The sequence below is a fragment of the Beta vulgaris genome, chromosome 5 (assembly GCF_026745355.1).
Source record: "Beta vulgaris subsp. vulgaris cultivar EL10 chromosome 5, EL10.2, whole genome shotgun sequence".
NCBI classification, from domain to species: domain Eukaryota; kingdom Viridiplantae; phylum Streptophyta; class Magnoliopsida; order Caryophyllales; family Amaranthaceae; genus Beta; species Beta vulgaris.
In genome coordinates, this window is record NC_079206.1 from 13,122,897 (window position 1) to 13,194,747 (window position 71,851).

The window sequence follows — 71,851 nt, forward strand, 5'->3', positions numbered from 1 at the left end:
GAGTGCACTAGGATATTATAGCTATGGCATACCTGACTTAAATACTTGTATGTGTTGCCTCGGCACATCACTTATAGGATACTAAACATCAAAATTTCCTGACTTCCTCTGCTTTCATGCTTTCTTAAAAGCTCTTATAGAGGATGAGTTGTTATGCTTACAGGCACAATTTGCACTTTTAGAGCCAAACAAATTAAAGGATGTGTTTCATTTGAGAAATTCCACATGGAAACCATTTTCTACTATGCCATAATCTTCACTTTTCGTCTAGAACTTGTTTTTACCATAGATAGTTAGATACTATCTTAATATCAATCACAAATTTCAGCTTGTTAGTTAAACCTCTGATAAAACTCGCAGGAACCTACTGCCCATTCAATTTTAAGAGATTGGATTACAGGATCTGATGGATACTTGAGTTTCATTGGCTATACAAGATTTTTGCGTGGAATGACTATTCGTCGCTCAAATACAAGACATCATAAATAGGTGTAATTATTCTACAAAGGCTCTCATAAAAATTGAGATTGAATTAGATTCATGCCTAATTACATAATATTCAGTACAATTTTCTTTTCTTTTTTCCTATTTGGGAAAGCAGAGAAAGATGTGTATAAATGATTAATATTAGTCAATTTTAGCTCTGAGGTTGTTGAGACAAATATGTATTGGAAATGGGTTTCTTTACGTCATTCCGTGCGTCTACTTTTTAATAAAAAATCGTATTAATTAGTTAACATGTGAACTTCTGTTGAGTAGGATGGAAGATCCTACAAAATTAGTTTATAAGTAAAAAAAATGGACATTGGGGAGGAGGGAGATATAGAAGGTGAGGGGACACAAGATATTTGAGGTCAAACTTTAACTATTAAGTACTTGCACTAACCTGAAAAAATTTAGTTATGTTGCTATCTTCACTAGGTTAATATCGTAAATACAATTATCTTCATCAAGATATTTTGATTTCAATATCTCTGGGTACTTATGTTGTAAGAAATACATTCGTTTAGTTGTTACGTTTGTCCATAACAGGTTCTGTAAATAAGAATGCTAACATAGCAGAAGTCATTAGTGTTATGTGTTCAATATAATTATATTTATCCATAACAAATATTAGTGTAAGTACGTGTAGCCTATTTAACCAACATTTTACTGATCTAGCTACTCCTAGCCTAACGTGCGCATCGCGCGCGATCCAACCACTAGTATATATAAAATAGAGGAGGGAGTGAAGAGGGGTGGAGTGGAGAGTGAGAGGAGTGGAGAGTGGGAGGAGTGGAGAGAGGAGGTATCATGTATACTTAGATGAGTCCGTCAGTGCATTCATCTATTCTTATACACCAAATCTATAATATTTTTAATATATATAAAATATAGCTATTGGTGATATAATAATATTTTTTATGATATAATATTCTTAAAAAGTAATAAAAATATTGTAAAATTAAATTTTCTATAGAAGTTATGTAAAAGAAAAAAAAGGAAAAATTATTGAGACATACCCATTTAGGGGGCGTTTGGTTCGTAGGTTGGTATGGGTTTGGAATCAGGAATCAAATAAGAGTGGTATGGGGTTGGAACTTGATTCCTAATACCATGTGTTTGGTTCAGTTCTGGAATAAAAATTATACACGCAAACTTTCTTTAGATAGAAGCTCATGATTAATCTAGCAGGAGAATCAATGAGCATACAAAAAATACAGAACAAGATGCTAAAGGGCTAAAGGAAAATTTATTGACAAAAACATGCACAAAGCACAATATGACAAAATTAACAAACGTGAGAGCGATTATCTTGTTGTATCAAAATTAATGAAGAAGGAAGTATCGATATGTTTAGGGTGGGTTAAAATAAATATCTTGGTGTAATTGACTCACAAGCAAATTAAGAACTAAAATACAAAAAAAAAAATTGCAGTAGAAGAAAGTAGAGAAAAACATGGAGTACCTAGCTTCGGCAGGCAGTAGTATCACAAGGAAGAAGATGAGCGTTTTTTATTTTTGTGCAACAAGATGTTTTATCTTAAATAATTTGATACCTAGGGTTGGAATGAGCCAAACCCACCTCCCCCCATGGGTTTCTCAACCCCATACCTCATGGGTTTAAGGTATTGGTTTTTAAATCAAAATTTTACTAACCAAACACTAGGTATGGGTTTAGCCCATTCCAACCCCATACCTCATATTTATATTTTGTGAACCAAACACCCCCTTAAAAAGTTCAAAAACAATGATGGTTAATTCAGATGTCGTATGAAGGTAATAAAATTTGAGGAAAATAATAACTTGTGATTGTCACTTAATTTCTTTCCAACTTTTGAATACGTCAACATGTGTTTTGTTGCTTTTTTTTCTTTTTTTTAAGGATAAGAATCAAATCTAAACATCTCTTCTTGTTTCCTATATATATTAAAGGAAATTTCTTCTTGGGCGGCAAAAGTAAAACTATTTTAGGATAATTTTTGGAGCTCTTGTAGTATACAATGTAGAAGTTTGTAATGCACAAATTATTTCTCTAACGATTCATTATAAGAAAATAAAAGTGGAACAATAAGCATTAGTAACACCTTTTGACACGTGCTTTTGCTATAGATTTCTGAACATATAAATTAAATTTTAGGAAAAATTGTTTTTAATAAGTCAATCTTTAACCCATCTTCTAATACTTCCTCCGTTTCTAAATAAGTGCAACATTTCTTGTTTTCACGTTTGTCAATGCATTATTTTTACCATTAATATCTTCAATTATCAATAAAGAAAAATTACAAAAAGTTGATATTAAAAAAATTCACATTCAGACGAATCTAACAAGATCTCACATGACTATATTTTTCCTAAAAGCTAATTAAAGTTTAAACTGTGAATAGTAAACACTATGCAAATGTGTCACTTATGTAGAAATAGAGGAAGTATTAAGTTAACTTTTGAGTTATTCTAGAATAAGTTAAGCTTGTAGGGATTTTTACTTTTAATAAGTTTAGGTGACTGGTAACTTGAACATCAGATAAAAAAATTATTTTCTCTTTTCTTCCCTTATGCCCACCTAGACCTGGCAATCGGACCAATCGGATCGGATTCGGACCAGATCAATTCAGATCGGACCGTTTTCTGATCAAGTTACATTCGGACTGGGATCGGACCGGATCGGACCATTTCGGATTGGGTCATCGTTCGGACTATTATTTCGGATCGGAATCGGACCGGACCAATTCAGATCGGACCGTTTTGGGATCAAGTTACATTCGGACCGGGATCCGACCGGATCGGATCGTTTCAGATTGGGTCATCGTTCAGACTATTATTTTGGATCGGAATCGGACTATGGTGGAATGAATGGAATACTTATGCCAATGATATTTTTTTTATATAAAAAAGGGGTAAGTTTCGGTATTTCGGATCAAAGCCTAATCGAAACCAATAATTTCGGATCGGTTTACCTTCGGGTCGGATCGGTTTACCTTCGCGCCGGATCGGTTTCGGATCGGAAGATTATATCGGATCATTCGGATTTCGGATGAGTTTCGGATCAAGATTATTTCGGATCGGGATTCGGACCGGATCGGGACCGTTTCGGATTCGGATCAAGGTTCGGACCGTCTCGTTCGGACCCAGATCGGACCACGGATCGGATATTTCGGACCGGATTTTCGGATCAGGACCAACTTTGTCAGGTCTATGCCCACCACCTATAAGGGAGGAGAGAGATGGGGTTGGGGCTTCAAAAGAAATGCAAAACTTAAACAAATCAAAATACGTAATGTCGACAAGCTACCTATAAATAGAAGGTTGGTAACTTGTTGGACTCGTTAAAAGTAAAAACCTCTACAAGCTCAACTTATTCCAGTTTAACTCAAAAGTTCACTTAATATTACGGGTTAAAGATCGACTTATTAAAAAACAATTTTCCTAATAATAATTCTATAAATTCGAAATACTTTGACATTGGTTTTTGGCTGACGTGGCAGGCATCTCCAAGAGAAGGAACTTTAATGTTACACGTGGAAGAAGAATCACATAGTGCTATTATAAGTGGTGAAGTTGTTACTGTGATGGAAGGTTTATTTGCTGCTTAAATATATAATGACAAATCTCTAAGAATTGATTCATAAATTATGTACTTATGTGCTAATAAATAGAACACTGCTATATTTAAAGTTATAAAATAAACAATGATAATAGATATAACTTTGTTTTCATCTTTTTTTCAGTTGTAACACTTTTATATTTGAAGTTATAAGCTGCATAATATCATATAATTTGGCTTTTCTTTCTCGCTTTCTTCCTTTTTATCACATAACTCACCTATTTTATTCCTCTCCTTTTCTCTTAGGTCACACACGCTCTTAGTCTACTTATGCACTCTCCTCGTATATATAGTCAAAATAAATATGGTTGTAGTACAACTATATAGAAGAAAATGTGAATGACATGTAATAATTTAATAGTATCGATATTTTGGTACCAAGTCACACTTCTTGTATGATCCAAATTTTCTCTCCTCCCTCCTTGCAAAACACTTCAACTTGCTATAAAAAAAAAAAGAGAACATTTAGCGCCCAGGTTGATATATGGTGGGACTTCTTGTTAATGGACATAATAGGCTAAATTATAATAGTAATAATGCACTTGTAATGAAAGAACAAGGAGAGAATGAAATAACAAGGAGAAAATGAACAACTAACACACATGTAAAAGCTAATGCTTTCAGCCAATTAAACAAGCAACTAAATCTGCCAACAGTCAAAAGTCGATTATCAAATTAAACAACCCTTGTATGTCATATTCCGACCCCATGGGCTAAATATCCTATTCAATAAAAACCTTATTCAAATAAAAGAGCTTATATATATATAGATGAGAATCCATACTTACATGAAAAATAAAAATGAATTTTACGTGCTATAACTCTTATGAATAAGTGATGTAACTCTAATGAAAAAGTGATGTAACTCTAATGAAAAAGTGATGTAACTCCAAAAAAAGAACATTAGGAAAAAAAAATTCAAAAAAGTTTTTTTTTTTTTGGGTTCACAATTTTTTAAAGGGAAATAACTATAATGAACAAGTATTGTAACTCTAATCCAATAATGTGGTTGAGATTCATTCTCATGTAAGGAGCAAGATCACATGAGAATGCTCCTTACATTAGAAATGAGAATGAATCTCAACCACATTATTGGATTAGAGTTACAATACTTGTTCATTAGAGTTATATCCCCTAACAAATTTTGAGTCCAAAAAAAAAATCGAATTTTTTTTGTTCTAATATTCATTTTGGAGTTACATCATTTTTTCATTAGAGTTACATCACTTATTCATAAGAATTATATCGCGTAAAATTTATTCTCATTTCTCATGCAAGTATGTATTCTCATATGAACTTACATTTCCTATGCTTACGCCATGCAGCTTGTATATAACAAGCAGCCCAAGTTCGCCACTAGCAAGATTAAAACCTGAGTCTATGCTTCAATTCTCTGCTATGAAGTTTTCTGAACTGTAAGGCTGAGAATCTCAAGTCATCTGCCTCGAGCACGAATGCTTCAATATCGGTGATAGCCTTGACAGTGAAAGTGGAAGATGGGAGGGTGTCTTTGTCGTTGAGGGGAGGTACGAGTGCCAAAGTAAGAAGTTGCTCGAAGCAGAATTCACCCAGGCCTACTTCAGAGGAGTTGAAGAACCCTACTCGACCACCATATGGTGTAAGAATAGAGATGGCCCCGGACTATGAAGAGCATCTCGGTTATAGGTTCACCTTCGGAGACAAGAAGTGTGTCTTCGGTGTAAAGTATAGGCTTTAGTCTCTCGCATATAGTGTCTAGCAAGCGATCATCCATTTGGTTAAATGAAGGAACCTGTTGTGCCATAATTATGCAAAATTATATAGGATCATAAGTACTAGTGTACTACTGTACATATAGATCTATTAATATATGCTAACAATTAACCAGGGACATTCTTGTATGTCTCATTCGTTACCCTCTAGGACGAAATGTGGTTACAGACATGAGATACGAGGACAATTAAATTATTTCTCATCCCAAATGATTACAAAATGATCAGATTATGTTAATTTTTGCGTGGGAAGAGATAGCGTTTGATTTGTCTTCGAAGATCAGGATGAAGTCCTTGTAGAAGACCTTCTTCATTAATACCTTGAGTAGCGACCCATCTATAGCGGTCATGCTTTCTTATGCTTTCCCTCAAGTCTTCAGGGAGTTGCCTATGGTGCATCCATTGCTCTTTCTCATGTCTCTTAATAATCCATTTATGTAGTCGAACAGTGGTAGAGAGTATGTAACTCTGACAATGTAACATATAAAATTAATCATAATCTTATTTTGATCTATTACTTATACCAAATCAGTTCATGATATTACACAACCAAATAATTCTAAAGAAAACTAACTAATATTAAGGATAGCATATTAGGGTACAACAAAATCATGAATCTAGTTAATTAGCTTTAATTCCATCACAAAGGAGAGTAGCGCTATCTATATTCTCTTCAACTTACTTTCACGAACTTATTACTTTTTCATGTTATATAATCATATCAGAATAGACCATATGAAACTAGACTAGTAAGTTTCAAACCAAATCGAAAAGGTTCAGGTAAGATTATAAGTAGACTTGATAATTTCTTATAAAACCTATCACCTCCACATTTATTCAGATTACAAGACAACATCAGAAAAATTTAAACTAGAGCTCATCAAATCATAGTATATTAATTATCAAGTCATACCAGAATCCTTATTTCGAGTGAAGGGAACATAGAAACTCACTTTACCTAAGAATAATTGTTGATATATAGCTACATATATAAGAAAGAATTAGCAAAAAAACTTTTGATAAGGAAAAGTTTGTTGATGCTCACTTGAAAATTTCCTATAAGTAGAGCATAATTGATAAGTCCCAAGGTTGTAACCAACATAGCAAACCAATTATCTCCTGGGTAAATGCTTGTGATAAGATTTTGTCCTAGTGAGCTACATATTGACCCCAATAAAAAAGTATAAATTTAACATAAAGGAGAGTATGATCTTCCTCAAGAATAAGCAGTCTCAATTTAAAGCAGGAAAGTTTTATTTACCAGAGAGTTCTAAGTCCCCACCATAGTGAATAGAAAAACTTGTGGAAAAATGGTGCTGAAGTAGCAGCAATGTCCACTATCTCTGCATATATACCAAATTGATAATCTGCCCTTGGTTGACAAAGATTTGAAATATTGCTTGATTGTATCCATGAATTTCTGTCTTGGTTATAGATCATGCTACAATCGAAGTAGCTATAGTCGCACATATAATAGTACTATTCTGTTTGCACAAGCTTCGCCAACATGCTAGTTGTCGATGTATCGTCAGAAGATACCAGCAGGATCCTGAAACCTGTAGTGGTTAAAAACATCACTACATAATGAGTAGAGCTTATGTTACTCATTTGAGCTGTGGTACTCATGTCACACAAGGATATGTCTCCATGTGTCTGACTTGGCTACTCGATGAAAATTTCCATGAGTGTCCATACCTATGGCCCGGAGTCAAGAATTAAACATGCGTGAAGCAAGAATATATCTAGTTAAGTATAGATAAGTTGAAGCGAACAAAGCCATAGTAAAAACTAAGGTGTGCATTGTTAATAATTTAAAAAGACCAATACATTGGCTTTTGATAAATATAGAAGAATTGAGATGTGCAAAAGCTGAATTGTGGATGAGCTATATTTTTATAATACTTACATCACTTGCTAGTATGAATAACAGCATATTGTAAGCAGCACCAAACCATGCTTTCCTTGACATGATACCAGTGGCTTTTGCAATATGTATGAAGAGAGGATAGGCCAAAACAAGTCTCAGGATGAACTGTCCCATTGAATAAATTTCAGTGTAGTTTTGTAATCTGAAACCACCATGCCTCTAATTCTGGGTATGAACTCCCAAAAATACACCTGAAATTATAGAAATTTGTTAACCATTAGACTTGGGGCATACAAACAGTATCAAGTGCTTGCATTCTATACAGCATCATCAAGTCATTGTGTTCATGACTTCAACATAATCAGGAAACTCTAGAATCCATAGTAGCATGGGTGTTTGATAAACAGGGAATCATAGAGAGATTTCGCGCTTCATAGATCATTAGCGCAGTGCCTCACTTCCTTGCAGCTGGTCAATGGCACGAATGAGCTAACCAACAACCGTACTGGCAAGCTCCTGCCAAACTACCCAATACCGAAAAAAAAGAATCTGAACTCATCAAGTATTCAAAAGAAAAGCAAACAAACTTTTCTTTCTTTTACCTGCGGAAGGGGTAGAACAACTACTATATCAACCCCAAAGCTTGATCTTAAGTACCTAAGAGCAATCTTCCAAGGGTCTAAAACTAGCTCACCTCGCCCCAAACACACGAGAAGAAGGCGCTATATACGCAGCCCGAAATTGGACAAATATCTTGATCAAGTAAAACAGATCAGTTACTGATCTGATCACTGTTAAATTCACTTGAAGTGGTAACTCTTTATCTATGCAGAACTCTGCCTTCACTACAGGTACCATTAAGAAAAGTGGGTCAATGAAAAGTGAAACGATACTTGCTGTTAAAAATACTTTGTTCCATCTATGTGCAAAAACTCTAGATGGATTAACTATTCCATTTCCCTTTATTGCTGTAAAATTCTTGGAGAAAAATGATCTTGTGAAAACTTCCTTTTTCTTTCTACATATCATTTTGTTTGCTTTAGTCTTTTGAGAGTTTCCTCACTTTCTTGAGCTAGATTTCTATCATCAGCAGACCTTAAAATTACATACATAGCAATGTTAAGTTGAATGTCCCACGATTTGGAAATTTTAATTTAGTACAAGTACATGATCGTATTGTCATCAACCCTTAGACATGGGTACGAACATTTTGACAGTTCCATCTTAGTCTAAATGCAATTTCATTGTATTAGAAGTACTGACTAGTCAAATCGCTATTAGCTCAATAATAATAAAAAAAGAGTAGAAGTTAAAAAAAATTACAAGTACACGAGAAATTTATGTATGGTAAAAGATCTTAAACTTAATATGAAAAGGACTTGAATGTAAACGAAAATACAAAAAAGTTAGTGGTCTAACCGTGTCAACAATCTGACTGAAGACGAGCCAATTTGAGTAAGATATTTAACTTTGAGCTACTCACATGAAGAAAGATATCACAATTGTACCAAGTATTATAATGCTCCTACCATACTACGGTCTACGATACTCAGACCGATCTGCAAGCAAGTCACCATAAGTAAGAGAGAATATCGTTCTAGGAGGAAGGGGGGTACGTACGGGCTTAACAATATGCAAATGAAACTTATAAATTATATCTTGGGTATATTTTTGTTGTGACAAAAATAGTGCCCTAGATGTACGCAAAACCTGAACGCAAAATAATAAAAATCCCTCAAGTCCTTCAGAGATATAATTATATAAAAGATCCTTGCCATGAGAAAAAATAAACCTAGAAGTGATACGGGAGTCGTGCCACTAAAATAATAGATACAGTTAAGGATTACAACCTATTGTTTATGCCAAATTCTGATCAGGCAGAACTTAGCTGAGGATCTACAGCTAATGGAGATGCAGCTAAATAACAAGGAATGCTAACTACGAAAATGAACAAAATGCAAGAAAGAGACAAGACACCAAGAAATGGTGACGCGGAAAACCCCAAGAAGAAGGGTAAAAAAACCGCGGGTGGAATTGAGTCCACCAATCCACTACATTTGAGAATTACAGCTTATAGCTTGCAGCTAACAGCTAATAGCTTGTGCTAAGTACACTTTTTGTTTTGTAAAAGCAAAGTAAAAATATTCGAATTTAAAATGATGCGTAGAACTTATTCTTCTAAGATACTCTCACTTCTATTTATACTCGTACATTATTTGAACGTTGTTTACAATTGACCGTTTTGTAACTAACTCCTACTATCTTGCCATGATCTCCAAAAATCGAGGGATAGCTCCACCTTCTGCTCAACTGCTGCTTTCACCCTATTTTTTAGGCAAAACTGCTGAAACAACGTTCTTGGACTTAGTCTTGACTAGTATCCAATGCTTTCTTGTTGAATTATCTTCCGGATTTTGTAAATGCTTGATGTAGCTGCTACCTGATGCTCCCTAGCTGCGTTCCAGATAGTAATGGCAAACATCCTACCTGCACTTTCCAGCTTAGGCAAAAATTAGGACATAACAATTGCCCCTAACTTGTGATGTCAACCTAGGCGCAACTTAGTTAAATTCACAAGTTACCAAAAAAGATAAAATACTTTAGCAAAAAATATCAGCTTATGATTAAGATAAAATTCTGCACGTTTGTAAATTTTATCCTTTTACCTCAAAAGATAAGAATACTTAAAGATAAGAGAAATCTTTCTACCTAAAAGATAATCAATTTTTTTTTCGCCTTGGGGGTGATATCTCTTTAAAGAGATAAACTCACCTAGCACCTGTTTAGTCATAAGCAGCAAAAAGATAACTTTTGTAGCGCATTAAATTTTTATCCGTTGGACTTGAGTACCGTTGTGCCCCAAGTATTTAAGGGCTCTTTACTTCTCCCTGAGGCTTCACTTTTCTCTTTGTCTTGTTGCAAATTCTCTCTCTCAGGTAAACTCCTTCTTCTTCTTTCTTTCATTTTCTGAAATACATTAGATTTTTTTCCTGATGGGTAAAGCAATCGAGGATGTTCCTTCCTCTATTACTACGCAAGATATCGAAGGGCTTAAGAGATTGGAGAACTTCCCTGATGGTGCCCAGATCATCATCCCTTCTTCGACATGCAAGCCTGAGTCTTGCCAAGAAGACTACATCTGCTACTATGAGCACCCCTTTCTTTTGGGTTACAATTACGACTTTTCAGCACTCACTAGGTCTTTTATGGAGGTTCTCCACCTTTCTCCTGGCCAACTAATGTCAGCTTTATGGAAAACTTGCTTAGTTCTAGAAACCCTCACTAACACATGGGATCCTCCCTTCTCCCTAAATGAATTTCTGACAGCTTACAGCGTTAGGAAATCAGCCATAGGAAAAAAAACTACTCTTAGGACTAAAACACCCCACCCCCTGCTCGTAGATGGCACAATTGCCTCTGATTCTATCTGGAAAACCAGATACTTTTTTGTAGTGAAAGATTCACTAGGCGAAGCTGGGAACTCTCTTGTTGGGGGTTGGTTTAATAAAGGTATTTATTCATTCAATTTTGTCCTTTATTCCTAAAAATGAATTAACTAGGTTCTTACCTTGCTTTCTCTACAGGTCTTGGTGCTATAATTTCCCAGATTCCTGAATAAGTTGAGAGGTTAGCTGATCTGTTCAGTTTACCTATTGAGGAGCGCACTTACTTTGCCCCGGCTGAGATTATTCCACTCGACTCCAAAATCTCTTCTCGTAAAAACTCTATGTCTTCAGGTAACCCTAGATTACAATGGTACTTTCTAGATTTTTACTTTGACTCCTTGGCTAAATTACCTACTCGATGCATGAAGCTCAAGTTAAATCCAGCACCCTTTCTGACGAGGATGCTATGGATAGGCTGAAAAACCGAAAGAGATCAGCAGCCTCCTCTGGCCATTCTCAAGCTGAGAAGCTGCCTCGTAAGCAGCTATGTTCCTCTACTACTCCAACCATCATCGACATCACAGCTAAGTCTCCCAAGGAGGACGAATTCCTTGTGAGCTTACCTACTGACTTTCTGGCTGAGGAAGGTTTAGAAGGTGGCATCTGGCCTTCAGCTGAAAAACTTCTCTTCCCTGCCGCGTAAAAGAGGCTCCAAGGACAGGATCCAGAAGTGACCCTGAACCATGTTGTCCAGCTATCACTACAGGTAAGTAACACTTCATACACTACCTTACATACTGAATATCAGTGCACCCATCTATACTCATGCTCTATTCCTTTTGTGCCAGCTTACCCAGAACTGCCTAGCTGCCAGAGGCAACTTATGAGCTGTGGCTTCTCTCAGTGCCAAGGTGGCTCGCCTGCAAAAGGACAACATGAGCCATCAGACGAAACTGGAGAAAGAGAAACAGGCCAGGTTGGATGCTGAGAGTAAGCTGGCTGCTGAGTTAAAGCTGATTGAGAAGGAGAGGCTGGAGAAGGATGAGAAAGTAGCCACAGCTGAGAAGGAAATTGAGCGTCTCAAGGAGGAGTTGACTGTAGCTGCCAAGGACGCTAATGAGAGAGTCTTGGATGTTCAAGCTGAAGCCAAGATTATAGAGACTGCCAAGCTGGCATATCTGATACGCTTCAAGAAGCTGGACGACAAAGGCATCAACTCCTACATTGATAGATACCTGAAGCTGGATTTTATGGCGGCTTTGGAGGCTCTGGCTACTGGTGGCAAGCCAAATGACTCTGAGCTTTCTACAGCTGAGTCTCTAAATACGGTTGGCCAGCTAGAAGATGTCACGTCAGGTGACAAGGATAAGGTCGTTGGTGATGACGCTAGCATAGTTTCTTGATTTCTTAGCTTCTTCATACTTTAATTTAGAACACTTTTACCGTTGCCTAAGGGGGGTAACGTGCTTTTGTATGAGCATATTTCCTTTTGATCTTTTGAACCTGTGGTTTATCTTTTGAACTTGTGATTTTATGTTTTTTAATTTTAAAAAACACCTTTATTGCATGCATGTTTACATTAGTCAGCTTTGGATGATGTTTTTTACCTGATGTACGTGAGTTTTGCTTTTGATTGGGCCCGTTTTCTTGGTGCTACGACCATCCAGCTAAGTTATGGTGCTTCAACCTTTAGCTGCTTGGCTAGGTGCTACGACCATCCAGCTAAGTTCTGGTGCTTCAACCTTTAGCTGCTTGACTAGGTGTTACAACCTCTTGCGTTTGTCTGCACATGGGTACAACCAAGGTGGGTCATTGGCATGACCAATGATCCTAATTTACTTTAGATAGGTATTATGTTTCGAAGGAATATTTTATTTTGCCCTAAAGATGAGGGAACTTTGCTTACCTGGGGGACCAATGTTTTGCATTAGAAACAATGGTTATCTTACTTAGGAATATGGCGTCTGTGGCTAGCTGGTAACCTGGTTATCGCCTAGGGTGCGACGCAGATGAGTGATTTGCGTCGCACCTAGGGCTACGTGCGACGCAAATTGCCATTTTTTAAAAAAAAAAAAATTTTTTTAATTAAAAAAACTTGAAATGGCACCACAAAAAAACTTGAAATACTGTACTGTACCAAAAAAAGACGCAGAGATACAGAAATCATGATGAATATAGAAATACTGCTGTGCTTCATACAACAAAAAAAGACGGAGGACGATTCAAATCATTCAAACAATGTACTGTACCAATAATGATGAATCTGTAATACAATATACTCGATGATGCAACCGTCTCAAAAATCATATCAAAAATAAAAAATTCAGATCTAACATACAACAAAAAAACGAAATTAAAAAACTAAACCTACAAAAAAACCAGATCTAACAAACAGAAATTTCACTAAATATATTTTAAAAAAATTACAAATCGCGAAATGGAATGAACAAATTCGCCAAAAACCAGATCTCGTTCTTCATTCTCAAATCTCGTTCTTCAATCTCGTTCTTCAAATCTCTTTCTTCAAATCGCTAAAAACCAGATCTAACAGAAAGAAATCTCGTTGTTCAAATTTTAAAAGCAAACATAAATATGACAAAACAAAGAAATTCAGAATAAAATTTAAACTAAAAAATACCTGAGAAAATAACGAATCTGATGTCGTTGGTGGTGTTTGCAGGCGGTGTTCGACGGACTGAGAGACGTGCAACGAAGAGAGAGACATAAATATGACTGAGATTTCGTTCGTTGAGACGTGCAACGAAGAGAGAGAGAGACGGACTGAGAGACGTGGTGTTCGACGAAGCTTTGGATTTTGCAAAGAAGAGCGAGAGACGGAGGCGCTGATAGACGTGCGAACGATGAGAGAGAGACGGTGATAGGCGGTGTTCGACGGAGACGTGCAACGAAGAGAGAAAGACAGACTGATTAGAGGCGTTGTGTTTGAGAAGAGAGAGAGAGAAAGAGGCGATGAGAATTGAGAGAGGGAGGCTAGGGTTTCTGAAGACTCCTTAATATGCGTGTGACTAAGTGAGGCTAGGATTTCTGAAGTCTCCTTAATATGCGTCGCACCTTAGTGAGGTGCGTTGCAAATTGGTTATTTTGCAACGCACCTAAAAAACGTGCGACGCAAATGGGCCATGTTGTGCGTCGCACTCCTCCCACGTGCAACGCAAATCCCACCTGTGCGTCGTTTCCGTGTCTGTGCGACGCAAATAATGGGACGCAAATCGTTATTTTTCTAGTAGTGCACTTGCTGTTGCGCAACTATCCTTACTAGTGCTGTAATACTCCGTATTTTTGGAGTTAATTCGCAATAATTAAGAAATACCAAGAAGTTAATAAAAAGGTATTTTAGTATTATTTACATAATAATAAGAATAGAATAATAATGATACGAGTCGGTTTAGTTAATTTCGGATTTATAAAGGTTAAACCGAGTTCACTCGATCTAGACTTTTAGGAGGGTATAAAAAGGAAAATAAGAGGAGAAAGTTGAGAAACCCTAAATTCTCACTCTCCTCCCTCAGCTGTTATCTCCCTTCCTTCTCTCTCCTCTCTTGCTGTTCTCCTCTTCCCTCTCGCTGCTCTTCATCTTCTCTCTCTCTCTCGTCGTTCGTTCCTCTCTTCGTCTCCCTCGCCGGGGTCCTTCGCGGATCATCGTCGAGGTGTGCGAGCGAGTGACGCTGCTGTGCGTGCGAAGACGAGCGCGCGAGTGAAGGCGTCGCGTCGAGTGAGGTTGTCGACGAGGGTGCGAGCGACGAGGGTGGAACGCGAGCGTTCGAGGGTGCGTCGATGTACGAGGATTGTGCGAGCGAAGTGGTGCGGAGATCGAGTGCGAGTGTGTGCGATTTGTGCGTGGGTGTTCGCGTGTTGCTCGACGAATGAGCGACGAATTGTCGAGGGTTGTGCGTGGTGCGTTGGGTCGTACTCGCGCGAGGCAATGTGGTAGCGTTGGCCTTGTTGCAGCGCTGCCGGAGTGGTGCGAGGGGTGATCGCGCAAATCGAGGGAGCAGTCGCAGGAATCCGTGCATCATCGCCGGCAAGGAGTCCGGTAACCTCCATATTTCATATTTCCAATTGTTTCTTAGTTCTTACGAAGATTTTATTTCACAATTCTGATGTTACTTTAACACTTGTATAAATGTTGAAGTTAATTTGTTGTAAGCAAAGTATTTTATAAATTAGAAACAATCAGATCCTGGTTTATTAATGCTAGTTAGTAAGATGGATTTTCTTTGCTCTGATTTTATAAAACATACAAATACCAGTATAGATTTCCGCTGTTATGAGCAAGTATAACATAAGTTAAGGAAAATCAGATTTCGCAAACACTTTATTAATTGTTCCTAACCACTTTAGCTTTAGTATAGTTTATGAAACGAAAGTTTAAACAATAAGTTGATTATTTTGACTATAGTTGCGAATCTGACTTTTGGACATAAGACTGGATTGGACCTAAGACTTTTGGACACAAGATTTTGGACATAAGACGTGGTTGGAGTTAGGACTTAATTGGTTTGGTAAAGGCAGTAGACTAATTACACTAGCTAAGTTTAGTTTGCTCACTAACTTTGACTCCTAAAAGACGATAAACTCATTAGAATAGAAAAGTAACGAAAGTTCATAAACAAGGGGTTTAGCTATCGTTTATTTCGAATGAGTAGATCGTTATAGTTTTAGTTACGTATTAGTTGATAATGTTATCAACGACGTAGCACTAAAGTTTTATTTAACGGTTTAGGTCCCAATTTCATAAGCGGAACGTTTAATTAAGACAGCGAAAATTCTCCGTTACAAGGTACGTACGCGTACCAGTTTAATCCCAAGTACTAGTATCATGATTAGGTTGCAATTTATGCTATTGGAACCTAGAAGCATGATAGGGAACGTTTGATTGTTGAGATTGTTTGGTTAGACATTTGTAAATTGAAATTGATATGTTGCATTGGAATGCGTAATTCTATCGTAAATATGAGCATTATTAATCTTATTCATAGTGTAAAAAGAGTGTTACAAGAGATATGATTTGAGCATTGTAACTAAAGGAACATGTAAATGACTCTATGTATCCATAGTGTAACAAGAGCGTTACAAGAGATACGACTTGAGCATTGTAACTAAGAGAACATGTAAATGACTCTATGTGGTTATGAAATGAATGGAAAGTATTAAAGAGAATTATGGCAATAACTTGTAGCTGGACTCCCTACAAGTGATGAACAATGGGGGGAGTGTGGGACTTGTCCTATGCAGGCCTACTGTGACGACAGTAGTGTCCTTATATTTTTTATAACTCAAGTAGGCGGAAGGTTCCGTTCGATCTTGGGGGTATGCATACTAAGGTGATGGGTGTGAGACGGAATAAAACCGTATTTGTATTTCATCTAATAGACCAAGTTGTCTATTAAGGATTCAGTAGCCCGTATGATTCTAGTAAGATGACGGTGCCTGTTCGATGCCAAATAAAGATTAAAGATTAAAAGATGTAACATAATGTAGTATCATGCTTAAGATTGTTCATGTGTCCATCATTTATGCTTATATGCATCAATGGTTCATTACGTACTCAACATAACTGATTGTGTGTTATTATGTGTTTGTTAAACTGTGATGAACCATTGATGCTACAATGGGGAGAAGACTATGTGTGCTGGTGTTGTTGCATGATATCGAGCATACGAGGACTAGTCTTTGGTATTTGCATTTAAAGCATTTTGAAATAAGTATTATTGGTTTTTCTAAGACTTACATAAAGGGTTTGTGGTTTGAATGAAAGGGGTCGTTGATGATTCCCGAGTTTTATTTATATTTTAATTCCACTGCATTTTAGTTTTTGTGACAATGTTTTAAGTTATCGTTAACTCTTATTATGCCTTGCGTTCCATCGCGGCGGTAACACTCCCAAAGTCGATGCGACGTAGCAGTGGTAGACGCGTATGGATTTTGGGGGTGTTACAAGTGCATTACCCCTTAGTTCCTCGATGGTGTCAAGATCATAGCTGAGTTCCTCGCCATTGGCTTCTGGGGTCAGCAAGCCATACCTAGCTGTAGGGATGGCCACTTCTGCAGGTAACACTGCCTCGCATCCATATACAAGTGAGAAGGGAGTCCTTCCTGTAGCACCTCTTGGTGTTGTTTTGTTTGACTAGAGTACTTTAGGTAGCTCTTCTGCCCATTTTCCTTTTTTAGCTTTTAAATGTCTCTTGATACCATTGATAATTACTTTATTGCTGGACTCAGCTTGTCCATTAGCTTGCGGGTACCTGGGCGTTGAGGTCACCAGGTTGATGTTCCATTCATGGTAGAATTGCCTCGTTTTATCACTTATGAATTGTGATCCATTATCACAAATGATCTCGCTAGGTACTCCGAACCTGCAAATAATGTTAGTGTGCAAAAAGGATATCACTTCTTTGTCCCTTACCTGCTGGAATGCCCCAGCTTCGATCTATTTGGAGAAGTAATCCGTGAGTGCTAGCATGAAGACTTTTTGTCCTGGGGCAACTGGTAGTTTTCCCACAATGTCCACGCCCCACCTCATGAAAGGCCAGGGTGTCAAGGTGGGGTGCAATTCCTCAGCTGGTTGGTGGGACATACCTGCATGCTTTTGGCAGCTTTCGCATTTCTGCACGTACCTTTTTGCATCTTGGCGCATAGTTGGCCAATAATATCCATAAGCTAGGATCTTGTTTGACAAGCTTCTTCCTACTACATGGGATCCGCATTCACCTTCGTGAAATTCTTTGAGTGTGGATTCCCACTGATCTCTCTCCAAGCATCTTTGCAGCAAGTCATGGCTAGCGCAGGCTCGTTTGAATAGGGTACCTGAAATAACATGATACCTGGTAGCTTTCATTTGCAGTTTCCTAGCTTCCAGCTTATCTTCTGGCAGGATGCCCCTTTCCAAATACTCGAGTATTGGCTGGGTCCAACTAGTACTTTCTGTGCGGTCACCATCTGGTTGTACCACGTTCACCTGTTTGCTGATGGCTGGTTCAGCTAAATGAGCTATTGGTATTGACTTGAAGTCGCATTTTCTGAGTGCTGATCCAAGGTTAGCTAAAGCATCAGCCTTGGTGTTCTGATCCCTTGGAATTTGTTTTATGCTGAACTCTTCGAATAGCTTAGCCTTTTCTTTGACTAGATCCAGGTACGACGCCATCTTTGAATCTTTGGCTGTGTACTCCCCTTTTACCTGGCTTACTATTAAAGCGAATCACTGAACACATGTAAACTGTTAGCTTTTAAATGACATGCTAATATCATGCATGTAATTAAGGCTTCATACTCAGCCTCATTGTTAGTAGCTTTAAAATCACAGCATATAGCGCGTACTATCATGTCCCCTTGTGGCGACTTTAGTACTACACCTAGGCCAGCTCCTCTGAAATTCGAAGATCCATCTACATATAGCTGCCAGGATCCAGATTTGCCTAATTAGTTAATGTGGCCTACTTCCACTTCAGCTGCAGCTGCTAGGTCAGGACTGAAGTCTGCCACAAAGTCAGCTAGAGCTTAGGATTTTATAGCTGTCCTGGGCAGATACTTAGTGTCATGTGCGCTTAGAGATATAGCTCATTTAGCCATTCTTCCTGAGCACTCTAGTTTCCTTAGTACAGCTTTGATAGGATAGTTAGTCATGACATGAATAGGATGAGATTCAAAGTAATGTCTTAACTTACATGATGTCATGTACAAAGCTAGTACTAATTTTTCTAGTGATGTGTACCTAGTTTCGGCGTCCAGCAAGGGTTTACTTACGTTGTAGACTGGGAGCTGTTGATTTTTTGCCTCCCTAGATAGCACTGCACTTACCGCCTTGCTGCTAATAGCTAAGTATAGCTGGAGCGTCTCGCCTGTGGCTGGCTTCGAGAGCAGGGGAGATTGAGCTAGGTAGGCTTTTAAGTCTTGTAGTGCAGCTTCATGCTCGTCTGTCCAGTTAAACCCCTTGTTCTTTTTCAGCACATTGTGAAACAGATGGCATTTATCGGAGGATTTGGATATGAACCTGTTGAGCGCAACTACTCTCCTAGTCAGCTTCTGGACTTCCTTCAAGTTCCGGGGTGATCGGATATTGATCAATGCTTGCACTTGGCAGGAACTAGCTTCTATGCCTCGCTGGGTAACTATATACCCCAGAAATTTTCCTGCAGGGACTCCAAAGGAACATTTGCTAGGGTTAAGCTTCCTCTCATACCCTTTTAGAACTTCGAAAGTATCTTGCAGATAAGCAACGTGGTCTCCAGCTTGTTTTGTCTTAACCAGCATGTCATCTATGTAGACCTCCATCGTATCTCCTAGCTGCTTCTCGAACATTTTGTTAACTAGCCGCTGGTAGGTGGCACCTGCGTTCTTCAATCCAAAAGGCATTACTTTATAGCAATAGATACCTCTTTCAGTCATGAATGTCGTCTTTCCTTGATCTGCAGGTCCATAAGTATCTGGTTGTAGCCAGAATATGCGTCTAGGAAAGTCAATCTTTCATGTCTAGCTGTAGCGTCTACCAATGCATCGATGTGTGGCAATGGAAAGGGATCCTTTGGGCACGCCTTGTTGAGATCAATGAAGTCAATACACACTCGCCACTTGCCATTTTTCTTGCCAACGACAACCACGTTAGCTAGCCAATCTGGATATTTGACTTCTCTGATCTTCCCAGCTTTCAGCAGCTTCTCTACTTCTTCATTGACTATTACGTTCCTTCCTGGTGCGAACTTCCTCCTTTTTTGCTTGACAGATTTGGAGTTGGGATCAAAGTTCAGCTTATGAGTGATGATGTCAGGTTCAATACCTACCATATCATCATGGCTCCATGCGAAGCAGCTTATATTTTCTTTTAGGAATTCAATAATCCGTTGTTTTTCTTCAGCTGGTAGGGATGCCCCAATCTGCACAGTCTGCTCTGGCCTTGCTGGGTCCAGCGCTACTTCATCTATGTCTTGCTCTGTTGGCTTAGCTGGCGCTGGACCTTGCTGTAATTGCTAGGTAGACTCTTTCTTTGCTTTGAGGGATATGCTATAACACTCCCTTGCCAACTTGCGATCGCCCTTGATTTCTTGCACTCCCCATTTGGTAGGGAACTTGATAGTTTGATGATAGGTTGATGGCACAGCTCGCATTTTATGAATCCATGGTGTCCCCATGATGATATTATATGCTGAGGGACAATCTACCATATTGAATTTAGTCTGCAAGTTGACTCCTTACGCATAGGTAGGTAGCATGATTTCTCCGAGTGTTGTAGCTGGCTCGCCATTGAATCCATATAAGAGGGTTGCTTTTCTGAGGATGTCAGCTTCCTGCAGCCCCATGCTTTCAAGAGCATTTTTGAAGATGATATTAGTTGAGCTACCGTTATCTATTAATATTCTTTTCATGAGGCAGTTGCTGACTGTGAGAGATACGACAAGGCCATCATGGTGGTCAGCTTCTTCATCTCCATCTTCCTCGTCAAAGCTGATGGTCATGCCTCTTAGCCTTTTCTCCTCTACGCTTCTGTATTGCTTTGGCACAGCTTTGGAGCTTTCTCGGGCGAATCTTTTAGCTGCAGAGTATGTTAGTCCACATATTTTTGATCCACCAGAGATAGAGTTGATTACCTTATCATGCGTAGGCTCAGGTGGTGGACGAGGTTGCTGTTGGCTGGGACCTGACTTGTTCTCTTGCTGCCCTTTCTTTCCCATGAGATGCTCCAGATAACCTTTCTTAAGTAGCCAGGCCACTTCTTTCTTGAGAGCGTTGCAGTCCTCTGTGCGATGGCCATGGTCTCCATGGTAGCTACACCATTTGGTGGTATCCTTCTCGCTATCTGGTCTGTCGCTCTTGTGCGGCCACCTAGTTTTTGTCCCCAGCTTCTCAAGCGCGTTTACTACGCCTCCTGCATCCACGTTAAAGCAATAGGAAGCAAGGGATGGATAGTCATTGTTAGCGGATTTACCTGCGGTCTGGTTGGCTATACTGTTGGTTTCGCGCTTTTGATAGGGCTGGTGACGCCAGTCACTCTTCTTTTGATTTTGGGCCTTTCGATCGTAGTTGGGCTCACTTCCGTACCTGGATGCCTCGTCTTCTTCGACACGGATTTCAGCCATAGCTCTGGCTCTAACTTCCTCGAACGTGCTGCAGGGGTACCTGGTCAATTCGTAATATAACCTGGATTTGTATGTTAAGCCCCTTCTGAATGCTTCGATGGCAGTGGCAATATCTAGGCTCTTGACTGAAATCATCTCCTTATTGAACCGGTCTAGGTACTACCTCACAGCTTCCTTCGTCTTCTGCGTGATGCGATACAGGTCGCCTGTGTGTTTCTCCAGGACCCTGTTGCTGGTAATTTGCAAGTAAAATTTGTTAATCAAAGCAGCGAAGTTTTGGATACTACCTGGTTTCAGGCTAATTAGCCACTGCAAGGCTGGCCCGGATAAGGTGGCTCCAAAGGATTTGCACATAGTGGCTTCCAGGAGGTGCTCAGGAATGGATAGAGTCCACATCTTCTGCTTGTATTGCGCCACGTGATCATAGGGATCCGCAGCTCCATCATACAGCTTGTGAGGCTGGGACACATTGATCTTTTTGGGGATCCTAGCCCTTGCAATTTCATCCACGAAGGTAGACTGCGCATAGCCATTGGGGGTTTCAGCCACAGGAGTTGGTGCTCCAGGTAATTTCGCCAGCATGCGAAGTATCTTTCTGTTCTGAGATTCCAGGAGCGCCATCTTCTTTGCGGCAGGATCTGCCTCCTCTTCCTCTTCGTCAGATCTAGTCTCATTTCCTTCATCTTCGCTGGCGCTGAGATCTTCGAGATTGAGATTGCGGGGGGGTCAGTCCCTGGCCACGTGGCTTTGGCGTCTTGCTGCTCTTGACAGATTCCAGCTCCTTCCTGAGACTATCAATAGTTTGCTGAATTCATATTGATTACGGTGAAGATCCTCCTGGGCTTTCAGCAAGGCAACCTTCATCATTTCGGCAGTATCATCAGCCATGCTTCCTAAGGTAAAATGTGTGTGTTTTCTTTTTGCGATTTTTATGAGAGTTTAGTTGTAGAGCCCCACGGTGGGCGCCAAACTGTTTATGCCAAATTCTAATCAGGTTCTGAGGATCTACAGCTAATGGAGATGCAGCTATAAATAACAAGGAATGCTAACTACGAAAATGAACAAAATGCAAGAAAGAGACAAGACACCAAGAAATGGTGACGCGGAAAACCCCAAGAAGAAGGGTAAAAAACCGCGGGTGGAATTGAGTCCACCAATCCACTACGTTTGAGAATTACAACTTACAGCTTGCAGCTAACAGCTAATAGCTTGTGCTAAGTACACTTTTTGTATTGTAAAAGCAAAGTAAAAATATTCGAATGTAAATGATACGTAGAACTTATTCTCCTAAGATACTCTCACTTCTATTTATACTCATACATTATTTGAACGTTGTTTGCAATTGACCGTTTTGTAACTAACTCCTATCTTGCCATGATCTCCTAAAATCGAGGGATAGCTCCACCTTCTGCTCAACTGCTGCTTTCACCCTATTTTTTAGGCACAACTGCTGAAACAACGTTCTTGGACTTAGTCTTGACTAGTATCCAATGTTTTCTTGTTGAATTATCTTCCGGATTTTGTAAATGTGTGTTGTAGCTGCTACCTGATGCTCCCTAGCTGCGTTCCAGATAGTAATGTCAAACATCCTACCTGCACTTTCCAGCTTAGGCAAAAATTAGGACATAACACCTATATTTATTACATAGTTGTCCTTGAGCTTATCTATTATATATATGTATAAATTATAGCATAGATTTATTATTCATAGATATATTAAAAAAAGAGCATTCTAAGAAGTGTTCAAGCAATCACTAATAAGCACCAGCAAGCTCTACAAGATAAGGTCATTTTGTAGAAATGGCAACTGTCTCAATGTTCTCTGCTGCTGCCAGAAGGTAAGCAAATATTTTTATGCTTAAGGCAATAGTTTTCTCTATGTACAAAGTTCAAAATATTATAAGTTGAATAGAAACTGGTCCTTAAGACATAGTTTTATCTATGTGCAATGTTGGTTTTCCTATCTTTTACGTCATTCTTATAAGTTATATCGCAGAGGATATATTTGTTCAATGATCTAAAATAAAACAACGAACTAAGTACTATCAATCTATTATATTGAGGGATTTAATTATACATCTTTCCTAGGTTGGAAGGCAAGGTTGCCCTCATCACAGATTCACAGGAGGAGCTAGTGGAATTGGTGAATGTGCTGCTAAATTTTTTACCAAACATGGTGCTAAAGTCATGATTGCTGATGTTCAAGATGATATGGGCCAATCTGTTTGCAAAGACTTAGGCTCGTCAGTAGCCTCATACATCCATTGCGATGTCACGAATGAAGCTCATGTACAAAATGCAGTGGACTCAACAATTGCTCAATACCAAAAACTTGACATCATGTTCAATAATGCAGGCATAGTAGGCTCTATAATACAGGTGCATGTCCCAAACCACCGGTGAGTTGGTTTGGCTTGAAGGCTTGCTCACAGACTTGGGTGTCTCTATACCTACCCCTATTGATTTATTCCGTGACAATAAATTTGCTATATACTTTGCTCATAACCACATATTCCATGAAAGGACTAACATCTCAAAGTGGATTGTCACTATGTGAGAGAGCATTTATCTACTAGGTTTCTTAATGAGCAATATGTGAGATCTTTTCTGCAACTTGCGGATATCATGACCAAGTGCATCAGTGAATATCAACACAAAACCTGAATTTCAAGTTATGATTATTTACCACAAGTTCTACTTGAGGGGGTGTATTGGAATATATAAGTTATTTTATTGTTTGTGTGGCTAAGGAACATATTGTTATCATGTTCCCAATGTAGATTATTCTGCTTCGAATTCTGTACATATTTTGACAGCCTTTATTTTGGTAAAAAAAACTAATATGAACCCGGTGCACACTAATTAGTGTGCACCCGATCCATATCACGTGAGTTTATGATAGTGTATATTGATATGATATAGTGTATGTTAAAATGATATAGTGTATATTAAAATGATATAGTGTATATGTTAAAATGATATAGTGTATGTTAAAATGATATAGTGTATGTTACAGTGATATAGTGTATGTTACAGTGATATAGTGTATGTTAAAGTGATATAGTGTATGTTAAAATGATATAGTGTATGTTAAAGTGATATAGTGTATGGTTAAATGATATAGTGACGTAAAGTGATGCTAAAGTAATTAGTGTATCTGAAATGATATAGTGTATGTTAAAATGATATGGTGTATAATAAAATGATATAGTGTATGTTACAGTGATATATTGTATGTTAAAGTGATATAGTGTATGTTTAAGTGATATAGTGTATGTTATACTGATATAGTGTATGTTACAGTGATATAGTGTATGTTAAAGTGATATAGTGTATGTTAAAATGATATAGTGTATGTTAAAGTGATATAGTGTATGGTTAAATGATATAGTGTGTGTTACAATGATATAGTGTATGTTAAAGTGATATAGTGTATGTTAAAGTGATTTAGTGTGTGTTAAAATGATATAGTGTATGTTACAATGATATAGTGTATGTTAAAGTGATATAGGGTCACGTGCCTGGGCCTGGTCCACACTATTTTTAGTGTGAACCGGGTCCACGCAAGTCGGATTGTTATTTTGGTTGTATTGTTTTTTTGTCCTATGTAAAACTCTCTTGTATAAGTCTAGGTTTTCTCTTAATGCTTTAATATATATATATATATATATAGATGTAATACTTGTATAGCCGTTAGAACATATAGGGGAGTAATTCGTTCTTATAAATTTTCTCTCTTTGAATATTTTTCCATATTATAATCCAAGTTTGAGTATTTGACTCTTTTCACCTAGCCTCCCCGTCGCCAACGCTAACGACTCCCCACCGTCCCCGTCGCCCAACACTAACGACCCCCCACCCATCGCCTATTGCTTAAGACCCCCTACCCTCCCCGTCACCTATTGCTTACGACCCCCTACCCTGCACGTCGCCCAACACAAATGACTCCCACCCTCCCCCTCGCACGTCGCTGACGAATCCACTCCACTCCCGTCGGTCCACACAAATGACCCAGTGCCTGCTCGTCGCTGAAATTACACGACCACCCCAGTTGCTGCTTTCTATACCTTTTTACTTCTAATTTTATTAAGATGTTTGATTGCAGTGGCTAAAGCAATCCACTTGAGCATACACCTATAGATATATAATAGGACTATATATGATAATTCTTGATTTCCCTTGTATTCACAAAAAACAGTAAGAGGATGCCGATAATTCTTTAAAAAAACAAGAGGAAAAAGAGAAGTAACTAACTATAGTTAAGTTTATTAAATTTTCATATGAGGGAAAGATGGTAGTTCAGTGGAATACCATCCCGAATTCCAAGGTATTGTCCAGGGTTCTAATCCTCATCCTAACAATATATTGGGGCATTTATTTCTGGGTTGTTTAACCTTGTGCCCTACAGGCTAGTAGCCTAGCAAGGGTTGGTCTTCAAATCAATTATCTTTCCTAATCAAAAAAAAAATTTCATGTATTGTATTTAGTCTTTTTTGCTATATATAGTACATATTATGAAAAATTATGAAATTTGGTAAAAAAATTCGAATCATATTTTTTGAAATATAAATATTACAATAATTGTAATATATTTTTTTTTTTTTACCAGGAGAGAGACGACAAGTTTCGCGAAATGGATGGCTGGCAGAGACTTGCGTCATGCTTTTTAGCTTTCTGTTTTATTTTATGATCTACCAAATGCACAGTTTGATAGAGTATGTTTCTCATATCACAAATTCTTATATGCGGCCAGCCACGCGGGAAGTTACAGGTGTGGCCGCGCGCGCGACATGTTGTCAGCCCGTCAGCTCATTTTCAACTGGTCATATCTCACTCGTTTCTCATCGAAATCAAGCTTTTGACCAGGCATTGGAAAGCTATGGAGCCAAATTTTCATCTCCAACTTGAATCTTCCCAAAATATTAAGTGTGGTGTAAGATGTGACCTTTTGAAGTTGACCCTTATGCACAAACACTTATAAACAAATGAAGTTACTCTTATGAACAGATGGAGTTACTCTTATGACCAAATGGAGTTACTTGTATGGGTATATGGTTACTTTTAACAATAAAATGGTGTTACTCCTATAAAGAAATGTGGTTACTCTTATAAGCAAATGCGGTTACTATTGTGAACCTTTGGGGGTTACTCGTATGATTAAATGAGGTTACTCGTATGATTTATTGAAGTTACTTGTATAAATAAATGAGGTTACTAGTATGAACTAATTGGGTTACTCATAAGATTAAATGAGGTTACTCATAGATTAAATGAAATTACTAGTATGAATTAATTGGGTTACTCATATGATAAAAATGGGGTTACTCATATAATAAAATGGGATTATTTTTGTGAACAATTGTGAGGAAGATGGATGAGTAACCCCAATTGATACCCTTTTATTGTTAAAAGTAACCACATACTCATACAAGTAACTCCATTTGGTCATAAGAGCAACTCCATTTGTTTATAAGTGTTGTGCATAAGGGTTAACTTCAAAAAATCATATCTCTCAACACATTCAATATTTGGGAAGACTCAAGTTGGAGATGAAAATGTGGCTCGATAGCTTTCCAATGCCTGGTCAAAAGCTCGATTCTGATGAGAAACGAGTAAGATATGACCATTTAAAAATGAGCTGACGGGCTAACAGTATGTCGCGCGCGACTACACTTGTAATTTCGCATGTGGCCGACCACACGCAAAAGTGACAAGATGCACTGTTCTTAAATTTTATCAAAACGCTACATATTGGATAAAAGAGTTGCTATTTTTACTTTGAAAGACGACACATTGCACTAAAAATACGTGAACATTTATTTTGTTCATGATTAAGCAAAATAAAAATAAAAAGTTCATGGCCATGAACTTTTATTTGATTCATAGTTAAAGATGCTCTTATATTAGCTACTGATTTCCAGTTAAACTCCTCTTTTACCCAATGTTTCGATCAATCTTTTCACGAAATGTCCCACACCCTCTCCATAAATAATTATCTGATGTTAAATTGGCCTGCAAAATTGTATGATCTCATTAGTGGTTTTGTTCCACTACTAGTTAACTCTCTCTGTATTTTTAATTTGAATGTTTTAACTATAAACTTTGCCAGTATACTTTTACCGATGTACTTTTTTATTTTAAATATCTTTCATTAGTTATTACATATTACCAAAATTTAAAACGCTTAATACTCATTTGATGAATCAAATAATACATTCGATGATTATATTTTATCTTATACATTGAGAAGAAGTTAGAAAATTCTCTCGAACTATAAATAATGTCAATATTATAAGTGATCAAACTAAAAAAATAAAGAAGGTATGACTTAAAAATAATGAAATTATTTTACTTTTATGCAATTATGATGATGTCAAACGTTTGATGTCAAAATTCTAAGAGCATCATTAACCATGAATGGAAAATAAAATCATGGAGGTGATTGAGAAAAAATGGGCCTTAACCACAATTGAAATAAAGATTGTGGAGTGATTGAAGGTGAGTGGGGAAAAAAAAGGGATGGAACGATTGAATTGATGATCAGCCGTGGGGTTGGGACCCACAGCCAGGTCATCAATTGTTAAATTTTTTTTGGCTGAGAACACAGCAAAACGCAGCGTTTTGCTGCATTCTCAGCCAAAAAAATTTGGCTTGCTGACGCTGCAGCTGGCAACTGGCACGCGTGTCAGCGCCAGTTGCAGCGTGACATTTGTCATGCACGTTGCCAAGTGTCGCGTTGTTATTGGTTTGTAAAATATAACCGTTGTAAATTTTACAACGGTTATATTTTAAAAAATATAAATCAAAAAAAAAAAAAAAACCAACGGCTCTATTTTTTCGAGATCTTTAAATAGAGACCCATTTTGCTATATTTTGGGCACACTTAATTTTCTCCCTCTTCACTAATTTCTTCTATTTGTTCTAACTCTTCTTCCATTGCTCTTTAATTTCAAATTCTTATAATTATGGATCCTAATCATCCTAATTATATAAGAAATTCTCAAAATTATTCTCCTCAATATGATAACCTCTACCATGAATCCCCATCTGAAAATGTCAACCTATCATACGTGAAGATGATGATTCTGATGTTTCTTGTGGTAAGAGGGTTTGGAATGAACATGAAAGAACTCCTGATCTCCGCATTTACGAACACGACTCTTGATAAGGTGAGTGGGACGAACCAAAGGAAAAATATCTTCTGGGAAAATTTTGGGAAGCTTTCGAGGCAGGAAGAATAGCACACCCAACAAAAATTGCTCCAAGAAATGCTGCTATGTTGAAAGGTCGTTGGAGTAGACTTGCCAATACATGTCAGAAATTTGGTGGCAATGCTAATTAAGTTTGAAATTTTGATATGGAGAAGTTTTGTGCACTTTTTTTCTTAATTAAGTTTGTAATTGTCGCACCAATGTAGCATTTTATGTGTTTCGTTCTTAAAATTATATTAAAAATGCTAATTGTGTCTCATATCATTAAAAACGCTAACTAGTTTCGTATTTAATTACTTAATGAAAATACGCTAATTATTAAAATAATAATTAAAATTTTAATTTTAATTTTATTTATTTAATTCATTAATAATAAAATATCAATTAGTAATTAATATTTCATATCATTAAAATTTAAATAATAAAAATATTGTATGATGGTAGTTGGGTGATGAGAGGGAAAAGTAGTTGGGTGGGGTCAAAAAGTAAGAGAGAGAGGAAAAAGTAGTTGGGATGATTGAAAAATGGTTCATGGTTAAGGAGATGAGTGGGAAAAGATTATGGGATGTAATTTTTTAGAGAGAGAAAGTTAGAAAGAGAGTGGGATGATTTTTTTTCCAATCATGAGTAATGGTGCTCTTACCTTCTCCCAACTATTTTCCCTCTCATTCAAATATTCAATACAAATACTTTAAACCCAACACAACTTTTATCAACAATCCACTCTTCTTCTTTTTCATCATAGTATTTACTAGGTCCAGCGCCGTCGAATCGATCATCACTAGCCTACCTGCTCGATCAACGGCGTAGAATTTGAATTTCCCATCGTGGCAAATAACATCATCAAGATAATTATTCTTTTCTTTTTTTCCCAGTTTCAATAATCTTCCATTCAGAATTCCAGAGAGCAATTTCTCCATACCCATATAAACCTAATACAGATATTATCTCCCCAATTTTAACAACTAACTTTCCTAAGAGAAAGAAATTGAATAGATGAAATCCTCAAAATCAAAGGTATCTTCTTCTCCATCATAACTGATCAATTGAAGACGATAACAACGACCCACCTCAACATTTCGAAAACCCAATTAATCAATCATCTTACCGAAATACCCAGATGAACAAAAGTAAAGCTTGTGCTTCGTTAATGGATTCAGTAGGGCCCACTTGTTTTGCCCTGTTTCTGAAACTTTGATAAGCCAGACATTGTTGTGATTATGAAGGGTGAAATTAGGAGAGAGAGAGAGAAAGGACGAGAATTGGGGTGGAAAGGAGGGAGAGTGAAAGGGAAATGAAGGTGGGGTTGGATTGGAGTAGCAAAATAACGCCATGATTTGCAGATTGAGCGAAAACGACATAGATCTGCTTTGGTGTTGAGTCGTTTTAAGATTAGGGCAAGCATGTCGTTGCTTAAATTCTTCCATGGCCCTTCTTCTTCTCCTTCAATGCTAGCCATTTCTGTGTGATTTTAAAGATTATTGGGATGGATTGATGGGGATTGAATAATCTGGGTTTTAAAGTTGGTTTTGTGCGTTAATGGTAAGCATGATGACTCGACAAATTCTTTTTTGATTTTCTATGTGAAAAAAAGAAATTTATGGACAAAAAAGGTTTACATCGATGCTTTGAGCCTTTGACAACTTTCTAAAATTTGGATAACAAGTTTAGATAAATGTTCAACAAAAAAAAAATTGAACCGGATCATAATAACTTATTATGAACCGAAAATCATGTGATAGAGTTTCATTCAATATAGTCAGTTTTCGTTCTGTTTTTGTATGATATAATCACTTTTTATATAGTTAATATTTGTATGATAATAGTCAACTTTCAGAATAGTCAATTTTCAGAAATAGTCAGTTTTCGTATGATATAGTCAGGGTTTGTTCTCCCCATTTTCAGTTCAGTTATAATCAGTTCAATTCAGTTCAGTTCAGCTCGAGTTATCATTTCTATTAGTTATAATTTATAATAAATTCATTTCAGTCGGATTCAATTCTGTTCAATTGAAATCAGTTCAATTCGATTCGGTTGTTTAATGTGGAATAGAACATGCTCTCAAGTTTTTTTTCTCTAATATAGTCATTTTTGTATGATAAAGTCAGTTTAACAAACTATTGTGAAACTGATCTACTGTCCAAGACGTTTTGAGTATTAAATGACAAATAATACAACAAGTAGTTGGAAGCTTGTCTTAAACTAGTTCCAAGATGAGACTATATAATAGTAGCATATTATAGGGACATCTTGTATGATTCTTAGCCAAATTATCGACATTAGCCATGATATGAGTTTAACACTAAGCTTAGCTTGTCCTAAATGTCGTTTGTTTTTCATTTAATTTGTTTTGGCAAATTGGTTGGGAGACACAAGATATGGAATCGAATCTCGTTTACATCATTACACTTAATAGCTCACATACACCCAAAAAATGGAAAACAATTTGTTTAGGCAACTATCACTCTAAAACATCAGGAAACCTAACTTCTTCAGGATTGGAACCGAGATACTAGTATAATACAACAAATCGAGATAGTGGACGCCATTATTTGGAGCATGGAATAAGAGGGAAATGGGTTTTGAGATGTGGTCTCTATGGTAGGAACATAGATGTTAAATGAAAGAGAAAAATAAAGGTATTTTTTTTATAATTTGTGACATATTTTATTAATGAGGAGAAGAGGTACAATACTAGCAATACATAAGAGCTCGGCACCTCAAAACAATTGGGTGTGCCTGTACTCACTCACATTGAACATTACAGAACCTTCATTAGACTACTAGAAAGGAATAGGCCCAATATGAGATAACCGAATCAAAGCCGTACTTCCTCCGTTTTTTTTATAGATGCTACATTTCCCTTAAATGGACATGTCATAATAGATGCTACATAACATAGATGGATTCCTTTCCACCATAAAAATAAAATACTATTAAAAGTTGGTGGTCCCCCACCTTCTCTTTTAAATACTCATACTTTTTCCTTAACAAATGGTTTTTTATTCAAAAAGTGGTGGTCACCTACTTTCTCTCTCTACCTTTCTTAAAACCCCCCACTTTCTCTATGTAGCAAGAATACAAACACGGAGGAAGTACATGAGAGAGTCACAGCCAAGCAAGAAAATCATTTTCACGTCTGAGCCCTTGTTTCGCGAGAGCATCAACCATCACATTTGTACTCCTTCCTTTACGAATTATCTGGGCATTGAGCTTCGAATTTACCGCATTCCTGATGAAGTTTAACACGAAGTTTAGGTTCCATGGGCCACCTACCTTGTCATTGCACCATTTGACTCATACTTTTGTACTTCCTCCTTGATCCTCCCACAAAATGAAGTGAGTAGATTAAAAAGAAACGGATGAAGTAAACAAGTTTTCTCCGAAATTATTACAATCCCTACCGGCTACAAATAGCCAATAGGACATATTATGTGCTTAAACTAGTCACTGGCAGGTTCGAACCACTACGCCCCTTTCTATATCCAGCCAAAACAAACCCAGCTAGCTAACGAAGGCTGAAAGCTGAAACGAAAAAAATCTCTTCCTTCAACGAACAAAAAATATTTTCTTTTTTTTTAAAAAACAAACCATTGAACGCGAGAGAGAAACGAAAACTGGGAGAGAGATGGCTTAGTTCCCTCTTCCTTTCTCTCTCCTAAACCCTAATCTCTCTCCTCCTTTTCGCCGATTCACTCTTCCCATCACCAAGAACTCTAATTTATATTATCAATTTCAAACGTCATCCTTTCCAAAAATATTAGGGTTCCTTCTTATTTTAGGAATTTTCTTAATCTCATCTCAATTTATGTGAATTTGTAGTTTTTCGTTTGTATCAGGCACACATTTAGACTCAATCGAGCCCAAAAAAGTTAGCGATTATTGAAGGTTTTACCAGGTAGATAATCAGTAGTGTGAGTGAAGAAGTGAGTGATTTTGATTGAAGTTTGCGTAAAAAAAAAACTTGAGTAGAAGAGAAGAGAGAGAAAGAGATGTACAAAGATCGAGGATCAAAAGCAGAGATGGGAGCTGTGGATCGGAAAAGGATCAATGAAGCGTTGGATAAACAGTTGGAAAGATCGTCGCCGTCGACTTCAAAGGGATTGAATGGTAAAGATAAGGATAGATTGTCGGCGCAATCGATTATCAGTACTACTAGTGGAAAACAACCGTCCGATCAGAGAGATTCTCGCACCGCTTCTCTCTCTAAGAATCGATGCTCTGATGGTCAGTTCATCATTTTCTCTCTCTTAATTATTATTTTTTCTATAATTGGAATGTTGTGTGTTGGAGTTTTTATCAGCTTTTGTTGTTGTTGTTAGTGTCATTTTAGGTGGAAATGGTACATTTTGATGTGTGTTGTGAATTTGTGTATGGTATATGTGGTTTATTAATTATTATGGTGAATTGTTTCAATTGGATTAATGTACTCTTTTAAGTTTTTGATCTGTTAGAACGAACCGTCGGAGATTTGAGACACTGTTTGATTTATTTAAGGCTGTATTTTGATTGTTTTTTGGGAAAGAAATCTATTCTAGAGTCTACTTGTGTGAGGTATGAAAGCATTTTAGGGTGTTTTTCTATGGTTGATAGGATGAAGACGGTTATTGAATGAAGTTAGCTATGTCTCTTATCAAAGGTTTGTGGAGCTACATGTATAATGTTAAGTCATTAGAGTTGTTTCAAAACTTTCATTGAAGGGTGGTGAAGATATTGAGAAATGAAGGTGTTAAAGTAAGTTGCTTTTTGTCTATTGACATTCGTGAGTTTAGAACTCCGATTTTCCCCTATGAAGTACTAATACTTAGGTTCTGTATTTTGATGAGCGGCAAGCTGAAGCTCTTGCTTGACTATCGGTTTACAATTTTTCCAAAGGGTTCATGGTAGTTTATATAATAGCAGTTAGCAGTTAATGGTACCATGGAAGATGCTATCCTTTTTATTAGTAAAACTTTCTACGATCTTTTTAAGATTTTCATTAAGGCAAAGAGGTTTATTTTGTATTTCTTAGGATTCAAAAAGGCTAACTAAATTTATTCACCAAGTGTGATAGTATTTTGGTTTGGTAATCTTCTAAATCCTAAACACCACATAAGGTCTCAGTCCTACCTTTCCGTCTGCTATTGTTTTTTTTTTTGTCTCTATTCATACAGCTGATAGTTGTGATGTATGAGTTGCTTGTAGAAACAATCTTTTAAGCACTATTTAAAGATAGATTTTTTTTTTTCTTTTTCTAGAAGCCACTTTCTGTGAAGCAATCCAGTCAAGGAATCAAAGCTGCTACTCTTATGTGGGATTTGAGCACTATCTGAGTTTTCTTAAAACTATTTTCACCCGTATCACTTGGATTCTAGGACGTGACCTTGTATAAAGGTGGATCTACGAGTTGGATAGGCTGTTGTTACATGTTCTTGATTTTTTTTCCAACTAATTAGACGACCTGTTGTACTAGGTTTATGAATTTTTTGGGTAGGGCCTTTGTGTGGTAATGAGGTTGTCTACGTGGGTTTTTGAGATGGTGTTTGGGATGAAGGGAAGAATTGGGAAACTCAGAGAAGTAGTGTGAGTATTTTTGGTAAAGCATTTTTTCAGTTATGGTGTAATCCTATGGAGGATGAGGCCCTGAAAACATATTGGTGGTTTCAAACGGCTCTATTGTCTACACAGGTCTGTAACTATTTTTTGTTGGCTACTATAGATTTTTACACTTGGATAATTTTTGTCAGTTATAGTTGCTTAGATGTGCGAGCTTCATCATCTGTTTGGAGGGATGTATATTTTGCATGTGGCGTCTTTTTCTTCATTGGTGGTTGCTCTCTTGCTTTCTCATCAACTATGCAACTAATTACTAACAATATACTGAATTTCATGTGGAACTCCCACCCCCAACAAAAATTTTGTTACACCTCATACCTTTGGATTTATCTTCTCTCCTTGCAAGTATATGATGTTTTATGTCTTGAATTGCAGACGAATCAGAAACTGATAGTGAAGAGTCTGATGTCAGTGGCTCTGATGGTGATGACACTTCTTGGATCTCATGGTTTTGCAACTTGCGAGGCAATGAGTTTTTCTGTGAAGTTGATGATGATTACATTCAAGATGATTTTAACCTGTGTGGGTTGAGCAGTCAAGTTCCATATTATGACTATGCTCTGGATTTGATACTTGATGTGGAGTCTTCACATGGTGAGTTCTAGCTCTTTCCATTCTCCATGCCTCCCCCCCCCCCCCCCCCTAACACCACAAACCAAAAGAATGAAAAGAAAGGTGGTCATGCTTATTATGGGCTTTCTTTGTTTGGGGATTGGGGGGGTGGGTTGGGGGTTGAGGGAGAAGTTTATGGTGCATGAGTTAGCTTCACTTCTACACTTGTTCTGAATTTTACCTATATGTTTACGTGGCATTTCCTTGCCATCTAGACCTTTTTTAAGGTATTCGCAATAATTGTCCCTGTCACAAATTGCATGTTGCTTCTTTTGCTTATCTATATTAAAAGAAGGCTTATGCAGTTATGCTGTATGTTACCGTCAAGAAACTTATGTTGATTGTATCTGTCTACGTATACAAGTTGATTCTGTATGTTCCATTTATAATACCTTGTGATTATGGATATTTAATTGTTTTTTTGTCAGAACTTCTGTACAGATTGCAAATATTGCTGTATATATTTTTTGTCTGAGTTTACCTTTTCTTTTTCTTACGAGGAATGTATTTTTTTCTTGCACAGGGGATATGTTTACTGAAGAACAAAACGAATTAGTTGAATCAGCAGCAGAAATGCTGTATGGTTTAATCCATGCTCGATACATATTGACAAGCAAAGAGATGACTTTAATGGTGAGAAATATTTCTCAGTTATGACATGTCATGCCTAGGATGCTAAAATACTAATTGGGTGTTCTGTGGGCATACAGCTCGAGAAGTACAAAGACTATGACTTTGGGAGATGTCCAAGGGTGTATTGCTGTGGACAACCTTCCCTTCCAGTTGGGCAATCTGATCTTGCTCGATCAAGCACAGTAAAGATCTACTGTCCTAAATGTGAAGATATATACTACCCCCGGTCGAAATATCAAGGCAGTATCCTTTACATTTTTTTAACAACCTTTGCTTTCATTCAGTTGTATTTTGTATGTTTTGCCTGCTTTCCTCTCCTCTCTTGTTGATTGCGGATGTGCATCCATGAATGTTTTTTTGGCGTGTAGAATATGAGCAGCAATGCCATCCTGTTCTTCCCTAGTTCCCTTTATAGATTCCAAGTTCCTGGATCCTATTAGGTAGGGGGGGGGGGGGGGAATCACAGCGTGGCAACATTTGCAGTAACAGTAGCATAGTTGCAGAAGCAGCTTGTAATAGATGAAATGGAACGGAAATTTTCAAAGCAATCACCACAGGTTTTAACATAAATAATACTTCCTGCATTCTTTTTCTATTGCAACAATTTTACTTGTGGTTAAATAAGCAACTTTAGTTGACAATATTGCCCTTTATCTTACTAAAATCATCATTAATTACTCACTTTGCCTCGTAGAGTTTTTTTTTTTTTTTTTTACTTTATAAGGATCAATTTATCTCCTACTCTAGTTAATTAAAGGGGTACCTTTATTTTAAACTACTCACTTTTTCCACTTCGTTAAAAACCGTGCCAAAACCCATTGTTGCAATAGAAGTACATTTTCGACACAAAATAATCCAACCTATCATAATATAACTCGGTATTCAATATATATAACTTGAGTGCCCCTGGTTTGTATCTATCTCTGATTCTCTTCCTTGGTGTGTGCAAGTTTTTTCTATGTTTTGGGTGTTTTTCCTCTCCTTTTTCATGCAATTCTGGCAAAAGACGAATGTAACGGAAAAATAATGTTTTAATGCCAGCGAGGACATACTTTTATTCTGGCGCAATTTGATGGGGTTTTTTTTTGGAACGGCAACTCCAAACTCCGTTGCTATATGGCCATTTGGTGATGGAACAGCCAAGTTTTAAATCTGTGGATCTTATTATCTGATTATCCTAGATTAAGTTTTTATTAATCTCTGTTGGCATAAAGTTGCTGAAAGATAAATATTTTGGGTGTTGATCTTGATTGTATGCATGTGAGCTAGCTTGAAATGATTGTTGATTGATCCTGTCCTTTGTCATGTGGATCATTTAGCATTGTTCTCCAGATATTGGTTGCCGATTGTTCCAAGTTCTCAAAATGTTTTAATGATTGTGATGTTGGTCTTAGTAATCTGTCCATTCATTTGTACACCGATTTCATTTTCTCTACTTTTTCTTTAACGGGTTCTAGATGTTGATGGAGCTTATTTTGGAACGACATTTCCTCACCTCTTTTTGATGACATACCCACATTTTAAGCCTCAAAAACCAACTTCCAGCTATACTCAGAGGGTGTTTGGTTTTAAGCTACACAAGCCATGATGATGGTCAATCAAATTCTTGCAGGCTTTGAGCAAATGCATGACCTCAATACGACGGGTGGATATGCTGCTGAATGTTGAGTTTTGAGGAGATGCAAGATCAGAAACCTTTGGAGCTACCAGGATATTGCTCACCTGGGTTAAATGCTAATATTTGTCGTAAATGTACCATCCCCCAAAAAACCAAAAAAAAAAAATCAGTTTAAGTGCTGCAGTCCAACCTGTCATTACTGTTCACAATTCTAAGCTGCCTATTTAAAGAGCGTTTGTAAGCTATGTTTTTCTCAATGAACTCTTCAAATTAATCTTGTAGTGCTTTTCTTACCCTTGATCTTCAGAGTAGTATGAAAGTCTTTTGGCTTCCTCCAAAGTCCAAAGATCCGCTTCCTGAGAATTTTTCGTGTAGTTTTTATTATCTACTTTGGATTTGTCAAAAAACTCTTCCATTTTAGAGTTAAAAGAGTACAATGCAGAGTTGTTACCTGCAGTTTAACTGCAGATGTATTATTAGAAGCATGCCATGCCTGTTTTCTTGGTACTATGCGGACGTTTTGCGCTTGTTTCTTATAAGAAAAACTGAGGAGAATGTGATCTCCACCAACCAGGGAGGAGGAAGAGGTACTCGGTATAGGGCTTCCCACCAAGTATCGCCGAAATACCCCCTCCTTGCGTGTTTGGTGTAGAACTGTTGTTCGAATATGCTCAGTTTTTCTTATGTTGTCAAATAACAGGAAAACCATAGTGTGCAGCTTCCTGTTATGTTGGTTTTATGCAAAGTGTGGAGGTGAGCTAAAAAATAAAGTATGTATCTCTTTGTATAGTCCTAAAATTGCAGGGTAATTTATGGAGGATGTTGTTGTGAAGGATTTTCAGTTTGCAGATTTAGTCATTTAGTAATGATATATAACTGATTTAATCTCGTTTTAGGATTCTTTGAGGGTGGTTTGCTAACTACTTCCATGTTGGCATAGAAATCTTTACTTGACAACAACCTAGATTATATGTTCCGAATGCGAAATATTAATTGATTTGAGGTTTATCTATGAACATTTTTATTAAGGTCTGTGAAAATAAATTTCAAATGTAACAATATTCTACATCTTTGTAGTCTAGTTTCTAATTTTAAAAACATTATACAATAAGTTTTCGGAACAGAGGAGAAAGTCAATTAAGCATTGAACACGGACTTTAAAAATACTGATATATAAGCATGGCAACTAATTTTGATACTGAAGTCTTATAGAGGTAGTAGTCAAGACGTGGGATCGAATCTTACCTAAATCACTGTGCTTAATCGCTCATTAGTACTTTATATATACTGTCTAGAGGTGGGCACGGGCCGTGCCGGGACGGCCCACGTGCCTCGTGCCACAACGTGCCGTGCCAAAACGGGACAAGAAATGCTCATGTCGTGCCGGGCTCGTGCCAAATTGTAAAATCTAAGGCCCATGCACGACCCGGCCCACGTGCCGTGCCATCGTGCCTTGTACAAATTTTAAATATTATGAAATTTTAACCAAAATAAGCGTGCCAACTTGTGGGCCGACCCATCATGCTCGTGCCGGGTTCGTGCCAAACTTTTAGAATGTTGTTCATGCATGGCCCACGGCCTACCACGCGTGCCGGCATGCCGTGCCGTGCTCATAGCGGGCTCATGCTAGACCGGGCTCAAATCATGCCATGCCGTGCCGGCCCTCATGCTGAACCGGCCCATGCCCAGCTCTGATACTGTCTATTTGGACAGGACCAACCTCCCATATTTTGGAGAGAGCACAATCATGAATCATGAATATCCACTTTTCCGCGCAGTCGTTGACTGAGACAGCTTTATATTTTGAAATAGCAGCAGCTTGAAGACGCTATGAATATGATATTGGGATTCTCCATAAAATGTATGAAAATTACTAAGATATGCATAGTGTAGGGGCCAGCACGGCAAAAGATAAGAACATAAAGAAATAGAAATCGGAGGAAAATTCGCAATCCATATTCCTATAATCCTATCCACTAGTCTTTTCCTCTGACGTGGAGTTTGTGGATTCTTTGCCTTTTTGTTTTCAATGTTCATCGAGATGGACTTGAGAACTATGAAAACCTTCGAGTTTGGAGCAAATAATGAGGCTGGATTGTGAGATTGATCTACAACAAAGCCACAAAGGGGGACCTTGTCAATTCAATATGGGATAAAAATTGGATTATCATTATACTAAGGTTTAAATGAAATAATATTTTATATATTAGACTTTCTTCGTTCTAAAATAAGTGTTATATTGTTACACTTGTTATTGTAAGTCGTTTTATAATATGTGTTACATAACTTCTTCTTTTTTTTTGCCATTGGATTCTTTCTATTTTCAAATTACAATTTACACATGTCTTTACTTTAATTTCTCTCTATGTAGTTCCTCTCCTTAAATCTTATGTATTATGTCCTACGGTCCTACTCCAAGATAATACGTACAAAAGAATGCAGAAAGTATAATACTAAGATGCCGGCGATTTTAGTAAAATACATATAGTAAATAACAATGCCCATAATAATTGAGACATTATTAAACTATTTTGAGTTTTTTCAGGTAAGATGATGAATTATCTTGATAAATATTTTACAGATTTCACTATAGATAATTAGATATATTATTATTATTATTATTATTATTATTATTATTATTATTAAGGCCTCGTTTGGTTCACATTGGAAGTAATTTCTCATGAAAATTTACATTTCATGGGAAATTCTTTCTCTTGTTAATTTCTTAGGAATTAGACAAAATTATTTGGTTGACGTCATAGGAAATTGTATTTCTTAAGAAATTACTCACCAAGTGGGGGCTTGGTGAGTGATTTTCCATGTTTCATGAGAAATTCTATTTCCCTTGGAATTTGTATTTCCTATGCTTCTCCCATTTCCCTTCAACCAAACACAACACCCATAATGTATTTCCTAAGAATTTCTATTTTCAAGAAAATAGCTTCCAATCAAACAACACCTAAAATTATGTATCATAATTCACAAATATATAAATTAAAATAAAGTATTTATTTAACAGGGAAGAAATTATACTAATTTCAGCGGAATCAGCCCACTTCCAGTCCTCCACTACCACCAACTGGACATATTTTTGTCCTGGTAAAGCTCACAACTTGCGTCCTCATGACTCATACGTCAAATCACAATTTGAAATACATTGTCATGTAAGTTGTCAGCTAATTATGGCTATCACGTTTGTATTTTCTTGACTAATTTCCACCAAATTGCGGTATATTCAAAATTCAATTCATCCATATGACAATATCAATGGCATGGTTTGAGTCTCTCAGAGGCTCATAATTAAATTAATTCTCTAATCGATAGTGACGGTTTAATTCAAATGTTTTCATAATGAATTTGATATTTGGAATTGTTGTTCTCTAAACTTCATTTGTACGCAATATTGGTTTTGGTATTTCGGTAGGGTTTGTGGACAAACATTTCCAAAATACTATCAATGGGAATTGAATTTTTAAGGGCATCTTCTCCCCAATTTATTTTTAGTTCAGTTTGACTCCATTTTTTTTATAACTATTTTGTTAAATATTATTATTATTATGTTGGTCTAATTTATTTTACTAATTACTCTTATTATTGTTACTATTATTATTGTTACTATTATTATTATTATTATTATTATTATTATTATTTATTTATTTTCTCATAAAAGTCGACCTATATATAAATTCATTGTTACTTCTTTAAATCTAAAATATTCATAAGTTCTTAAGAAGATGAAAGCATCTGGAAACTTTACGATCACAGAAGAGAAGTAATTTTTGTTAAGCAGGAAGTATATTGGAAAGGGACTTCTAATGACTCCCTTTTTCTATTTTATATTTCATGTACACATATTCCTCTTAATTCTCATGTATATTTCATGTACATACTTGTAGAGAGCAAAGTTAGTAATTGTTCACTTTGAAGATTTCATAGTTGATGTTAGAAAATTTGAGAGATTTTGTTCGTGGGCGGAGACGGTGGTGTGACCAATCATTCACAAAATTTGGGATCCGCCAGTAGTTCTCATTACCATAAATTTCAGAATACACTTATCAAAATTTATATATTAATAGAACCTAATTAATACTATGATTCGTGAGAATCAACATTCGAACGTTAAATAACTTAAAACTTTTGCCCAAAGTATTATTCATTCGAAACGAGGAGTGCGAAAAAGAAAAGAAAAGATAAATATATTTTCTTACAACAATGTATATTCAAGCACAAATTATCATAATAGTCGGTCTAATTTTAACGTAAAATTTAAACAAACTCAAATCTATATTCTCCTAAAAGGCTCATTTTATATTACTCTAACCTAACATAATGCTTAGACATATCACATCAACCTATTCGCTTTTATTCCCTTCTTCTATTTCTCTTTGAATTTCGAACTACAACAGATAATTTTAGAAAATAGCCTAGCAATATTACTGAATCGATTAAACTAGCTCTTAAACGGATTAAAAAATGTAATCACTGAATGAATCAAATAATGTAATCACTGAATGGATCAAATAATAGTGTAATCACTGAATGGATTAAACTGACCACTAAATAGATTAAACTGACCCATTTTCTTCTTAGTAGTAGGCATGGGCCGTTGCCTAATTTCAAATTAAAAGTTGACATTCTTTTACACAACCAATTGTTACTCCGTTATACAATTAATCTACCATTATTACTAAATAACCCAGACCATCTTTTGAACCCAATAATTAGTTCACTATATTGATAATCGGTGATCAATTCTAAACTTTCTTAAGTTGAAACTATAGCGATATAGTGATAATTGGTGATCAATTGTTTGCGGGTGCAATGGCTCTTTCCCAACTTTGTTTGATTCTTAAGGTTGAAGCGTGGGGTCTCTATGAAGGTATCAGGCAGCAAGGTTTTTATGTATTCATTTTCTTGTGTTGTTGAAAGTGACAATTTAGTTGTCATTAATTCTATCCGGCAATGTTGAAAGGTTCTTTGGGAAATTAAATTTTTGATTATGGATGTTGTGAGGAGCTTTAGAAGTTTCAAGCGGTTTCTATCAATCATTACTATCAAGAATTTAATCAAGCGGTTGATTTTATGACGCCTCATGGTCATGAGACTCATTCGCTTTTGTATTGGTTTTCTTTTTCTAACGTTGTGTTTTCTTTCATCATTCGAAAGGATGTTTTAGGCTGGGCCTATTTTAGGGGATAGTTCTAGGTTGTTTTCTTCTTAACAAAAAAAAAGGCACAGAGGTTGTTTGACAATAGGTTGTTGTCTGATTTAGTTGGTTTGTTTGACTGAATGGAAGCACTGACTGTATGTATTGGCTTTTTAAGCCAGTTGTTTGGTAAAATTTGTTGTGATTGTTGACCGTTTATTAGAGAGTTTGTGGGCCAACAAGCCAATTAAAGAATTCGTTGGCTTAAAAGGCGGTATTTCAGCCAATCAAAAAGCCAATAACCAAACACGTCTTTTAACTGATTGATCAAATTGAAAAGTCAAAAAATAAATGAAAAAGTCATTTACCAAACATGATCACAGAGTAAGCAAATAGGTTTCGAGATTTTCTAACTGGGTACCACTGGGTACTAAAGTTTGCCAAAACTGAAACTTGTGTAAAAATATTTTTTATTATTAATATATTGGAGTTGACAGCCAAAGTAACAGAAGTTTGATTTGAGTATCCAAACTGGAACTTTTTGGCAAAATTTAGTACCCAGTTGTAACCTTAACTTCTTTCTAACTTGTAAGAACATCTAACTTATTGGTGCAATTTATGACCTCTAAATACAATTTTTTTGATGCAATAATTATATGACCTCTAAATACAATGACTGACAATTATCAATTTTGATGCTGAACTTCTGACAATTATTATACGTCCAGATAATTAATGTTAAGCACCTACGTTAATGTACCCTACGTACGTGTAATTTACTCACCTCCTCATTGGAGGATAACGATAAACCTTTTGATGTGGATACTTTCTTATATTATTTCCATTTACAACAAGATGCATGTATAGAATAATCCAAATCACCAAAACAGGATCATATTATATATATCTAGAATTTGATAATATGTCTCCTTCAACTTCAATCAATAATAGTATAAAATTATAGATAGATATAGTCCCCACTTGCATACCCATTGGATCAACCATCCTAATTCATATTCCCATCATCACCTTTCATTTCATTTGCAAAAACCACCAATTCCAACAGAAAAACTAAATACAACAACTTCTACCCAATTTTTTCAAAACAAATCACCCACCATTTTATCTCCTCCAATTATATTCTACAAAATCAAATTGCAAAAAAGAAAAAAAGAAAAAAATGAACCAAAGATCCCAAATTTTGAAGGAAAATCATAACACAAATTCCACTACATAGCAATCAACCAATCAAGAAACATTCTTGCAAATCTTTAATGGATTCAACACTCACAACTTCATGCTCTCTTTCTTCACCTAAAGCTTTAGCCTTTCATCTTTTTCATAGATTAAGCCATAAACCCAACAAGATTCATAAAAAACCCACTTTTTTTCTTCTAATTACCCTACTTTCTCTCTCCTCTATCTACTTGTTGACCTCAAATTCAATAGATTTCATCTGGGTTTTTGCATTTTTTGCTGTTCTTGTTATATCTCTTACTTTAGCACTTCCACATCTTCCTCAACCTAGAATTTTCAGCACTCAATCTCACCTACTTGAGGTTTCTGTAACTAATCCAACCCAGAAATCTTACCACCCAGTTGTTTGGTCAATTGGGTCAAACCCAAAATGGGAGAAAAGTATGAATTCAGGGTTTAGTGTAAAAGGGTTTAGTAATAGAGATGTTTATGAAGGGGAATTTCATAAAGGAAAGTGTTCAGGAAGTGGGGTTTATTACTATTATATGTGTGGGAAATATGAAGGTGAGTGGGTAGATGGGAAGTATGATGGATATGGTGTGGAAACATGGGCAAAAGGGAGTAGATATAGAGGCCAATATAGGAATGGATTGAGGCATGGAATTGGGATTTATAAGTTTTATACTGGTGATGTTTATCAAGGGGAATGGTCTAATGGCCAATCTCATGGTTGTGGAGTTTATGCTTCTGATGATGGGAGTAAGTATGTTGGAGAGTTTAAATGGGGTGTTAAGCATGGATTTGGTCTCTACCAATATAGGTAATTGTTGTTGGTTGATTGATGTATTGCTTATTGTTTGTTTGCTTAGCTGTTTCGCGCTCTTGCGTGGCGAGGATTGGATATGGTTGTGTGTTTCTTGGATGTTGGAAGTTTTCGGGTGTGATCTGTTCAACTGATTTTTACTTGTGCAATTTATCGAAACTAGTTTTTTGTTATAAGTTGAACAGAATACTGCCTTACTATTGTTTGTTTGTAGGTGTTTTGTGCATCTATAATCCTTTATGTTTTGGCTTTAGATTCAAATAGGTCATTAAATTGTTTGCTTTCACTTTGTTATTATGAAGTAGCATGCATTGTTTTTTGAAACAAGGGTCAGTTGGAGAGGATTTCTCTGGTGTCATAGGAATGAGTGAAAACACCCAATGCATATTGTATTTGTGTCAAAGACTCTTAGTGTTGAAACATTGGGCTTGAGTAAATCAGGTTGGAATGAAGAATTTCCATATATAGTGTGTTACAAGTTGGTGTTATTATATGTTCTATGACTTTTATTGTTTGCTTGATTTGGTTGGTGGATTAAATTTATAAGTAGAAACTTTGGAGTTGTTAGCAACTTCTCAGTAGTTGTCAACAATTTTAACAATAATGTGATGATTTCACTTACTAAATAAGCAACTACATTGCTTATCAACCATGTAAAAGACAAGGTACTTGTTGTCTACTTGTCTGAAGTCTAAACCACCTGAAACAAGTCTTTCTTCTCAACCCCTTTCCTTTTTGGTCTTTGGCTAAAAAGCAAAAGAGGAAAGAAGAATTGGCTTTCCTTGTTTGGGCTGTTATAAGGATGATATATGTGCAACACTTGATCTTATAGGTTTTCAGTGCACATGTCTATATTAATGTCTTTAATATCATTCGAGTAAAAGAATATGAAAAGTTTAATATTTCGGACATATAGTTTGTTAATCGTGCATAAGTGTCTTATTTGTGCTCACAGCAAAATTAAGTTGAAGGAAGTATATTCAAAAAAAATTTATACATCCAACTCACTGCATGAGTTCTACATGTAAAACTTGTATGTATAAGTGACTTGGGTGAATGCTGCAATATAATTTCCTTAATAGTTATTAGGCATGATAATATCTGGAAGAGAAGTAATCATTGAACAGGCTACAGATGTCATGAGCTTCAATGATTTAGTGTTGCTTTCTAATTATAGGAAGAAGCTAAATTCATGATTTTCAAATTCACTTTGCAGAAATGGAGATGTGTATGCTGGTGAGTACTTTGCTGATAAGATGCATGGCTTTGGAGTTTACAAGTTCGCCAATGGACATCAATATGAGGGATCGTGGCACGAAGGCCGAAGGCAGGGACTTGGTGTTTACAGTTTTAGGCAATGGGAGGCTCAATCTGGTTACTGGCAAAATGGGCAACTTGTTAAAGCTAGTTGTCAAACTCAACTGTCTGAATCTCATTTTGCAGTTTATTCTTCCAAAGTTTCTACTGCTATCCAGGTAAAGAACACTCTGACAGTTCCAACTTCCAACAGTCCTATTATCGTTAAGCTTTCTACTCCCAGAACCTATATGGTTGATAACTTGACAATAATAACAAACATTATCCAAAATTTCTTTTAGATTTGAACCCATAGCTGATGATAGAAATAAGCTTGTAGTTTTGCCACAAAAAAAAACCGTGCTGACAGTAATGAAGATTTTATGAGAGCAAAACTGCATTAGCATGAAATTTTCTTTCCTTGCAAAATTACACACTAAGCTAATACCAATACTGGCATTTATTACCTCATACCAAACGAGTCATCAATAAGTGTATCTGGTTGAACACACAGAATATCTGCTGCAATCAGTTTCGGACTTCTATTTTAGAAGCTCATAATATTTTAGTTACCAACTGGTGTGTAAAAAGTAGGTCTAATGATTGACCACATATTCGTTTTGCAGAAAGCAAGGCAAGCATCTGAGAGAGCACATAATGTGAAAAAAGTAGATGATAGGGTGAACAAAGTTATAGCAGCCGCTAACAGAGCAGCTAATGCAGCACGTGTGGCAGCTGTGAAAGCTGTTCAAACGCGGATGCATGAAGGAATCAGTAGTAAAGCACTTCTTCAAGATGACTAATTGACGAGCCAAACGTTTAAATCTCAGGAGAATCCTGATTAAGAACCCTATTTTCTAGAGGCTTTTTCTCGCTTTTAAGAGATTGTCTAATTTTCATACCTCAATCTTCCATTCGAAGAGAGAATGAGAGCCTTGCCTTTTACTACAATCGGTAAAACGCAGGTATAGATGATCGAGGAGTTCAAATCATAAGCTTTATAGCTCATCAAGTAAAATGTACATACCTGAATAGTGATGTTCTGGCAGTGGCACCGAAGGTGCTGATGTTTAGGCCATCATTTTTGTAGTACTCATTGTATCTGGAACAGCAGCTATATAGTATTATTTGTCCATATAGCTTGCTTCAACATGTAAAATTGTCTGTCTGTTCAATCTAAATGTTTCCAACATACAGTCTTGTTTCCATCTGATTGAGAAAAACGCAGATATAAGTCAGCTGCTCGAGTCCCCTTTATTTTCTTCCGTTTATCATAGGCTTGCTCCCTCATACAGTCATTACACTAATGCTACAGGGTAAAAGATTAGAGATATAGCTTGCTTCAACATGTAAATTTTTGTAGTAGTCATTTAGGAAACATACAGTCAATAAGCTTAGCTTTCTTTACTGGGATTCAAAAAATTGCAGAGTTCGGGATATAAAAAGTTGCAGAGTTCGGGATTCAGGATCCCTTACAGAAACCTGTTCATTGGACAAAAAGAATTGAAAACCAATTACCTGCAAAAGTCAGAATCTTTCCTCACTATCTATATCAACATTTTTGTGATTCAAAATACCACCTGAACCATGCTACTAATTCAGAGGACCATATTAAAGCTTTCAATCAAATTATCAGCTTTTGGCTGGTAGATAACTCTCTTAAACATATGCTTCATTTTTTCATGATCAGTCATCTCTTTCAGGATACAATCCTCTGAAATCCTTGACCTAGTACTCTTGTTCTCTGTGTTTTCCTCAGCAGAAGAAAAAACTAGCTCTGACAAACGCTCCTTTGTTGCCTGCCTCTGATACTTCTCTTCTTCCAGAGTCCCAGAGGTGATTAAATGATAAACAAACACATCTTTTAGCTGGCCCAGCCTATATGCTCTACTTATTGCTTGCCTTTCTACTGAGGGATTCCATACAACATCAAGCAAAACTACCCTCGAGGCACCAACAAGATGGATCCCTTCACAACAAGCCTTTGTTGAAGCCAGAAGAACCCGAGCTTCACTTCTAGGATCATTAAATAGCCTTATCGAGGATTGCCTCTCCTTCACGTCTTGCTTCCCATGCATATAAAGCAATTCACTTCCCATAGACCAACCAAAAACTGATTTTAGTAAATCTGCTATGAAGTTTAAGGGAGGGATATATTGCCCAAACACAAGCACTCTTTCTCCTTTGCTTAGTTTTATGAGCTCAACTAGAAACCGGGTTTTCACCCCAGCATCAAGGTCCATCCTGTGCTTCTTCAATAAAGACTCAAATTTCTCGTCAACAAAAGCCGGTTTTGATTCCCGTCCACAAAAGATTGAAGGGTGAACAGAAATAATGGAGACCAAATTATCAACTTTGAATCTGTTTTTTATCCTAACTAATTGCTCAAAGCACCTTGTCTGAAGAGGAGAAGGCTTTAAAATCAGCAATCTATGGATTAACCCCTTCAGAGTTTCCTTTAAAATCTCCCCCTTGTGGACATGCACAAAGGGTTTGATCTTTTTCCTCAACTCTTCGATCCTTTCATATTTTGAATAAAATCCTGGAAAAACTGGGGTCCCAAACTCTTGCCTAACCAAGGAAATTGTGTTATGAAGTTCTTCAAAGTTATTCTGAAATGGGGTTCCTGATAAGATCACCCGTCTCTTTGTTGATATATTGGACAACACTTTCCATATATTACTTTTCTCATTCCTAGGAGTATGCCCTTCATCCAACACTAGGATACCAGATTGCTCAAGGAGAACTTGCCTAACTTTCTCATCTGTGCCTTCCTTATCACCAGCAAGTCTTTGAAGGAGCCCATAGCTAATACACAGAACACCGTTCCCTGAGGCCCAAGTATGAAGCTTGACAAGGCGGATTGTCTTGTCGTCTTTGGATGATTTTGCAACATAACCAAGGATCTTTGGGTCTTCTTTCCCTGACAGCTCATTGTCATTCAAATTGAAAAATGGAATATTTACATTCCATCTACCAAACTCTTCCTCCCATGTCCGGAGCATGGGAAAAGGTGCAACAATAACAGGCTTAGCGTTTTGGTAGTGCTTCATAAAAGATTGGAGAAAAACAATTGCTAGACGGGTCTTTCCAGTCCCGGGAGCATGGCATATGATACATCCACCCAAACCAAACTTTGTGGGCTTACCAAGTTCATCCATTCTTATACCTCCGGCTATGTTTCTCCAGATGAACTCAAATCCATCACGTTGGTGAGGGTATAAAGTCTTCTTTACCCCCGGGATGAGGTCCCACACTGTACCTTGAATATCATCTGAAGGGCTAAAATCACCTCGGCCATCATAGCTGGACTCAAGAAATTGAAACCTGTCATAGGTCATGCTACCCTCATACAGGAATCTGCAATAATAGTCTCGTCTGTCCCCCCTTCCAAATGGATCCTTGTTCTTCACATGCAAACCCAAAATTTGGATGTCATACACGATATATAGAAGGAAACTAGGAAAAGTGACTGAATTAGTATACAACACAATACATTATCAAAAGCACATTTCTTAGAGGAGCTTGAACTACAACAAAGTTCTTACAAGAAAATTTGTCTACTTACAAAATCTGGCATGACATGTTTTATCTCAAGGTTTACATATGAGCAGAATTTGCAAACGATTCCGATTTCATCATCATGAACGAGATAATGTTTCCCCTTAGCACACAGATCCTTTTGTGAGAGTGCACCATTGGAAGGATTAATATTTTCACTGTCACTTCTATTGTCGTGCTGAATCTGCAAGACAGATTATGCCATCATGGATTTATGGTCATAACAAGAACTGAAACAAACAACTATCGCCAATTTGGATTAGAGCTGACCAAGCAGATAACTTCTAATAAAACCTCCTAAGTACATTATATTTATTAATACAAGTTGGAACTTGGAACCATAAGACTACTTTTTATACATAATTCAACCTTTAAGCACTCGAACAGTTTAACAGACACACAATTATGCAACTACAACATCAGAAAATGTCATTTCTAAGCAATGGACATATAAAATTAAACAACGTTTAAAAAAAACGGTATCAAAGATTGAAAGATACTTCATTGCAGCCCTAGAGCGAGCAACTAGCTGACAACGACTATCAGGTATGGAACTTGACATGGCAAGCTAAGACAAGCTGGTGCGGTCAGGGGGTTAAGTTGCATAATTTCTTTTAAATGGACATTCCAGCTTCCAGAATAGCTTGCAACCTTACCCTTGTGTTATGTCCCTCTATCCACTATTTCTTACATATCTTCTTCTCTTAGTTCATCCCAACACCCCTCTACCCACTTCCAAATTTCTTCTTTACACTTTAAGTGACAACTATTCTAAATGTCCATGTCAAATCCTTACTCCGCAACCTATTTGGGAACCGAGGGAATAATAAAAAATTCTGCTTTCAACACACAGGACAGGACTAGAAGAGTGCATGGAAAAGCACCAAACTTCAACCACAAGTCATGCAGTGTGCACACCGAGTTTACATGGATTGGGCCGGTTTTTGTCCATGGACACCCTCTACGCTCTAGCCACAACATTAAAGTAGAGAAAGTCCTAGAGCTCCAAACATCCAATAAGAAGTGTAGAACTTATCAAATTATGTTACCAGACGAATGTGTCCAAACAATGCTAAATATGTCATTGTATAACTTATCAAATATGAAGGTGGAGAATAAATCAAATTCTGGATAAGCATATGAATGAGTCCAAATAGTGCTAATTATGTAATCTTAGACATCAGAATCCTTACCAGACTAGAGTCATCAAAACCAATGTTGGAAGCTTGGATAGCAAACTCAAAGTCCTTGAAGAGCTTATCTAATTCTAGATCTTCTTCTGTTTTTTCATGCAAAATCAACTCCTCAACTCCAAATTTGAACTTAAGTGGAAGATAAAACTCAAATTTACAAGACATAATCTCATCTAACCCTTTATTTCCCACCTCCAAAATTGTATTAAGGAGAGTATTTTGGATCTCATTATCTTTTGACTTCTTTACTACATTTCTACAAGGTGGTGATTGTTTTTGCAACTTCACACTCTTTTTCTTAGGTGGCCTCCCTCTTTTTCTCTTTTCTCCACCCTCTTGTCTCCTCTCCTTCTCTACCTTCTTCTTTGTTGTCACTCTTTTTAGAATCTCACCATCATAAATGATCTCTCTTCTTTTTTTATGTCTCAATGCATCATCATCATCATCATCATTCTCAACACCATCTACTCCATCATCATCATCATCATCATGATTCTCAACACCATCTATTCCATCATCATCATCATCATCATCATCATGATTCTCAACACCATCATCATCATCATCATTAAGTTCATCATCATCATCGATAATGATAACATCATCACCACCATCATCAGGATGTGACTGTCGATTATCATCATCAGAATGCAATTCTCCCTCATGTTCTTGAACAGAACCATCAGAGCTAGAACTCTCAGAAGTATGAGAAGATTCATGCTCCACCCCAACAAAATCCTTGTCAAAAACATCATCATCATCCTCCTCACTTGATGAAGCCTCAGAATCAGAAGATTCCTCAGTTAACACATCTTCTCTTTTCATCATTTCCCCAACTTTTTCAGCTTCATCTTTGTTATGTATACCCTTCATTTCATCATCTGAATCAGAAATCATCACCACTGCCAAAGAGTCAGAGGCACCATCATTATTCTCACCACCACCACCATCATCATCATCATCATTCTCACCATCACCACCATTACCACCACCACTACCACCATCACCATCACCACCACCACCACCACCACCACCATCATCATCATCATCATCATCATCGTCGTAATCACCATCAAGCCCTAATGGGTTCCATCTTTCTCCTATAATTTGCACAGAATCATCACTACCATAACCATTCACATCATCAATCATCATTATCCCCTTTCCCTTTTCATCAAGAAACAGAGGAGCTTCATGTTTATCATGATCATGATCATAATCATCATAAAAAGCTTCTTTTTTAATTATCAATTCCTCAATTTGAGAATTCTGCTTAGATCCAACAAAATTGTCTTTAAAAAATTCATCTTTATCAATAATCACAACATCCTCTTCCATTTCCATTTCCACTTCCATCTTCTCTTCCTTCAAAACCCTTAAAATTTCAACCTTTTTTCCACCATTATTATCAACTAAAACTTTCTCTTTCCTCTTCCTCCACTCCCTTTTAGCAGCTAAACGCGCCCTTTTGTTTGTTTCCTTCAACATCTTAGCTTTTTGAAGCCTTGTTCTCTTTCCTACTGGTAAAAACTCCATTTTTCTTCAACTAATTTTAAAAACCCGCAATTCCTAAGAAAATAAGAAGATGATGATGAAAAGTTTTACTACCTTGTTATTCAATTATATGATCCTAAATTACTGAAAAAGACGGAGAAAAACGTGTAGGGAAGAAACCCAGAAGAAACCCAATTCAAAAAAAAAATGTAAAAACAGTTTAAAATGTTAAAATGAAAATAAAAGGAGAGAGGAAATATGTCTGGGAAATTAATGCAGTTAGGTGTGTTCAGAGAGAGAACAGAGGAGGATGTGATGGCGTGATGATGGTTTTTCTTTGTTTTCTGGCAGAGAAGTAGTAGTAGTAGAATTGGGCGCCAAAAATACATGCAAAACTACACCAGAATTCAAGGGAGCTTTTTTTTTCTTTAATAAAAAAGGGTTTTACTCTAACATTTTAGTAAAAAGAGCTTCTGTAAATTATTGTGTAGATTTTACTTTACTTCATCATTATTTCATGCCTTATTTTGTAATATTCAGTTAATCTTATTTTTGCTTATTTTAAATCTAATCAGATTAGATCAGATCAAATTAGATTAGATCAGATCAAATTAGATCAGATCATTATCAAATTATATCAGAAAAAATAAGTTCAGATCAGATCAGATCATGCTAATATATAAAAACTCATTATTACTATTAAATATCTTTCATTACGTATTAATAAAAATTATAATAATTAAATATTAATAAAGTACTCATTGAGACGAATCAAACAAGACCTGACTATATTTTTTTTATATATTGAGAAAAATCTAAAAGATTCTCTCTAATTGTGAATGGTGTCAAGATTCTAAGTGAGAAAGATAAAAAAAATACAAAGGGATCATTATTATTTACTAGTACATTTGTTCAAAAGGATTATTATTGTTGTTGTTGTATTTATTAATTATTAATATTGATAATTATTGTTAATCTTGTTGTTATCATTATAAATGTCATTGTTATCATTATTTTAAGTTATTTTGTTGTTACTAAATAATAGAAAATTAAAAGTCACGTGTTAAGAACATAAGATTGACGCATAAATAAGAAATATATATAAATTGATAGCTCAAATTCATGACAATGAAACTACTAAGTTTGGATTACATTTCAAAATAAGCTAAGTGCGAGATACAAATTATAAATTTAGATTTGGTATACCTCTTCCTACCGAATTCCAAATCTCTCTAGCTATTTATTTCTTTCGCAAGTCATAGTTGTTTGTAGATCTTATTTTATTTTATATGAAACAAAAAATTGAGTCGAGTCTACGGACTTCTCAAGTGTGAAACATTTTGTTAAGGAAAAGTGTGAAATTTTGTATAAGTGCTCTTATGACTTGGGCTATATAATTATTTTTAGTAATAATAATTATTATTATTATGATTATAATTATTGTTGTTGTTCTTATAATAATGATAATAATAATTATTATTATTAAAAATAAAAATTGTATAAAAGTTGTAATAAAAATAAAACGATAATGATAGTATATTATAAATAAGATCTTATAATGTATTGCATAATAATGAATTACAAATTAATAATATAATAGTAATAATATATTTTATAAAAGATAAGATCTTGTAAATCAGATCAGACCAGATCAGATTAGATCAGAAAAAATAAGTTCGGATTAGATCAGATAAGTTCAGATCAGAAAATTTCAAGTGAATCAACAAAGCCTAATTTATTCTTACGAATAAATTTAATCATATGTGATTTTATTAATCCAATCATATGTGATTTTATTAATCCAATCTTAATGTAAAGTGTTTTTTAAATATTATAGTAAAATTTTATAATTTTTACTTGTTACTCCCTCTGTTTCACAATATAAGGCACACACGATATCCTAGGTCGAACTTTCGTTAATGACTCTCAATTTATGTTGATAAAAAAATTTAAAAAATAATATTATTATAGTATTTTTCAAGATGAATCCAATGGTATGATTTTTATGATTTTTATTTATCGTATTTAAGAGATATTTGTGGTCAAAATAAATTTTCGTAAAACATGAATTTCTTATATTTTAAAATAGAGTAATTATTAAAATGATGCATCGACAAATATGAATATATGATAAAATAAATGAATAAACTAATAAAAAGTCAAAAAGTATTAGGTAGAGGAAGAAAAAGGGACTTAGGGCCTGTTCTCTTCGGCATAAAACAGCTAAACTGAACTGAACTGAATTGAATTGAATTGAACTGAACTGAACTGATCTGAACTGATCTGAACTGAATTGAACTGAACTGAACTGAACTGAAATGAATAGTGATATGTGAGAGTAAAAGTATTGTCAAGAGCTGAACTGAACTAGTCTGAACTGAACTGAACTGATCTGAACTAAACTGAACTAAACTGAAAATAAGCTGGGGAGAACAGGCCCTTATAGATAATTTACTAGCACTGAGTTTTAGAAGTGCAATTATTTAGAAAGAGCTAGGTGCTAATTTCTCCCTTCCTTGTTAGTTGTTACTTGCATGTAGAGATGGCAACGGGTGGGATTGGGGTCGGGTGAGCCATCACCCGCATCCATCACCCGGTTAGATTGACTCTCATCCATCCATCTGTCACCCGCTTTACTCATCACCCGAAATTCATCCATCCATCACAACCGGGTGATTCGGGTGGGTCGGGTGATTAACGGGTGAAAAATCTAAATATCAAATTTAGATTATAGCTATTAAAAAAAATAATGTACCCAATTTCCACCTAAACTTTCCAAAATTATAAATAAATATGTCGATGTTTTAAGCATAAATAAAAGGTGACGTCGCACCATACAAGTTTTAGGAAGTCGTTTTCACAATAATAAAGTCTCGACAACAATACTTCAACAATACGAGTTTTGAAAATACGAGTTTGAACAAAAAATTTAAACGGATGGATAATGGGTCGGGTGCTTAACCGGGTGGTGGATCGGGAGATGGGTGAGAAATGGTCACCCGCATCCTACCCGGATCCGTCACCCGGTTCATCCGTCACCCAGTCTTCATCCGTTTATTACGGTTTTCACCCTTTTATTTAAACAGGGTGGAGCGGGTTACTGGATATCCACTGGATATTGCCATCCCTACTTGCATGATGCATCCCAAAAGAAAATTAATGCTAAAATGATGGGGAATGAAAGTGGTGTAAAGTTTAGGCATGGTAAGTTTGACACTTTGACTACGTCAGGAAAACAAAGTTTTTGTAAATTATACTTTTGGGTTTTTTATTTTCAAATTCCATTGCACTTAAAATGTTAAAAAAAAAAATTGTTTATTTGAATTTAATTAAACTTACTTGAATTTATTAGTTTTTATTAGACCTTATTTGAATTTATCTAAACTTACCTAAACTTATCTAAACTTATTAGTCCTTATTAAACCTTATCAAAACGTATTAGGCCTTATTTTGTGAGAATGTCAAACCTTATTTTTGCTAAACTGAACTTATTAGTCTTTATTTAAATTTATTTTTTCTGATGAGAACTAAAAATAAGGTGATTTGAACATGTCTAATATCTTAAACTTATGTTATATATTAGGCATGGTGCCTCGCCATTAATTATGTTTATCATTTTCAATCTAGTGGAATTAATCTAATTTATAAATATTGAAAGAAAATATCATGTGGATGTCATCTAGCTTAATTGGTAAGTTTTATAGGGATGACACCCAAGACTTAGAACATAATCCTACTAGTCTTCTATGCACACGATGCGTGCGTCGATTGTTTGGGTCTACTCTTAATAAATTTCATCAAAATATATTATAGAAGTGTGATCTATAATTATTGTTATACAAACTACTGTAATCTATAAAAATTTTAGAAATTGAGATAAACATTTAGATGTAAACTTTTATAGTCAAATTAAATATGTTATTTTTTTTTTTATTGAGTAACCATTTTTCTTAGTATGTCAAGTTACTTTGTTAATGCTTATTTTAGTTGTTTATTAGAATTTTTGACCCATCTTTAAATTAGGAAAGAATATAATTGTACAAAATCTGAATATCCAATTAAGTATATATATTTAGATAAGGATAAAAAAGATATTTCATTGGGGACACCATAGCTCCCCCTTGGCTTATAATAGAGATATACGTCACCGCGTTGCACTTAGTCATTCTCTAACACCTAAAAAAAGAAAGACTTAATAAGTTGAAACATATTCACTTCTCCATCCATCTCATGATATAGTTCTCATTTCTTGTTTTGTACAAAAATTAAGGCAAGTGAGACATAAAATGATAAATAATCAATGTAATGGGGAAACAACTAAATTTAGGAGATGGAATGTAGATCATTGGCCAAAAGAGCATTAATTGTATGAACAACTCAACTTTGGGTTGAATAAACAAAGAAAAAACCAGCTTCAAGGCGCAATTAAATGTTTGTGGCACGAAAAAATAAATGTAAACTAAAAAAAGAAAATACCAAAAATGAAATACGACAACAATATTTTTGAACGGTGGAAGTAGGTTACAAACAATAAGCGAAATTCAAATCTAATTAATATTGGGGCACTATGCATTGAAAAAAAAAGTAAGTTTGAAGTTCAAAAAACCAAATGAAATGAATAAAGAAGGTTGGAATAAGATAAGATTTTGAAAAAAAGAAAAAGAAATTAATGTTTCATATCATATTTAAATTTTAAATTATTCAAATGAAATAAAAAAAATAAGGTTGGGAAGAGAAGATTTTGAAAAAAAAAAGATATTTATGTCTCATAATAATATATTATATTTACTTCGATAATTTTAGCTAAACTATTTTTTAAAGTGCAATGTGGTATGTGATCTATAGAAATAGATGATACGATTGTGAATGCGTGAAGGTGAAATATATAAGGGTTTTTTTTTTTGGGAACTCTTGGAATTTTTTACTTACATGTGATCATTTTAAGATAGAAAATGGATGAAAAAATAAAGAAGATTCTATCTGCCTTCTCCGAAGTTTTAAGAGCAGATATTTTAGTTATTACTTAAGGTACGAAAGTTATATAAAAACATTTAAAAAAGTAACGTTTCTCTAATATAACTAAAATAAAATAATGTTAAGGTCAAAATTCATTCTTGAAAATCGCGAGAAAAGAAGTAGGGAGAAATAAAGGCAATAGTTGTTTGTTTGGTTTACAAGAGGTAAGAATTGAACCTCTGTCATAGGGGTGGAAGGAGGACCTACAACTAACATTTGGATGTGGAGGGAGGATGAGTTAAAGCTTTTGTTATTGTATAACATTAAGTTGAGTTTTGGCACTAGTAACAAAATCGGGTCTTAAGAGAGATTACTCATTCTAAACTAATTTTCTTGGGAATAAAAGGAGGTTGATAATATCAAAGTAATATAAACAACAAAATATCAAGAATTTGGTAAGCAACACAAAATGTGCAACTCAAATGTCGTTGCTTCCTATCAACAACAATAATCCTTAGTCCCTACAAAATATCAAGAATCTGTTACAACAATTAATTAACTACGACGAAACGATAATAAATACATTTAATAGAATTTTTCTTTTGAATAATGCAAAAGCGGGTTTTAATTCTTAAAATATGGCAAAAAAAAAATCCCTACGTACCATCCACGTAGGACGGCATGCGAGAATTATTTTTTTTCTACTTAAGTAAAACCGCTACTTCAAATAGCGGTTCATTAATCAAGTAGTGGTTTACTGAAATCCCCAACTCCAGAGTTTGATATGTGTTTGCAACATTTTGCCCAGGTAAACCGTTACTCAGAGTAGCGGTTTATATATATAAACCGCTACTTGAGATAGTGTTTTATGTGTATAAACCGCTACTTAAAGTAGCGGTTTATTTTAAAATAAACCGCTAAACAAAAAAAATAGTTTCTCGCGTGCCATCCTACGTGGACAGTACGCAGGAATTTTTTTTTTTTTTTTGGCATATTTTGGGAATTAAAACCCACTTTTACATTATTGAAGGAAAAAATTCCATTCATTTGCAAGAAAATTTTATGAATGAGCTAAGGCTCAACATTTATAGTCTTATTAATCAAGAACATATAAAGCATGCCTGCCTGTCAAACTTAATATAGGGTGTTTGAGACTTGAGAGAACGTACAAATGATGAAGATAACGTATACAAGTTTTTTTTTACATAAAACGGCAAAATTACAGGTATTTTAGGGAGTTTGATATAAAAAACAATTACTAATTTAACGAATAAAGTTCCTTCGAAAAAAAAATTAACGAATAAAGTTTGATCCTTATGATATACTTCCTCCGTTTTTTTCAGAGTACCCATTTTGACTTTTGATACTATTTGTGATTTATACTTAAGAAAAAAATATAATCATGTAGGATAAATAATGCATTGGCATGTGTGTCCAAGAGAAACGGGTCAACTAAAAAAACAGAAGTAATAGAACTTAAACTATACCTTTATGAAATTATTTGTTTTTTTTTTAAAAAAAAAAAACTTACTTTTAATGGTGAAATGAATGATGTTAGGACTCTTATTCCTATTATATCTTGCATAGATATTATTATGCCTAGTTTGCTAGATTGTGTAAATACTTTTGATGATGAATGAGAATGCAACCCAACTTGATCAAACCTTAACATGATATAATATCGTTCTATGACTGTTATACTTTGTGAATAATAGTGGTTAAAGCAGCTACTAGGTGATTTTGGAGTTCAACATCCTGCAGGGATGAGATTATATTGTTAAAGTCAATCTGCGTTATATATTGCTAAGAATCCAGTATTTCATGAACGTAGTAAACATATTGAGGTTGACTGTCATTTTGTTCGTGATGTTGTGACTGAAGGATTGGTGAGTCCGTCATATGTTCCCACTAAATTTTAGTTGGCAGATATTTTTACTAAAGCACTTGGTAGGACTCAATTTGAATTTTTGTTGTCCAAGTTGGGTGTTCGCAATTTGCATGCTCCAACGTGAGGGAGGGTGTTAGGACTCCTATTCCTATTATATTACAAATAAATATTATTATGCCTAGTTTGTAGGTTGTACAATACTTTTAATGGTGAATGAGAACACAACACAACTCGACCAAATCTTAACCAATGAACTTTAATCAATTTATATATTTCATATAATTCGAAAAAAAATATCAACAATATACTTTCTATGAATATTGTCTTTAAAATTATAAATAACTACTCTTATCATATTGCTTTTGCTTTCACATTATAGATCAGTAATAAAATAGTTAATACTTATATCGGCCCGTTTGGTAGTTGTTAATAAATTGCGGTAATGGGAATGAATTTTAAGTATAGTTTTATTAGGGAAGCATCCTTAAAATCTCCATGGGGAGGCATATTTTCTCCATGGACAAGCAATCTCACCCCTAAACTTGTGTTTTTGTCTCCAAGAGGAAGCAATTTTCATTACCACTCATTACCACCTAACAAGGTGGTATTGGATGGGAATGAAAATTCAAGAAGGAAAGTGGACACTTTAAGATAAATTAGCATTACCATGGGAATGAACAATGATATATTTCACAAATTTACACACAAATTCATTCCCATTACCACCATTTATGACCAACTACCAAACGGGCCAATAGAGTCTAGGATTCTCAAGTGCTCATCCCAGGATTCCTATCTTTGTTAACCAACTTTAGATGAGAAAGTGAAACAAGGAAAGGCAAATACTTCATTTGTTAGCCCAAGCTCACCTGCTTGAGACGGCTTAGTAGAGAATACTAGCTACCTTCTCATAGTTCACATAATTGTTTGCACTTTGCAGCAATCACAACAATAGGTTAGATGTTAAACTTACTCCCTAAATAGGCTCATTAGTTAACTATAAAACCAGCAGATGGATTTTCAATACACTGATTCTAGACTTGTCAATGTTACTCGAATATGGCTACTTGAGTACACGGTTTGGAAGCTAAGCAGGAATGTGTCTAAGCATCCGACTTGAGCTATTTTGTGAAAAATTCCATCACTTTACCCAAAATAAGGTGTTAAAAAGTATCCATATCCACGTCTGATTGTTAAGGATCTGACATGGGTACTCAAGATAATATGTAGAGTCTAAGTAAGACCGTTTCCAGTACTAAGTCTAAATGATGTTTATCAAATGGTGCATGAATTAGCAGTAACATTATAAGTACAATCAAGTTTGTATATCATAACTTGCTAGTCCAGTACAATATGAGCAGCATCAGGCTCAAATAGTAAAGCAGAATAGCTGAGTTATCAGTCACCAAAATACCAAAGGATTCAGACCATGCTATTGGTTTAGAGGACCAAAGCTCTCAATTAACTTGTCAGCTTTCGGCTGGTAAATGATATCCTTAAACATGTGCTGCAATTTCTCATGCTGTCTCATCTCATTCAGAATCCGATCCTCTGAAACACTTGACAATGTGGTTGTGTTCTGTCCTCCTTCCCCTTCAGTACAAGTAAAAACTTTCTCAGAAAGGCGGTCTTTTTCCACTTGCCTGTAGTACTTGTCTCCTTCCAGTGTTCCCGCGGTGATCAAATGATATACAAATACATCCTTCGTCTGACCTAGCCTATAAGCGCGGCTTATGGCTTGCCTTTCAACTGATGGGTTCCATACAACATCGAGCAACACCACTCTTGAGGCACCAACTAGGTGAATCCCTTCACAGCATGCCTTTGTCGAGGCTAGTAGAACTCGTGCTTCACTTCCTGGGTCATTGAATAGCTTGATCAATGATTGCCTTAGTTTCGGCCTTTGCTTCCCTTCCATGAACAAAAACTCTGTCCCCTCACTCCAATTCATATGTAATTTCAGCAAATCTCCAATGAAGGTCAAGGGATGCAAAAATTGGCTAAAAACCAACACTTTCTCCCCTTTACTAAGCTTAATCAGCTCAAACAAAAACTGAGTTTTCACCCCTGCAGCCAAGTCTGTTTTATGTTTATTCAGTGTCTTCTCATCTACAAAATCAGGCAGTGGTTCAGACGTGCATAAAAGCCACGGGTGTACTGAAGCAATCGATACCAAGTGATCTGATTTTAGTCCATTTCTAACATTTGCCAAGTGCTTAAAATATGTCGTCTGTAACTCAGAAGGATTCAAAATCAGCACTGAATGGAACAACCCGAGAAGAGTCGTCCTTAAAATCTCCCCTTTATGAACATGAACAAAGTGCTTCATCCGGTTCCTCAAATCCTCAATCTTTTTATCTGTTTTAATTTTCGGCCCACCTTTCAAATAAACTCCGCGGTTAAATGGATCTCCAAACTCCTCTCTTACTAGAGAAATTGTATTGTACAGCTCCTCAAAGTTATTCTGAAAAGGAGTCCCTGAAAGTATGATTCTTCTCTTTGTTTTAACCTCGGATAAAACCTTCCATATCTTACTAGTCTCATTTCTTGGTGTGTGCCCTTCATCAAGAATCAATACACCTGTCTGCTCAAGAAGGGCTTTCTTTACTATCTCATATCTTTCCTTCTTATGTGAGTCCTTCTTATTATGTGTTTCCTTCTTTTCTTTGTCTTCCCTCTCACCAGCAAGTTGCTCAAACAGCGTGTAGCTAATTCCCAATATTCCCTTTCCCATGGCCCAAATACAAAGCTTTGTCTCTCTAACAGCCTTGCAGTTCTTGAGATTATCCACATATGCAAGAGCCTCAATCTCCTTTCTAGAGAGTTCAGCATTGTTGAGGTTTAAAAACGGGACATCTACATTCCATCGCGCAAACTCCTCTTCCCATGTGAGAAGCATGCTACTAGGAGCAATGATGATAGGTTTTGACATGGAGTATTGCTTTATGAAAGATTGTAGGAAAACAATGGCTAACCGAGTTTTCCCTGTCCCAGGAGCATGGCAAATGATGCATCCTCCTAAACCATACTTAGAAGTGTTATTAAGGTTTTCGAGTTTTATTCCTCCAGCTACATTAGTCCACATGAACTCGAATCCCTTCTGCTGGTGCTCATATAGTTTATCCTTTGTTCCTGGAATGAGATCCCACACCGTACCTCTAGTATCATTTTCATGATCTGCTGCAAAATCCTTGTTTGAACCAGGAAGCTCAAATCTGTCAGAGCTGACATTTGTATCGTTTGGAAACATTCCGCAGTGTCTGTGTTTTGAACTTCCAAATGGATTCTTGTTCTTCACATGCAAAACCCACCAAAACACAAGATTTCAAAAACAATGTGACTGAGTAGAGTAGTTCATTATACCAGAATTCAACAATATTAGCATAATCTGCATAAAAGAAAATCTTTAAAAGAGCAACTTTGGAAGGCTTCAACTATGTGTTATATAAACTAAAAGCGAGTACAACAATTAACCGGTACTGTCACACCTAGCGAACACCGCAACAGGTGCTATTGTTAAACAAGTCCTAAGTGGGTATTAACAAGCATAGTTGCAAAAAATATAGGTGCATCAGCATGGTACAATGTAATCTTTTGGACAGCAATTAAATCATAGTAGTATAACAAAGAAAACAACCAATGCCTTAATTGGTAAGATGCCAATTGTAGTTGCAACTCTTGAGAAATTAAGGTACATTCCTAAGTATAGACATACTAGTTGCTATCATACAACTGTACTAAGCATAGTCAGATGCTCAAACAATTGATATACGAATCTTTAGGTTCAAATTACAGAAAAATACTGCAGTACTATGAGTCTGTAACCATAGCTGTATAGGAGTAATTTTCCTTCAGCAAGCAGTACCATATGAAATAAAAGATATGCAACGCTTTGACTTACAAAATCTGGTGTTACATCTCTTATCTCAAGCTCCACAAACAAGCAAAATTTACATCTGATTCCAATTTCTTCGTCGTGTATTAGATAATGCTTTCCTTGGCTGCAAAGTTTCTCTTGCATAATTGCACTATCGCAAAGAACAGCGTCTTCTTTTTCATTGTGATCCTGCAAATCACCATGAAAAAACAGTTGAAAAAAACTTGTTTCATTGATTAATTACTAAAAAAGGTTCAATTTTATGAGTTAAAAGGAGGATGACAGAAAATTTCACTGGGTTCTGTTTTTTGTAGAAGCCAAATTAAAGAAGTTATCATTTACTACATTTCAATATTATTTACAGTTTTCTGTACAAAAACAAAATCATTTGTTCTTCAAAAAGAATCACCAAAAAGAAGAATACATGAACACCCTCATATTTGGCATTACTACTGAAATAGCCACACATCATTATTCCAATAAAGACCATAGATTATTTTCTGCAATTATGAACATGTATTGAAAGATACAGATAACAATTTAATTCCTTCTATATGAAGAACAAAAAGGTAAACACTGCCATTATCATAAAAACTACTTATGTCATAAGCATATCAAGTGAACAAACAAATCAAAATTTTAAAGCATGATAAGATGTCTAATCAAAATTAGTAAACACACTAATCACTTAATGAGAAAAAACTTACCAAACAAGAAGTCTCTGAACCGATATCAATAACTCCAAGTCCGAAATTGAGCTCCTGGAAGAGGCTTTCTAACTCGATTTCATATTCGGATTTTTCATCAGGTAACACAGTCTTAACACCAAAGCGAAATTTTCGGACAAGATCCTCCTCATGATCCATAGATGTTACAAAGTAGTCACCTAACCCTTTCTCCAAGATTGTATTAAGCAAAATGTTTTCAATTTCCTTAGGCTTTAGCTTCTTTTTTCTATGCTTCTTCTCAAGTGTAGGCTCTACCTCAACATTTTCCTTCTTGGGTGGCCTCTCTTGTGTCTTCTCTCCACCATCATCAGGCAGCTTAGAGTCCTTGCCATGAGCTCGAAATCGATATCGAGATCCAGATGGAGATGAAAATGGAAATGGAGATGGAGTTGTCTCATCCACGGTTATAGGAAAATGGATTGTCCCTGATTTTTTCCTAGGGGAATTTTTCTCTATGGGATTATCAATAGTGGTTGCTCTCTTTCCATAATCACCACTCGAAACTTGCACTTTCTTCTTCCTTTCATGCTTATTTTTCATGACTGACCTACTACCATTACCATCATCACAACCACCATCATCATGAACATGATCAAAACCACCACCATCATCATGAACATGAACATGATCACCACCATCTTCATGAACATGAACATCATCATCATCATCCGAACTTAAAAGCTCGGAACTCGAAGAATCTTCCGGATTCTCTTCATCAAAATCATTATCACTATCAACATTATCATCTTCCTCACTTGAAGAAGAAGAAGACTCAACATCTGAATATTCTGCTTTCTTTTCATTTATGTCCTCAGTAACATGATGATCCCCATTATCATCATCATCATCATCTTCAGAACCATCATCATCCATCCCCAAAGGATTCCATCTCTCCTCTACAATTTCCACAGAATTATCACTATCCTCACACAATAAAGCATAATTCAAAACGGTCTCTTTCTTTTCACATAAACCCTCATCAAAAACATTATCAACATGATGAACATCATCAAAAGTTCCCAAATTTGCAGTTTCATCAACACCCATCTCAGTCTTTATAGGTGAATTTTTCTCAAATTCAGAATGACGAATTCCTTTTAAAAATTCTGCTTCATCAATCACCATTGCTTCCACATCATCATCACCATCATCATCATCATCATCATGACGACCCATTGAAAAGTACCCAGTACCATTTTCTTTCTCTTTTTTCTTCTTAAATTCGGTTTTAGCTTCAATTCTTGCCTTTTTATTCGCCTTGAGTAATTTTTCCATGTTTATTGATCTTTGAAGCCTTGTTCTTTTCCCAATTGGTGTATAATTCGAAGTGTAATCCATGACTTTTGATATGAAACAGGGGAAAACAGAGTTATGGAAAATAGTGGAAGAAGATGAACAGTTTTTCTCTAATTATGAAGAGAAAATATAAAACCGTTTTTCTCTGAAGTACTCGAGAAAATTAATGCAAGTTGAGTAATAAGAGTGTAGAATGCTCAGAAAAAATAAAGATGTGGAGGAGAGAGAAAATGCGAGGAAGTGCAAGTGAATAATAATAGCGGAGAATTTGATAATGGTGGTCTAGTCTTTTTCCTTTTTTTCAGAACAAGAAAAAGGGCGCCAAGAGAAGTGTAAAGAAAAAGTGTTGTTTTATGCCAATTTTAGGAAATTAATTAGAGGCACTGCCAAAATTTAGGGTTTTCTTATTAAACTCACATAATATATCATACCAGAGTTCTAAAAAAATATAATTAATTTGCCGAAAAAGATAAGAAAGTATATACAAGAATATCTCAATAATGCCTAAAATATCTCAACACAATTCTAGGAAATCAAATTTTGAAATTGTAGTAAAAAAGTGTAAGTAATTTATTTTGAAAAGGTTGCTATATTGTGTTAATATATACCAGAATTCTCCTAATTCTTTTTTTTAAAACACGAAATTCTCTTAATTTTTTATGTTTTGTTTTGTATATAGTTAGGATTTTGTGGTCATATATTTTCTTTTGTTTCAAAATATTTGACATACTTCTCTCGACACATATGACAATGCATTTTTTTTACCAACAAATTAAATATTTCTATTACCGATAAGTAAAAGTTAAATTAGTGTAAAAGTCAAAGTGCTGAAAATATTTAGAAACGAAGGGAAATTTAATTTATTTCAAACTTTTTGTTTGCAACACTTTGACTTTTTTCACTATTCAAATTATAATTCTGACTAGGTTCTATTAAAATAATATCATATAGAATATTGTTTAAATAGTCTCACATTCTATTTCAAAACCATCAAACTTTTTTAAGAATTTTACTGGTAGATTATTAAAGTAATGGTCAAAATTGTATTTCATCATATCTGAAAATCAAAGTGTTACAAGTATGTTAAAACTTAAAACTTCAAATACATATAAAAAAAGAATATTATTATGCATTAAGTATGTTGTTAGATTACTATTAAATCTCAATGTATGTATTAGTGGTAATCTAGATTAACAAATTATATTTTGGCAAAGTGTGAGAATTGTTGTATATATGGTTATTTTTTTTATTGAAAATACTTAGATCAATGTACTTCGTACATAGAAGTAACTTGATCAGTATTACTATACTTGGTAAGTATTTTGTAGAAAGAAAATTGGCATTGTTCTTTTTTGGTGCAAAGAAGATATGGAATTAAGGGTCTTCGTCCAAAAGATTTGGGTCAGAGGCAGAACTCAGAAGTATGCTAACTCTGTGACAACTGTTTCTTCACTGTACCTCTTTTGTTGGGGGGTTTTAGAGGGGTGCTTATTTTAGATGGGTTTTTAATTTTGATAGTGCAACTCTTTTGATCTTTACGTACTTCTTTACTTCGCATGACCGCATGCTACTGTGAACTTTATAATGCAGATGTCTATGCAGTTTGAATTACTCATTGTCAATTTGTCATTGGCTCAATTTGTTAAAGTTCCTCGTCAAAACATGTAAATCAGCAAGAAAATTACTGTTTCATATATTTAATTTAACTATGTCCATCTAAGTTCATCTATTTTTTGTTGAAGTTTTTGTAAATATAATAATTTTCAGCTTAATTTTTTTTTTTTGGTTGTGACACAAAGATCTGGTAGGGAAATTATTAGTAGATGAAATGTATAAATTGTACTGAAATTTCATATTTTCACCGATTATCAAGTAGTGAGAGTCTGTTCTCCCCAGCTTATTTTCAGTTCAGTTCAATTCAGTTCAGCTCTTGACAATAATTTTAGGGTATGTTCCCCCCCCCCCCCCAACTTATTTTCAGTTCAGCTCCCATCAGTTCAGTTCAGTTCAGTTCCAATCAGTTCAGTTCGGTTCAGATCAGCTCTTTTATAACCATTTTGTTAAATATTATTATTATGTTGGTATAATTTATTTTACTAATTACTCTTATTATTATTATTATTATTATTATTATTATTTAAATATATATCATTACTATTAAGTATTATTATTATTATTATTGTTGTTTCTATATATTATTTTGTTTATTATAGCTTTACTCATTATTTTACTTTTATTATTAGGAGGAATATGGTTTAGGTCAAAGCACAAATAAACCCACTTTTTTTAGCCCATAAACCAATCAAATTGAGTCAAGACGGTTTATGATGTAATTTTCGCGGTCCAACCCAATAATTATTTTTATTACAAAATATTTATTATATTATTAAATCTAATTATTAAAATAGTAATATTAATTTACTTCTTAGATATTATTGTTATTATATATCATCATCAAGTATTAATATATTAATACAAATAATATAAAATAATAATTATTACTTTCTCCGTCCCATAATATAAGTCCCCTTTCCTTTTAAAGTGTCCCAAGATATAAGTCTTGTTTCTATTTTCAATCAATAATTATACCCAAAATACCCTCATGAAAATAATTTAACTCCCAAAAAGTCCTCATAATTTCAGCTTAAGAATCTCATAACCCATTAAACTCCTCTACACATTAAACTATGCATTAATGTTAAGTTTTTATTTTTTGTTAAAAAGAAAAAAATAATGTAAGTGTTTCCCAATAAAAATGAATCTTTTTATTTAAATACAACAAGATTCTAGTTTACCTTAATTCTCGTGTAAAAACAGAATCAGGACTTATATTATGGGACGGAGGGAGTAATTATCATTATTATCATTAATTATTATTATTATTATTAATCTATGATTATTAATATTATTTATTTATAACTATCATTTAAAAATATCCAAAATACTATAATTATTATTGATTATTATTACTTATCATTTTAATTATTATTTAATATTCATATTATTATTGTTTAAATTATTATTTATATATTTATTACATTCAATTTAATTCAATTCAATTCAATTCAATTCAATTCAATTCAATTCAATTCAATTCAGTTCAATTCAGCTCCAATAAGTTCAGTTCAGTTCAGTTCAACTCCAATAAGTTCAGTTCAGCTATTTTATGCTGAAGAGAACAGGCCCTTACTCTCACATATCACTATTCATTTCAGTTCACTTCAGTTGTTGTATGCCGAAGAGAACAGGCCCTGAGTAAAAAAGTATAAGAGAGGAAGAGAAAAAAAAAATAACCATATGGTACATCAGATAAGGCTTGAACAACGGTATGAAAAAATATTTAGATTAATAAGAAATAATACAAAAATAACAGTGTGATAATTAAGAAGAAATATAGGGGTATAATCTAAGAAAGAAATAAAACTCTTTTATAACTTGCTAGATAGATTGCTTAAGAAAGGGAATGGAAAAGGAAACAATTTTAACTTCTATTGTTTTATTTAATGGAACAATATAAAAGGAATACAATGTTTAATTGGATTTAAGAAACAAATAAAGGGCTAACAATAAGTATTTAATGAAGCTTGCCCCTTCCTTTCAAAAAATAAAATAACATTGAAGCTTTCCCCTCCTTTACAACAAAAAAAGAAAAAAAAACATGGATGAGTAGTATATTTTCTAAAATGGTTATCAAGTGTTACTTATATTGTTTCATGTTTTTAATTTCACCTTTTAATAATTTTCTCTAGGACTATAATTATTTTAGAATAGATAAAGTATAAAAATTTTAAAGACAATATATCCAACTAGCTAGGTATCATTATAGCTAGGTATCATTAAGACATTAATTATTATTGAATTCAAAAGTGAGTAATTTACTTAAGAGAAAGTATTCTTTCATATTTGATATTGGACAACTTATCACTTATCATGACATAGTTGTAATTTTACTAGTAATTTAATACAATATAATATAATACTTCATCCGTTTCTCTATACTTGCAACTAAAGGATTTACATGGTATTTAAGAAACTAGAGAAAAGGTAAAAGAGACATGTGACTCCTTAATTAACTAAAGTTAAACTCATCCCCACTGATAAACAAATTAACTACCACCATGTCTCCAGAATAAAGAGCATTGTCACCATCTCCAACACACCACCACCGTACCACCACCGCGACTCACACCCACAACCACACCCATCATGTCGCTGCCGCCACCACTTACAGTCAGCCTAATCACCACCATCACTCGACCACAACACCAACAACCACCATGCACATAATTACATTTTTCAATATAATGAACATCAAAATCCAAAAAAATACAGTTTTCAATATAATTAAAATCAAAATCACAAAGAAAAAGAGAAAAATTTACAGAAGAATTTCAGAGAATTCAGTTTGTAGCTTTTACGGTTAGCGCGACCTACGACGGTGTGGGAGGAAGGAGGAGAGCGAGAGAGAAATGATTGGTAACGAAAAAATCCAACCACTTATATAGCTTAAATGGTTGAATTTGACCATGAAAGTTCGAGATCTGGAGCTTTAACGGTCGAGTTCATGAATACTTATCATCGATGTTATTTTAGCTTGAGCAAGTAAAGGTGGATGTTGTCATAATATATAGAGCCGAATAAAGGCACGAAATGCCGCCGGAAAAGTGGGGGTGGTGGCAAGGCTGCTGGTGAGCTGTGGGGGTGATATACTCCCTCCGTCCATAATATAGTTATGATTCTGTTTTTACACAAGAATTAAGGTAAAGCGGAGTCTTGTTTTATTTGAATAAAAAGATTCATTTTTATTGAGAAACACCTACATTGTTTTTTTCTTTTTAACAAAAAATAAAAACTGAATATTAATGTTGCATGGTATAATGTGTAGAAGAGTTATTCAATGGGGTAAAAAATTCAATTTTATCATTAATAATGGTACATTGGAAGTTGAAATTATAAGGACCTTTTAGAAATAAAATTATTTTAATGAGGGTATTTTGGGCATAATTATTAATTAAAAATAGAAACAAGACTTATATTTTGGGACACTTTAAAAAGAAAGGGGACTGATATAAGGGGATGGAGGGAGTAGTAGACAATCGATATAATAAGATGGTGCCAAGATATGACATACTAGTCCTCTAACATCAACTAGATTTCAAGTAACAAATCCCAAATAAAAAATAATAATTGTTTTATAATTTATAGTTCTTTAATATTATTTTTTGTCACAAAAATTATAAAAATGACATGATATTTTGTCCAATATCAAATATGGAATATCATTACTCATTTATCTAATGCCATGACAAGATGATTTATCTCCTAGTATGAGCTATCGAGCTATAAGCCAAACTATTATTGCCTTTTGTTTTTCTTTTTTGATTTTTGGCAAGTTATGCTTACTGTCTGTTATGGAGTACTATAAAAGTTTTAAGGCGTCTTCAAAATGATGCGAGAACTTCTCTCATGCATATGCTCCATAATCAACAAAATATTCAGATGCATGGTAGGTTTCTCAGCTTGTATTAAAACTTGAAATTAATTTCTATATTAATGTCAATTGTAACTTGAAAATTTTAGGAGGCCTTCAGGTAATTATGATTTAACTAGTTATAAGATCCGGGCTTTATCCCGTGTAAGGAAAATTTTCATTTATTATTATTGTACGTTAAGATGATAACATTGAGAACCACATGGTCTAGTAGTTGAGACTTTAGTTTACGAATTTGAGGTCACGGGATCAAAATCTTACTATGCAATTTCTAATTTTTTTAGCGTACATGGATTACATGAGGTAAAACACCTTTCAGGAGAGCGCCATGTGGCATTGTTCCTTGTTCAGGAACGCCTTTTAATATACTTATTTTTTTTTTTGCCCGAGAGATGCCTCGGGACAGCTACAATAAACAAATATGTTATTATTTTATAATTTCATAATTTATTTTGCTACTTTTATCGTATTTCTTATCCATTAAGGGTTGGGGATGGTGTGACGTGATGATAAGGGGGATGTTCTGGTGTTTGGGTCGAAGAAAATGGAGTTCGAATTGGAGGTTATGTTAGCCGAAGCTTTGGCCATTCAGTGGGGTATGCTGGTGGCGCGGTCTACGGGATTTTCCAAGATTGTGGTGGAGAATGATAATGCTCAAGTCATCACATCTCAGCAGAAGAAGGAGAAAGGAGCAATCACTTTATTTTTAGTATTAGAAGATGTTGTTTCTATTGCCAGTTCTTTTGAGAATGTTGCTTGGTCTTTTGTTAAACGTAGTTGCAATAATGTCTCCCATACTTTAGCTCATCCTGCCACTATGGAGGAAGATGAAAGTATTTGAGATAATGACTTTCCTAGTGATGTAATTCTTGGTGCTCGTTCTAATCTATTGAAGTAGGTTCCCCTCTGGTGGGTTCTTTTTTTTAAAAAAAATTGAAAAATTCACGTTACGACGTGATAAGAAAAAAAAAATTGAAAGGTTTGAGTTTGAAAACAATACTTAAACGGAATTGTGGTAAGAGAATATGATATAAATATTCTCTTGTAAGTTACGTAATAAGAGTGTTGGAGATTTATATACTTATTCAAGTCTTTTTAGTTGATTATAATTATTACAATACTTCATTACATTTTATTTGAAAAATTAGACAACAAAATCGTAGTGTATTGATGGTTAAGCTCTTACTTTTCATTTCAAAGGTCACGTGTTCAATACCTTGCACTTACACATTTCTTTAAAAGTGAGGAGTATACATAGACATAAAACATTTGCATTAGAAATGTGAGGAGAGTGCCACGTGGCATACACACTTTTTTTCCATGCTTTTTAATATATTTGTATAGATTATATAGACGAGGAGAGCTTGTGACTATGTAATATATTTTTTTATCGACAAAAGGAGTCCTCTTTAAATGAGTGAAAATCTAATAATTATACTATATTCGGGCTTTTTAATTATTATGGAGGTTTTTGTGCAACAAATATAAATATTGGGCTCTTAATTAATACTTGAAAAGTAAAAACATAAAGAGATCCAATATGCATGCACAATTCTCAAATGACAATATAATCACAAATTAACTAATCATATACAATCAAGAATTTCAAATAGATGAGTCCAACACCAATATTGAAAAACTTTAGTATTACTTCATCTCTTTTTTTTTCGGTTGCTTCATACACTTCTTGTTTTCACGTCATCTAATCCATTACTTTGATTGACAATATCTTTAGAACTCATAGCGAAAAATTATAAAAAATTTGATATCATTTATATATGCATTGAGATGAATTAAACAAGATCTCACTCGATTATGTTATTTCTTATACATAAGGAATAACACACGGGACAAGATTAGCTAATGAATAATAGTCACTCTACAAGTGTAGCTACTAAAAAAACAGAGTAATATTATAATATGAAGTATAGTATTTGGGAATCCTAAATATTTAGGTAAAAAGAGACGATTTTGCATTTTACGTTGTTTACTTGTGTTCGATTTTTCTACATGATGAAAGACTTCTTTATAATTCAACACGGAGTCAGTGGCGAGGT

At 35.3% G+C, this 71,851-nt stretch overlaps 6 protein-coding genes and 2 pseudogenes across 6 annotated transcripts; 3 read left to right on the forward strand and 5 right to left on the reverse strand.

Annotated features, from left to right (window-relative positions):
- Positions 1-5,371: 5,371 nt before the first annotated feature.
- LOC109136551 (putative cyclic nucleotide-gated ion channel 15) lies at positions 5,372-5,867 on the reverse strand (annotated as a pseudogene).
- Positions 5,868-20,294: 14,427 nt separating this feature from the next.
- LOC125497892 (uncharacterized) lies at positions 20,295-21,179 on the reverse strand. The gene has a single exon (XM_048645602.1). It carries the CDS (start codon positions 21,177-21,179, stop codon positions 20,295-20,297), a length of 885 nt encoding a protein of 294 aa, XP_048501559.1.
- Positions 21,180-22,979: 1,800 nt separating this feature from the next.
- Positions 22,980-23,582, forward strand: LOC125497891 (secoisolariciresinol dehydrogenase-like). Its single transcript, XM_048645601.1, has 2 exons — positions 22,980-23,017; positions 23,276-23,582. The coding sequence occupies exons 1-2, from the start codon at positions 22,980-22,982 to the stop codon at positions 23,580-23,582; spliced, it is 345 nt and encodes a 114-aa protein (XP_048501558.1).
- Positions 23,583-28,618: 5,036 nt separating this feature from the next.
- LOC130591570 (probable F-box protein At1g44080) lies at positions 28,619-30,057 on the reverse strand (annotated as a pseudogene).
- Positions 30,058-31,867: 1,810 nt separating this feature from the next.
- On the forward strand, positions 31,868-37,358 carry LOC104908086 (casein kinase II subunit beta-1). The gene is made up of 5 exons (XM_010697156.4): positions 31,868-32,617; positions 34,361-34,579; positions 35,121-35,230; positions 35,308-35,473; positions 36,688-37,358. Exons 1-5 carry the CDS (start codon positions 32,383-32,385, stop codon positions 36,816-36,818), a joined length of 861 nt encoding a protein of 286 aa, XP_010695458.2. The 5' UTR covers positions 31,868-32,382; the 3' UTR covers positions 36,819-37,358.
- Positions 37,359-42,928: 5,570 nt separating this feature from the next.
- LOC104908085 (uncharacterized) lies at positions 42,929-46,445 on the forward strand. Its single transcript, XM_010697155.4, has 3 exons — positions 42,929-44,011; positions 45,231-45,489; positions 45,937-46,445. Exons 1-3 carry the CDS (start codon positions 43,269-43,271, stop codon positions 46,111-46,113), a joined length of 1,179 nt encoding a protein of 392 aa, XP_010695457.2. The 5' UTR covers positions 42,929-43,268; the 3' UTR covers positions 46,114-46,445.
- LOC104908089 (SNF2 domain-containing protein CLASSY 4) lies at positions 46,185-52,033 on the reverse strand. Its single transcript, XM_048644862.2, has 3 exons — positions 50,065-52,033; positions 48,879-49,055; positions 46,185-48,717 (listed from the first exon to the last, which is right to left on the reverse strand). Exons 1-3 carry the CDS (start codon positions 51,598-51,600, stop codon positions 46,909-46,911), a joined length of 3,522 nt encoding a protein of 1,173 aa, XP_048500819.1. The 5' UTR covers positions 51,601-52,033; the 3' UTR covers positions 46,185-46,908.
- Positions 52,034-59,754: 7,721 nt separating this feature from the next.
- LOC104908084 (SNF2 domain-containing protein CLASSY 4) lies at positions 59,755-64,505 on the reverse strand. The gene is made up of 3 exons (XM_010697154.4): positions 62,987-64,505; positions 62,304-62,468; positions 59,755-61,694 (listed from the first exon to the last, which is right to left on the reverse strand). Exons 1-3 carry the CDS (start codon positions 64,343-64,345, stop codon positions 59,835-59,837), a joined length of 3,384 nt encoding a protein of 1,127 aa, XP_010695456.3. The 5' UTR covers positions 64,346-64,505; the 3' UTR covers positions 59,755-59,834.
- Between the last annotated feature and the right edge of the window lie 7,346 nt (positions 64,506-71,851).

What these genes read in the sequence shown, in the direction of transcription:
- LOC104908085 (XM_010697155.4), top strand. Translation starts at nt 43,269, where the DNA reads ATGGATTCAACACTCACAACTTCATGCTCTCTTTCTTCACCTAAAGCT. An exon ending in TTTGGTCTCTACCAATATAG is followed by an intron (nt 44,012 to 45,230) that starts GTAATTGTTGTT and finishes TTCACTTTGCAG; the next exon opens with AAATGGAGATGTGTATGCTG. An exon ending in AAGTTTCTACTGCTATCCAG is followed by an intron (nt 45,490 to 45,936) that starts GTAAAGAACACT and finishes TTCGTTTTGCAG; the next exon opens with AAAGCAAGGCAAGCATCTGA.
- LOC125497891 (XM_048645601.1), top strand. Translation starts at nt 22,980, where the DNA reads ATGGCAACTGTCTCAATGTTCTCTGCTGCTGCCAGAAG. An exon ending in TTCTCTGCTGCTGCCAGAAG is followed by an intron (nt 23,018 to 23,275) that starts GTAAGCAAATAT and finishes CTAGGTTGGAAG; the next exon opens with GCAAGGTTGCCCTCATCACA.
- LOC104908086 (XM_010697156.4), top strand. Translation starts at nt 32,383, where the DNA reads ATGTACAAAGATCGAGGATCAAAAGCAGAGATGGGAGCTGTGGATCGG. An exon ending in TAAGAATCGATGCTCTGATG is followed by an intron (nt 32,618 to 34,360) that starts GTCAGTTCATCA and finishes CTTGAATTGCAG; the next exon opens with ACGAATCAGAAACTGATAGT. An exon ending in CCGGTCGAAATATCAAGGCA is followed by an intron (nt 35,474 to 36,687) that starts GTATCCTTTACA and finishes AACGGGTTCTAG; the next exon opens with ATGTTGATGGAGCTTATTTT.
- LOC104908089 (XM_048644862.2), bottom strand. Translation starts at nt 51,600, where the DNA reads ATGGAGTTTTTACCAGTAGGAAAGAGAACAAGGCTTCAAAAAGCTAAG. An exon ending in GTTTTGATGACTCTAGTCTG is followed by an intron (nt 49,056 to 50,064) that starts GTAAGGATTCTG and finishes TCTGTCTTGCAG; the next exon opens with ATTCAGCACGACAATAGAAG. An exon ending in AACATGTCATGCCAGATTTT is followed by an intron (nt 48,718 to 48,878) that starts GTAAGTAGACAA and finishes TTGCATGTGAAG; the next exon opens with AACAAGGATCCATTTGGAAG.
- LOC125497892 (XM_048645602.1), bottom strand. Translation starts at nt 21,179, where the DNA reads ATGGCTGAAATCCGTGTCGAAGAAGACGAGGCATCCAGGTACGGAAGT.
- LOC104908084 (XM_010697154.4), bottom strand. Translation starts at nt 64,345, where the DNA reads ATGGATTACACTTCGAATTATACACCAATTGGGAAAAGAACAAGGCTT. An exon ending in GTTCAGAGACTTCTTGTTTG is followed by an intron (nt 62,469 to 62,986) that starts GTAAGTTTTTTC and finishes GGTGATTTGCAG; the next exon opens with GATCACAATGAAAAAGAAGA. An exon ending in GAGATGTAACACCAGATTTT is followed by an intron (nt 61,695 to 62,303) that starts GTAAGTCAAAGC and finishes TTGCATGTGAAG; the next exon opens with AACAAGAATCCATTTGGAAG.